The sequence below is a fragment of the Cnephaeus nilssonii genome (genome assembly GCF_951640355.1).
Source record: "Cnephaeus nilssonii genome assembly, chromosome: X".
Classification (NCBI taxonomy): Eukaryota; Metazoa; Chordata; class Mammalia; order Chiroptera; family Vespertilionidae; genus Cnephaeus; species Cnephaeus nilssonii.
Genome location: NC_137071.1, coordinates 122,117,909 through 122,178,788, shown reverse-complemented (window position 1 = coordinate 122,178,788; position 60,880 = coordinate 122,117,909). Strand labels below are relative to the sequence as shown.

The 60,880-nt window shown below is 49.4% G+C and overlaps 1 protein-coding gene across 1 annotated transcript; it reads left to right on the top strand.

Annotated features, from left to right (window-relative positions):
- Positions 1 to 16,531: 16,531 nt before the first annotated feature.
- On the top strand, positions 16,532 to 49,464 carry GAB3 (GRB2 associated binding protein 3; the record flags this gene model as incomplete). The annotated part of the gene is made up of 11 exons (XM_079764638.1): positions 16,532 to 16,537; positions 23,232 to 23,535; positions 27,543 to 27,759; positions 28,581 to 29,059; positions 31,770 to 31,825; positions 32,584 to 32,803; positions 35,741 to 35,822; positions 36,766 to 36,868; positions 43,196 to 43,312; positions 46,121 to 46,233; positions 46,326 to 49,464. 11 exons carry the CDS (start codon positions 16,532 to 16,534, stop codon positions 46,348 to 46,350), a joined length of 1,722 nt encoding a protein of 573 aa, XP_079620764.1. The 3' UTR covers positions 46,351 to 49,464.
- Between the last annotated feature and the right edge of the window lie 11,416 nt (positions 49,465 to 60,880).

Below are 60,880 nucleotides of genomic sequence, written 5' to 3'. Positions count from 1 at the left end.
GCCTTGAACTGTGAACAATCAAAGGTTCTTCCCTCTGGAGATGCATGTGCTTTGAACCAAGCAAGTAACGAAACTTGAGTTGAAACGAAACTTGAGTTGAAACGGAGCCTTCTTTTCCTCTCAGGTTGTCTGGGGATAAGGCTGCAGGCCGGCCCCCTCTGGGGGTCTTAGCTTCTTCCCTGCTGAGACAGGAACTTCAATAAACACCGGTGGCCTGTGGTCTGGGTGGGAGTAGCTCGTGCTGATTGACAGTTTATGTGCTGGCCAGAGACTGGGAGGTGGTTTTGGCAACTTCCTCCTCCCGCCAGAAGAGGATTTCGAGCTGATGAACCACTTTGTGAAAAATCCCCCTGAGGCCGGAGCTGATTGCTTGATGTCCCAGCAACCCTGAGGCGCTGCCACAATAGAAGCTGGGACCCCTTTGAAGATGGGGGGGGGTCACTCCTTCTGCTCACGTTCCTCTCATTTCTTCCCTCCCATCCTGCTCCATCTCAGGCGCAAGGGGGGTAACACAGGTGTTTCAAGCATAGACATGTTTGCTTTTAGGAATTCATATATGCCACTGTTTTTCTTTCTAGTTTTGACATGTTTATGAATAAATAAATAAATAAATAAATAAATAAATAAATTTTAATTGATTGCAGAGAGGAAGGGAGAGGGAGATAGAAAACATCAATGATGAGAGGGAATCATTGATTGGCTGCCTCTTGCACGCCCCCTACTGGGGACCAAGCCTGCAACCTGGGCAGAATGGAACCCGGGACACTTGACCAGAATGGAACCCGGGACACTTCACAGGCTGATGCTCTATCCACTGAGCCAAACCAGCTAGGGCGACATGTTTTTATTTTTAAAAAAATCTTCATTGTTGAAAGTATTACCTCTGTCCCCCTTTTCCCTCCTTTGATCCCCTCCCACTGCCCCCCCCCCCCCGCCCCGCCCCAGCCCTTCAGCACCCCATTATTGTCTGTGTCCATGGGTTATTCACATATGCATACTTGGTGGAGTGACCTGTTTTTAGAAAGCCTTTCCAGATGCCAGTGTGAGGTAAATGTCCGCCTCTGTTTTTTCAGTGCGGTGATAATTTCCTTATTTACATGTGAATCTTTAATCCAGGCAGAATTTATTTGGATTGTCTGTGGAATGAGAGACATTTATTCATTCATTGAACAAGATTTACTCAGCTCCCTCTAGGCACCATGCACTGCTGGGACATTTGAGAAAGATTTTCCTCAGCATTAAACCTCAGATTCCTTATAGCTACTAACACAAGAGACCAGGTTTTCCGAATGCTTTCCAAATTCATATTTTAGAAAAAAGAACGGGAAGACCTCTTGCTAGACTGTGAGGTCATTTTTATAAAATGGTGCTGTATTTTCTCCTTTCCTAGACCTTTTAAAAAATATATATATTTCTTATTGATTTCAGAAAGGAAGGGAGAGGGAGAGAGAGATAGAAACATCAATGATGAGAGAGAATCATTGATAGGCTGCCTCCTGCAGGCCCCACAGTGGGGAGGGAGCCCGAAACCTGGGCACGTGCCCTGACCTTGAATCGAACCGTGATCTCCTGGTTGGTTCATAGGTCGATGCTCAACCACTGAACGAAGTCGGCTGGGCCTTTCTGAGACCTTTAATCCTAGACTTTGTAACCCAAATACACACTCTCCCACAACCCCAGTCGATTGGGCGTTCTAAGCTCTTTGACCTACATAGCTATTGTCAGGGGATAGCAGCTTCTAAGCTCACTGCAGCACGTGGTTAAGACCCAGGATCCTGAAGTAAATGATCTGAGTTCAAAGCCCATCTCTGCCACATATTAGCTCGTGTGCTTAGGCAAGTTGTTTAATCTCTCTGCTCTCCAGTTTTCTCATCTATATCAAATGGCATAAACAGCGTATAGCGCACAAGGTCTGTGTGCAGGTTAAATGGTTTCACTTAATCCATCCAAAGCGCTTAGAACAGTTTGTGGGACTGTTGTTAACTATTATGATTGCTGCTGTCCATTTGGAGGGATCTGTATTACCTCGGGTCTGTTACTCTGGTGCTGCTATCTTCTCATTGTTTTTTTTTTTTTTAATATATATTTTTATTATTGACTAGAGGCCCAGTGCACGAAATTCGTGCACAGGTAGGGTCCCTAGTGGCTCCCGGCTGCTGGCCGGGGCCTCCCTTCCCCCGGCTGCCTGCTGCCACTGCCGCCCTCTGGTCAAACTCCCAGTCAAACTCCTGGTCAAACTTCCGGTCCAGGAGACAATTTGCATATTAGGTTTTTATTACACTGAGTGGCCATATTATTATGATCTCTGAATGCATAATAATCTGGCCACTGTGTGTGTGTGTGTGTGTGTGTGTGTGTGTGTGTGTGTGTGTATTAGAGGCCCGGTGCATGAATTTGTGCATGGATGGGGTCCAGCCAGCCTGGCCAGGGGGAGGGGACATGGGCGGTTGGCCAGCCTGCCTGCTGGTAGAACTCCCGGTCGAGGGGACAATTTGCATATTAGCCTTTTATTATATAGGCTATACACTGAGTGGCCAGATTATTATGCGTTCAGAGATCATAATTATCTGGCCACTCAGTGTATATAGGATAGTATTACAGATGTCTCCCATTTCTCCCCTTTACTCCCTTCTCCCAGTTCCCACCCACCTCCCCCAGGTCTTCACCACCCTATTGCCCATGTCCATGGGCTCTGCATATCAGTATATAAGTTCTTTGGTTTATCTCTTCTCATTCCCTCAACCCCTCAACCCCTCATCGAGGTATGTCAGTCTGTTCCATGCCTCCCTGCTTTAGGTCTTATTTTGTGGGTCAATTCATTTTGTTCATTACATTCCACAAATAGTGAGATCATGTGATATTTGTGTTTCTCAGATTGCCTGATTTCACTTAGCATAGTATTCTTCGGGTCCAAAAGGGTAAGAGATCCTTCTTTTTTACTACTGCATAGTATTCTAGGGTGTAAACGTACCACAGCTTTTTATTCACTCATCTGCTGATGGGCACTTGGGCTGTTTCCAGATCTTAGCTATGGTGAATTGTGCTGCTATGAACATAGGGGTGCATACATTCTTTCTGATTGTGTTTTGGGGTTTTTCGGATATATTCCCCAAAGTGGGATCACTGGGTCACATGGCAGTTTCATATTTAACTTTTTTGAGGAAACTCCAAATTGTTCTCCACAGTGGCTGCACCAGTCTGCATTCCCACCAGCAGTGAAGGGGGGAGGGTTCCTTTCCCTCCACATGCTCACCAGCACTTGTCCTTGGTTGATTTGTTGATGACAGCCATTCTGACAGGTGTGAGGTGGTACCTCATTGTTGTTTTAATTTGCATCTCTCGGATGATCAGTGACTTTGAGCATTTTTTCGGATGTCTCTCTGGCCATCTGGATGTCCTCTTTGGAGAAGTGTCTATTTAGGCCCTTTGCCCATTTTTTAATTGGATTGTTTGTCTCCCTTTTGTTGTTCTGTCAATGGACTCCTTTGGAGACAGACCCAGGAGTCCTCACACTTGAGTACTAAGCTTGAACAGTGGGGAATATCCCTAGAGGGGCATCCGTGGTGTGTCAGTAATATTTTTTTTAATAGTCAAATATACATAATATAACAGCGATCAATTTAACCACTTTGTCAATGTACAATTCGGTGGCATTAACTACATCGGTGTGGCTGTGGAACCATCAGCACAGTTGGTACCCAACATTTTGGTGTGAAGATCATTTTAAAAAGCTTTGCAAGGACCCTCCTTCGAAGGGGCGCCCCTCAACCATTCCGGTCCGGTCAGCGCAGCTCAGTGGTCGCTTCCTCCACATTGTACCTTCCCCAAACCTTCCTCCCGACTTGATTACCTCCTTTGTGCTTCAGCTCCCCCTCAGACTCTTCATCCATCACAGGACTCGAGTAACTAGAGTTTAAAATAACTGTTTATTCCTGTGTTGCTTTTAGCCCATTGTTCCAACCCCCCATTTTGCATCCTGAGCCTGCTACCTAATGTATCGGCGACCCTCCCAGGTTTACAACACCTGCAGAGTTGATTAGTGGGTCCTTAATGACCTCCCCGCTCCTGCCACACAAGGAAATAACGCGAAGCCAATCAGGACCGCGCCGTGGCACTTGGATTGACAATGCATGAGGAAGGTCAAGTCCATGTCATGTAACGTGGCACACTTATCTCTGCTGAACATTCCTCCTCAGGATTCCTCCTTTCAAGGCCCAGCACATCGCAGAGATACAAGATTTGTCTGCCTTGTGTTGACAAGCCATGGAAGCAGATCCTGTGGGCCAGGCCATCGGCAGGACAATCACAGGAAGTTATTCCACGCCTGGGACAAGACCCAACTCTATCTGGCAGCGAGCAGAAGGTTACAGGCCATCAGGCTGAAGGGTCACCAGCAATCCCAGGGCTGGTGGCACCGAGCCAGGATAGAGAGGAGCCATGTAACCTGCTTCTGGAAATTCCCGACCTGTTGCCCCTTGGGTTCCACTGCCTTTGTGGTCCCCCCACCCCCCACCCCAGCCCCCCGGCAAGGAAGCAGAAGGTGGAGAGAAAGGACCCTCTTGAGTAAAACACCACAGAAAATAGAACATGAACCACAATTCTGGTTCTTCAATGATATTCACATTCTGCAACACAGAAACACACCCCCACACTTCCCGAGCGCTTTCAAGGTGAAACGGCCGGGAAGAGAAAGGGAGCGAGGCTCAGAGAAGCAGAATTGGGGGGGGAAGTTAACCGAAAATCTCAAAGCCGTTAGCAAATGCTCTCTTTCATCTCGTGTTCCGGGACCACATCCAAGATTCCTGGGGGCCGCGCAAATGGCAGTCAGTGGTGGGGTTGTTGCCTTTTCTAAACACCAACCGGCACTTACTAAGTAGATGTCAATAGCAACACGAAAACAAGGAAAACACAGCGGGGGAAACCTGCTCGGAGAGGCACAGGGCTGAGGGAGGATGCAAAAGGAAATGGAAAGTCAGTCCATCGGACCCAGAGCAAGTCTCGGTCCTCTTTCCGTTTTTCCTTCTGTGTCTGCTGGACTCCAGCGAAGAATGTTTGAACATGAAGGGCCAGCCATGTTCCACTTCGGAATGCAGACCTCAATCAGGGAACCGGCTTCGTCAGACCTGATAGAACGATCTTTGCTGAAAGTGCTCCAACATGTATGCGACTTCGAGGGTTATATGCTCTGTTAGCTGTTTCCTTTCAAATGCCTCCCAGCAAACTGCAGGAGTGGCAGGAGCAATCAGCTTGAAAACCTGCCTGATAATAGAATAAAAAAATATTTTTTATTGATTTCAAAGAGGAAGGGAGAAGGAGAGGGGGAAAGAGATAGAAACATCAATGATGAGAGAGAATCACCTCCTACACGCCCCACACTAGGGATTGAGCCCACCACCCGGGCATGTGCCCTGACCGGGAATCGAACCGTGACCTCCTGGTTCAGAGGTCAACGCTCAACCCCCAGAGCCACACCGGCCAGGCTCTTTTCTCTCCTTTAATTTCAACTAATTCTAGTTCAGTTTGTTAAATGAAACAGTGTCCTTGAACACCGAAAGGGAGACATTGAGACTTGGATCAGTGAACAAAGCGCTTCATCTCTTTGAGGACCAGCTTTTTCTGGAAAATTAGCTGCCTTGACCACTTCACAAGACTATTAACTTATGTTGATAGTACCTGATAGTACCTGCCCAGTAGCCAATCAGAGCCTCTGATTCAGCCTGAGCCCTCCCTCTCCCTCATGGCTCACATGCAGTTGGTGAGCCAATATTATCAATTCTACCCCCACCATGTCTTCCACCATCTGGCGGCTGCCAGCTCCCTAGCTTCGTCCTCTGTCACCCCAACTGTCCTGAGAGTTACGAATTTGGACATGTGGCACATTCTGTCACAGCACTTGGTCCATAAGACCACTGTGAGCATCCTAAGAGCAGGGCCCGGGTCAGATTTATCTCTGTGTCCCTTGCACACATCCCATTCAATAAATATGTTTTCACTAGATGATTTAGTCAGTTTCCATTTAATGTAATCATTGATGCTTTTGGATTGAAAACAAGCACCTTATTTTGTGCTTTTCATTTGCCCCACCTCTTCTAGGCTTCCTTTTCTGTACTTTTCTTTTTAATTGATTCCTAGAGAGAGAGGAAGGGAGAGGTAGAGAGAGAGAGAGAACCATCAATGTGAGAGTAGAACATTGATTGGCTGTCTCCTGCATGCCCCTCCCCGCTCGGGGATCCATCCCACAATGCAGGCATGTGCCCTGACCGGGAATCAAATCGGCAACCCTTCAGTGCATGGAACGACACCCAACCAACTGAGCCTCACTGACCAGGATTTCTGTACTTTCTTAACTTCTTTTGTACTATCCTACATAATAAAAGGCTAATATGCAAACAGACTGAACAGCAGAATAACCAAACAACCAGTCGCTATGACGTGCACTGACCACCTGGGGCAGGGCAGGAATCGGCCACAGTGAGATGGTGGAGTAGGTGAGCGGGGGTGCCAGACCAAGGTGAGGTACCAGTTGCTGTCATCAGGGCAAGCCTCTGGTGGTTACTGAAAATTCTTTGCTCACGCATGCTGTGGTCCCTCCCGGCGCTTGGCGCCGGCCCCACTCGCACCCACTGCTGGCACTGGCCCCAATCACTCCGCACCTTCAGCGGATACGCTCACCATCAGTGCATGGGGGCGGCGGCGTTGGGAGTGGGGCCGCCAGCAGACGGGACTGACTGGGGGCCACAGCAGGAAGGGCTGGGTGGGGGGCGCAGAGGATAGGCTGAGACCCGCCCCTGTGCCTACTGCAGCCTCACGGCCCACAGTTCCTTTCAAGGTGCACGAATTTGTGCACTGGGCCCCTAGTCTTTCTATAAACTTATTTAGAAACTTAATTCGATCCCCCGGAGGTTGTAAGTAAATGTACATGAGGCCTCTGGCTTTTCCCCCAGTACCCCCACGTGTCAGTATCTTGCACAGTTTAAGCCCAGTCTTACAACAAGCAAATGACACTGGTATGACCCAAGATATGCGGCAGATTCCACCTGTTGTACATGCACTCATGTGCACGTGTGTGTGTTGTGTGTGTGTCAGTGCAACTTGATCACATGTATGGATTCATGTGACCACCACTGCAATCAATGTACAGATCTCTTCTAACACAAGGATTCCTCCTGTTAACTTTTTATAGCCACACCAGTCAGTCTATCATTCAGTTCCCAACAATGCTTTGAGTATGTATTGTACGCTAAAACTTAAAAAAAAAAAATCGTTATTGATTTCAGAGAGGAGGGGGGAGAGAGCAAGAGATAGAACCATCATTGATCGGCTGCCTCCTGCACGATCAGGGATTGAGCCTGCAACCCGGGCATATGCCCTGACCAGGAATCGAACCATGACCTCCTGGGTCATAGGTTGACGCAAGCCACCGCGGCCGGGCATACGCCAAGACTTTTGAAGATGCTGGAGGTACTTCAAGACCCAAGACAGGTGACGTTCCTGCCATCACAGAGCACACAGGCTAGGACAGCAAAGGCTAAAGTCCCAAGGAGAGTTGGAGACCAGTTTGGTGTTCATTGGCCATGTCTTGGCTTCGAGGGTTCCTTTTCTGCCTGTAACTAACTTCACATGCTCCCCAAACCAGTTCCACTCCAACTCTGCACTTCTCTTCATGTGTACTAGTGAGAGATTCTCTGTCAGGCCATTCACGTATCCCTTGAAAGCTTTTCACAATCGATCCAGGCCTTGCTCTCCATAGGTTCTCAGCAACCTTTAAAGAAAGATTTGTATTCTTTCCAAAGAGGAAGGGAGAGGGAGAGAGAGAGAGAAACATCCATGACGAAAGAGAAGCATTGATCGGCTGCCTCCTGCACGCCCCCCACACTGGGGATGGAGCCCACAACCCGGGCATGTGCCCTAGGTCAGGAATCGAACCGTGACCTCCTGGTTCATAGGTTGACGCTCGACCTCTGGGCCATGCCAGCCAGGCTCAGCAACATTCCCCCCCCCCCCTCCTCGTTGTCCTGCCAATCAGGCCACTGAAAAAGCCGCTCAGGAGAGCCACACCTGTAAGCAATCAGGACAATCAGAATCGGAGCACCAAATCCTGGCGCTCTGGCCACTCTTGGCCGGGACAGAACGGAGCGCGTCCATACGTCGGGAGGGGAGGAGGTCACCCACACCGTTCCCTTTGGCAGGTGAAGTCGAAAAACGGCCATTGCCGACATGACAGCAGCCCTTGAAGGCTCAGAGCCTCGAGCTCCCAAGTGCAGCGAGATGGAGGTTTTGTTCGTTCGCTCCGCCTGCGTTGGAAAGCCTGGCTCCGAAGGCAGGTTGCTGACCCATCCTGTGCACATGCGAAGGAAATGATTTCATAGCTTTGGGATTTCACCACTGCAGAGGGGGCAGGGGGCCAATTCCGCTGAAACAAAGGGACAGTAATCACTCTTGCCAGAAAAGCCGTTTAAATCAGAGGTGTCTCTTTACAGCCTCGGAGAATTTCAGGATGTTTCTTCGTTCATTTCAGTGTCTTTAGACAATGGACACAATCCAGACGGGCCACTTCAGTTTTATTGGAGTGAATTGTGGAACCCAAGAAGTGAAAAAAAAAAAAAGAAAAAAAACCCACACAAAAACCCAAACCTTGCTATAACGCAGCCAGGATTCTTTTACTGAGCTAGTAGAAGGGAGTGCAGGAATAAAGTGCTCAAACTTCAGCCTTGATAACCTCTCTTATTAACTGATAAAAGTTCGCCCTAGCGCCCTAACCGGTTTGGCTCAGTGGATAGAGCATCAGCCTGCGGACTCAAGGGTCCCAGGTTTGATTCAGGTCAAGGGCATGTACCTTGGTTGCGGGCGCATCCCCAGTGGGGGGTGTGCAGGAGGCAGCTGATGGATGTTTCTCTCTCATCGATGTTTCTAACTCTCTCTCCCTCTCCCTTCCTCTCTGTGAAAAAAATCAATAAAATATATATTTTTAAAAAAGTTCGCCTTTGGTATGGTCAGCTGATCACGCTTCCACCCCAGTTTAATCCTGAACAGCATGCTGCGGTGTCTGGATAGAGCATTTGCTGTGTTTGAGTTACAAGTCTGGTTGCTACCTTGCCTGATTTTGCTGTGTACCCACACCTGCATTGTGTCTGTGGTTCACCATCACAGCCCCAGCTCCTCGGGCATAAACATATGATAAGTAAACCCTGATGACCAGGTTTGTTATGAATCCACAAAACCAGTTGTTTCTCAAGGGGAGGGTTTTTAACTGAGGTCTGGGACACCGTGGAATTCATTCAACAAATCTTTACTGAGCAACTACTTTGTGCCAAGCACTACTAGGCCCAGAGAGTCAAGACAGACAAGGCCTCTGCTCGTCAGGAGCTCACATTCTGCTAGTGGACAGGGAGGTGGGCGGGGGAGGGGGGGGGGAGAGAGATACAGACACTACACCTCAAATAAACGAAAGAAAAACACCCTAGGTATTGAAAGAGGCATGTAATTAATATAGGGTAACGTGGTACAGAATAACTGGCTGGCCACTTGAATTTGGAGGATCAGAGAAGGCCTCTCTGAGAAGGTGACAATGAAGTTGAGATCTCAGTGACAGGAAGCTGAGAGCGGAAAGACAGTCAAGCCAAGATCTGGTCAAAGAGTACACCAAGCCCGACTGGCATGGCTCAGTGGTTTGAGCATCGGCCTATGAACCAGGAGGTCACGGTTGCCCGGGTTGCGGGCTCCAACCCCAGTGGTGGCTGTGCAGGAGGCAGCCAATCAAGGATTCTCTCTCATCATTGATATTTCTACCTCTCCTCCCTTCCTCCCTGAAATCAATAAAAAATACATATTTTTTAAAAAGAGTACACCAAGAAGAAGGAGCAAGTAAGTTAAAGACCCCAAGATGGAGCTTTTACATGTTCAGAAGACCAGTTGGAGAAATGGGCAAGGCCAGTTCATATGGGACTTGTTAATAGTTTGAAATTTATGTTACCATTATTATTATTATTTTTTACAAATTTATCTTTGTTGATTTTTGGAGAGAGAGGAAGGGAGAGGGATAGAGAGAAACATCGATGAGAGAGAAACATCATTCATCGGCTGTCTCCTGCACCGCCCCTACTGGGGATTGAGCCTGCAGCCTGGGCATGTGCCTTGACTGGGAATCAAACCGGTGACCTCTTGGTTCCTGGGTGGATGCTCAACTGCTGAGCCACACCAGCTGGGCTGGATTTTATATGACTGAAGCGTTAGGAAGCCTTTGGAAGGGGCTAATCAATGGAGCAACATGATCTATGCTGTTGAAAGGTATCTGATTTCTCTATTGAGAATGAATTTATGGGGGAGTTGGGGGTGAATGGGCAATGAGAAGCAGGTTCAATTACCCAAGTGAGAGACCATGGTGACTTGGACTAGGGGTGTTTTGTGAGTGGGGGTGGTGCATGAGAGAAGTGCACTCATTGATTTGGAATGTTCTGAAAGTAGAGGCAACAGAACTTGCTAACGGTTTGGATGTGGAGAGTGGGAGCAATGATCGCTCCAAGGTTTGAACATGGATGGACGGTGGCACCATTGACTGAGATATTGTCGGAAGGCTTGAAGAGGGAGGAGTAGGTTGAGGGGGCATGGAATCAAGGGTTTAGTTTGGGGCATGTTAAGTTTGAGAGGCCACTTAAGATGTAAGTGGAGATGTCAGATGGTTGGCTCTATGTGTCTGAAGTTTCTGGGAAAGATCTGGGTTGGAAACATCATTTTGTAAATCATAATCAAATTGATTGGCAGTTAAGGATTGGGTGAGGCCATTAAACGAGTTCAATAAGGGAAGGCAGTCCAGAACTCTGTGTGTGTGTGCGCGCGCGTGCGTGTGTGTGTGTGTGTGTACACACGTGCACGCGCGTGTGCTTGTGTGCATGTACATGTTTCTGATGAGAGATGGTCTGTGTATTTCATTATGTTCACTAAGGGGTTCCAGCCCACCAAAGGTTAGGAATTCACTGCTGAAATGGTGCACCTTGAGATCATGGTTCAGAGTTACATGTATTGTACTACTACCTTTTTTCCCATCCTTGGCCTGAAAATGGGGCCGCCTTTATGCATGACAGATTGCACAGATGCATGTTCAAATGCACATTCCTGGGCCCCAAAGTCAGGCCTGATAAATTAGGCTAGCTACAAGTGAGGTTCAGGGGTGTGCGTTTTTAGCAGCTCGCTGGATAATTCTGTCCACTTCTCCCCTAGCTCTTTCTTTCTGTGCTTTTCAGGTTCACTTAACCCCTCTTCAGGGTCTAATATGTTGCTATGCCCATCCAGTGATTTTATTTTTTCATTTCAGATATTATATTTTTTTACTTTCCCAAGTTCCATTTTGTTCTTGTCTAGATCTTACAATTCTCTCCTAATTATGTACATGTTTTCCTTTAAATCTCGAACATACAATAGCTGTTTTAAAATTCTTGTCTGCTGCCCTAGCCGGTTTGGCTTAATGGATAGAGTATCAGCCCGGGTTCGATTCCGGTCAAGGGTTCATGCCTGGGATTGTGGGCTCGATCCCCAGTAGGGGGCATGCAGGAGGCAGCTGATCAATGATTCTCTCTCATCATTGATGTTTCTATCTCTCTCTCCTTCTCCCTTCTTCTCTGAAATCAATAAAAACATATATACAAATAAATAAAATTCGTGTCTGCTTATCCCTTCATCTCTGTCATTTTTAGGTCTCTGTCTATTGACTATTCTTTCTCCTGATTATGAGCCACATTTTCCTGCCTCTTTACAATATTAGTAATATTTTGGGGTGTTTTACATTGTAAATATTATACTGTTGTCTGTCTGGACTTTGTTGTCTTCCATTAAAAAGATTTAAACTAGCCCTGACCGGTTTGGCTCAGTGGATAGAGAGAGCGTCGGCCTGCGGACTGAAAGGTCCCAGGTTTGATTCCGGTCAAGGGCATATACCATGGTTGCGGGCACATCCCCAGTAGGAGGTGTGCAGGAGGCAGCTGATCGATGTTTCTCTCTCATCTATGTTTCTAACTATCCCTCTCTCTTCCTCTCTGTAAAAAATCAATAAAATATATTTTTTTAAAAAGATTTAAACTATGTTAGGATCAGCTCAATCATTCCAAGACTGCTTTTTAAAGCTTTCTTAGGGTAGGTCTAAAGTAGCCTATACTCTAGGGCTAGTTCAGAGTCTCTGCTGAATGCCCCAGGTTTCTCCTCCCTAGCTGGTCACAACTCAAATGTCTCTCAGCCCTGTGTGACCTCCAGCAGCTATTTAGTTTGAGTCTTCAGTAGTTGCTTGTTTTTTTTAAATTATTTTTTAAAAATTATTGACAGTGTTACAGATGTCTCCCATTTTGCCACCCTCCACCCAATCCCCGTCCCACCCCAGACCTTCCCCATGCTGTTGTCTGTGTCCATGGGTTATACGTACATGTTCTTTGGTTAATCTCTGCCTGTTCCCTCCCACCCCACCCCAGTAGTTGTTTTTGGATTCCTCTCATGGGGTTTCACCCTACAAGGGCATGTTACGATTCAGCCAAAGTCTCTCATGGGGGAATTCCTATGTAGATTTCGGGAGCTCTTTCTTTAAATAGCACCCTCCTCTCTAGTATTTTGCTGGACAAATTTCAGCTGTTTCAACTATCCAGAATTCTGATCTCTGTCTTCTCCACTCTGCAAGACTGCCATGCTCTGTTTGAAATGTGACTACAGGCTGAAAGCCAGGATGGTCATAGGGCTTCCCCTCTTTAAAAAAAAAAAAAAAATATATATATATATATATATATATATATATATATATATATATATATATATTTTATTAATTTCAAAGAGGAAGGGAGAGGGAGAGAGAGAAACATCAATGACGCGAGAGAATCATTGATTGGCTGCCTCCTGCATGCTCCCCACTGGGGATCGAGCCCGCAACCTGGGCATGTGCCCTTGACTAGAATCGAACCTGGGACCATTTAGTCCGCAGGTTGATGCTCTACCAATGAGCACTCTATCCACTGAGCCAAACAGGCTAGGGTGGGCTTCTCCTCTTTTGTTTCTCTTCTTATTCCTACCACAGCCCTGCACTGACTGTCGCCCAGTGTCTGAAAGTAGTTGTTTTATAAATTTGGTCTAGTTTTTATTTTTTGTTTGTTTTGTTTTAAATATATTTTTATTGATTTCAGAGAGAGAGAGAGAGAGAGAGAGAGAGAGAGAGAGAGAGAAATAGAAACATCAATGATGAGCAAGAATCATTGATCATCTGCCTCCAGCACACCCCCTACTGGGGATCAAGCCAGCAACCCAGGCATGTGCCCTTGACCGGAATCAAACCTGGGACCCTTCAGTCTGCAGGCCGATGCTATAGGGCTAGTGGGTCACTCTTGATCAAGAAAATGGTGAAGCCCTAGCCGGTTTGGCTCAGTGGATAGAGCATCGGGCTGCGGACTGAAGGGTCCCAGGTTCAATTCCGGTCAAGGGCACATGCCTGGGTTGCAGGCTTGATCCCCAGTGGGGGGCATGCAGGAGGCAGCCAATCGATGATTCTCTCTCATCATTGATGTTTCTATCTCTCTCTCCTTCTCCCTTCTTCTTTGAAATCAATAAAAATATGTTTTTAAAAAAAGAAAATGGTGAAATCTGCAAGTTGGATTGGTTTAAGAGTAGAAGAACACATAACTTTTACTGTCAGGAGGATGAAATTCAATTATTCCTTTAACAATTCCATAAAAAACAAACTTAAATACACCTTCCTTGGAGGAGTTTTTATTTTAGAAAGGAGCAGGAATACCTCGCCACAAGGTTGTAGGTTTTTGTTGTTGGAGATGAGACTGGTGGGTGATAATGACTCAGCTTGGTGGCTGTGGCAGGGAAAAGCCGATGGGAAACTGATCTTCCGATGGCCAGAGCTGGAAAAGCCCTCGGAGTCCGTCAGTGCACAGCGAGGAAGCGGAGAGAAGCAGCTTTGTGCCCTGGGGGCCAACAATCCAATTGTCATTTTATAACTTACTTTCAGATCGATAACATTTTGCTATCCATTCTCATTAGTTCATTGCAATTACCCCAAAAGGGAGGCTGGATAAGGTTTATTATCTTCATTTACAAATGACAGGATTGAGGTTTACAGCAGTCAAGTTAATTGCTCGAGGTCACCCAGAAAGTCTGAAGTAGAATCTGCCCGGTTGGCGTGGCTCAGTGGTTGAGCATCGAGGTCACGGTTTGATTCCCGGTCAAGGGCACATGCCTGGGTTGTAGGCTCGATCCCCAGTCAGGGGCGTGCAGGAGGGAGCGGATCAATGATTCTCTGTCATCATGGATGTTTCTCTCTCTCTCCCTCTTCCTTCCTCTCTGAAATCAATAAACACATTTAAAAAATAAAGTAGAGCCGAAACCGGTTTGGCTCAGTGGAGAGCGTCGGCCTGCAGACTCAAAGGTCCCAGGTTCGATTTTGGTCAAGGGCATGTAACTTGGTTGCGGGCACATCCCCAGTGGGGGGTGTGCAGGAGGCAGCTGATTGATGTTTCTCTCTCATTGATGTTTCTAACTCTCCCTCTCCCTTCCTCTCTGTAAAAAATCAATAAAATGTATTAAAAAAAACAAAACCATGCCCTAACCGGTTTGGCTCAGTGGATAGAGCGTCGGCCTGCAGACTGAAGGGTCCCAGGTTCGATTCCGGTCAAGGGCATGTACCTTGGTTGCGGGCACATCCCCAGTGGGAGGTGTGCAGGAGGCAGCTGATCGATGTTTCTCTCTCATCGATGTTTCTAACTATCCCTCTCTTTCTCTCTTCTTCTCTGTAAAAAATCAATAAAATATATATTTAAAAAAACAACACACACACACACAAAAAACAAAACCACAAACATTTAAAAGAAAATCAAGTAGAATCCAAATTCAAATGCAGGTCTCCTGACTTTCCATCCAGCCTCCCCCGTCTCCCTCCCCCTCCCCCCTTTTTGTATTGTTTCTCTGAGTCATAACTGTGGGTGCTTGTTTGCACGGGGATTCTGCTTTCTAGACCCTCTTGGCCCAGGAGATGCTCATCTTCGCAGTCTCTCCTGAACTGTTGACCTCACCCTTTTCCATCTTGGGCGGCCGGAGGCCCGAGGGGAGAAGGTGGAGTCCGTGCAGCTGCGGCAGCCTGCAGCCCTGCACTTGTAGAATGTAAACATCTCCCGGGCAGAAGACAGCAGCTCTCAGGTCCTCGCGCCCTCTGTGAGCTCACCAATCCCCTGCCGACCCAGCGCCCTTCTTTTGTGCACAGTGCCTGGCACATCGGAGACACTCAGTAACTGTGGTGGGTTTTGGTTGGTTTTTTTAAATCCTCACCTGAGGCTATTTTCCCATTGATTTTTAGAGAGAGTGGAAGGGAGGTAGAGAGACAGAGAGAGAGAATCAATGGGAGAGAGACACATTGATTGGTTGCCTCCCACACACATCCAGCCTGCAACCGAGGTGTGCACCCTTGACCAGAATCGAACCCGGTCCGCAAGCCGACGCTCTATCCACTGAGCCAAACCGGCTAGGATTCAGAAAATGTTTATTGAATGAACCCATGAATATGTCCTCTCCGGAGGAATTGTTTTAAAATCCTTTTTATCGCCCTGACAGGTTTGGCTCAGTGGATAGAGCGTCGGCCTGTGGACTCAAGGGTCCCAGGTTCGATTCCGGTCAAGGGCATGTACCTTGGTTGCGGGCACATCCCCAGTAGGGGGTGTGCAGGAGGCAGCTGATCAATGTTTCTCTCTCATCGATGTTTCTAACTCTCTATCCCTCTCCCTTCTTCTCTGTAAAAAATCAATAAAATATATTTAAGAAAATAAAATAAAATCCTTTTTATCATAAAAGAAAATATAGATAGAGCAAACCACACTTTAAAAATGTATGGCTCAGAAAAATGACTATTAGGTGAGCCCCCTTGAATGTAGCAACCATTTGAAATATAACTTTGCCACCCACTACCAAAGCCCCTTCATGTGCCATATCTCCATCACAACCTTCTCCTTCTCCTCATAACTGTTATTCCCAACACACACAAAAATCTCTTTGCATTTTTATGTTTTTATTACTCAAATGGGCATCCTCTACACACTATAATTTACTCTAGGACATTGAAAAAAAATTTAAATACATTTTTATTGATTTTAGAGAGGAAGGGAGAGGGAGAGAGAGAGAAACATCAGTGATGAGAGAGAATCTTTGATCAGCTGCCTCCTGCACGCCCCCTACTGGGGATCAAGCCCGCAACTTGGGCATGTGCCCTTGACTGGAATAGAACGGTGACCTCCTGGTTCATAGGTCAGTGCTGGCCAGGCCACATAGAAACATTTTTGTTACATCCTTTAAGTGTCCAGTAATCCATAGATTTCCCACCTCTTGTCCTTTCTTTTTTCTTATTTATCTGCTGAAGAACCTGGGCCTGTGGCCTGCAGAATTTCCCTCAATATGGCTTTTACCTCATGCCAGGCTGTTAAAGGTGCAGCGTGTCTGCTTGTTTCTCTTCCTGGGTTGGCCACTGTTGATGCTTAGTACTTATACCTATTAATTCACTGGCCATAACAAAATGGCGGTACTCTAGTTCTACTATTTGTTCCCGTTTATTAGAAGACATTTATAAGAAGGTATTTCCCTTCATCTGCTTCGTGGGATGGCTTATCTGGGAAAGGCAGGCTAATGCTCACTTCTTGCCCCTTACTTACCAGTGTGCAAGATAATGAAGTGGTCTCCTCACAACCTCTGAGGATGAGAAGTTCTTTTTTTCTTTTGTAATATCACGAGAACACATGGATTTAAACATGTTGATGGGTTTGAAGCCACTCTCATTATTATACTTATTTTTATTTTTTAAATATATCTTATTGATTTTTTACAGAGAGGAAGAGAGAGGGACAGAGAGTCAGAAACATCAATGAGAGAGAGACATCAATCAGCTGCCTCCTGCACACCCCCCCACTGGGGATGTGCCTGCAACCAAGGCACATGCCCTTGACCGGAATCGAACCCGGGACCCCTCAGTCCGCAGGCCGACGCTCTATCCACTGAGCCAAACCAGTCCCAGCTCATCATTATACTTATTAAAGCTCAAATTGTCCCATCTTTGGCCAGTTAGCTCCCGTGTCCTTTTGATGTGACTCTTCTTTTTTTAAAAAAATACTAGAGGCCCGATGCACAAAATTTGTGCATGGGGAGGGTGGGGGGAGTGGAGGGCCTCAGCCTGGCAGTTGAAAAACCCTCTCGCAATCCGGGACCCTTTGCTCCTAACCGCCCGCCTGCTCGCTCCTTACTGCCTAGCTCACCACTCCTTACTGCCCACCTGCTTGCTCCTTACCACTTGGCTCGCCGCTCCTTAGTGCACCGCCACTGCGCTTGCCAGCCATGAGCCCAGCTTCTGGCTGAGCGGCGCTCCCGCTGTGGGAGCGCACTGACCACCAGGGGGCAGCTCCTGTGTTGAGCATCTGCCCCCTGGTGGTCAGTGTGCGTCATAGCGACCAGTCGTTCCAGTTCTGTCGAAATGGTCGCCTAGGCTAATGGTTGGCAAACTGCGGCTCGCGAGCCACACGCGGCTCTTTGGCCCCTTGAGTGTGGCTCTTCCCCAAAATACCACGGCCTGGGCAAGTCTATTTTGAAGAAGTGGCGTTAGAAGAAGTTTAAGTTAAAAAAAAATTGGCTCTCCAAAGAAATTTCAATCGTTGTACTGTTGATATTTGGCTCTGTTGACTAAGGAGTTTGCCGACCACTGGCCTAGGCTTTTATATATATAGATATTTTTATTGATTTCAGAGAGGAAGGGAGAAGGGAGAGAGAGAGAGAGAGAGAAACATTAGTGACGAGAATCATTGATTGACAGCCTCCTGCACACCCCACATTGGGGATCCAGCCTGCAACCTGGTCATGGGCCCTGACCAGGAATCAAACCAATGACCTTTTGGTTCATAGTTTGAAGCTCAACCGCTGAGCCACACCTGCCAGGCTTGCTGTGACTCTTCTTCTTCGATGACTTCCTGTGGCACGGTTTCATAGGAAAGAGCTTCATTTTGGTACGGATGCCTGCTTTCAAGGGCCCTTGTCACATGTGTCCCACTTCCAGAAGCTGATCAGCCCGATGGGACAGGACTGTAGGTAGCCTCTGCTTCCACCCACTTAACAGAGTTCCAAGAAGACATCATTTCTGCTTTTGCATAATTACAACTCTTAGGGAGAGATTTAAAAACCCCGAGGGAGAGCATGCTGATTAGCTTGCCTGATTTAGCACGAACCTTATGCCGCATCCTACTCAGGTTACTGAGTGCGACAGTTGTTGTTTTTTTCCTTTCTGTTCTGCTTGCTCATGGCTCTGCCGAACTACCTGCATTTACACATGCTGTGCCTTTCAGTCTTAACTCAGCCATCGTTTCTTCTGGAAGCTTTCCTAGACCCACCTATCTGATAGCGACGCCTCTCTGGTGTGTTGCCATAGCATTTTGGCTTTCCCTTATCGTAGCGCTTATCTCGCTGACTGCAATTGTCTGTTTATCCATCTGCCCACTTCCCCTGCTGCCCACAAGGCTGTGACAGGGCCTGTGGCTTGCTCACCTCCGTTTCCTCAGTCTCTGCACAGTGTCCAGCATGCTAGTGGCCTAGTTTGCAGGTACTTGTTGAACGAGTGAGTGAAAACCAGACTTAGCCATGTCATTCTCCTCTTTGCACGCCCGCCGCTCCTGGTGGCCACCCCAACCGGCCCGCTCATCAGTACCCTATGAATCCACCCATTTCATATTTCTTCTTTTTAAAATACATTTTATTGATTTTTACAGAGAGGGATAGAGAGTTAGAAACATCGATGAGAGAGAAACATCAATCAGCTGCCTCCTGCACACCCCCTACTGGGGATGTGGCCACAACCAAGGTACATGCCCTTGACAGGAATCGAACCTGGGACCCTTCAGTCCGCTGGCAGACGCTCTCTCCACTGAGCCAAACCGGTTAGGGCTTTAAATATATTTTTTAATTGGTTTCAGAGAGGAAGGGAGAGGGAGAGAGAGAGAGAAGCATCAATGATGAGAGAGAATCATGGATCAGCTGCCTCCTGCACGCCCCACCTTAGGGATCCAGCCCACAACCCAGGCGTGTGCCCAGACTAGGAATCGAACCGTGACCTCCTGGTTCGTAGGTCAACACTCAACCACTGAGCCACACGGGCCGGGCCCATTTCATAGTTCTAACCCCCTCCTCTTCACGTATCCCTCCCAAAGTGGCCTTTGGGAAGTTTGGGGTAGCCCAGGCTCCCCATGAAAACTTTGCTTGGCAGGCACACGTGACATTCTTTCATCGCCAAGGCGCCTTCCTTGGGCCCACGTTGTCACAGGGAAGCCCATCTTCACAGGGGAAACCAGGACAAGGCCTTATGCTCCTATTTGCCTCAGGCACTGGCCACATTTCTCGTCTCCCTCACTCCAAACCTCACGGAAACTCTGATCTCCTTTCCTCATGGGTTAGTATCTCCACTCCATTCAATCCCATGTTTTTATTACACAGGGGTTTATTGCATCATTCATTTTGCTCCCCCCTCCTGGATGACTCCCATGAGCATACAAACATGCTCTTATTCCTCCCATTTTCAAAACAAGAACTGCTCTCGCTCAGTGGTCGGCAAACTGCGGCTCGCGAGCCGCACGCGGCTCTTTGGCCCCTTGAGTGTGGCTCTTCCACCAAATACCACGTGCGGGCGCGCACGTACGGTGCGATTGAACCTTCGTGGCCCGTGCGCAGAAGTCGGTTTTCGGCTCTCAAAAAAGAAATTTCCATCGTTGTACTGTTGATGTTTGGCTCTGTTGACTAATGAGTTCGCTGACCACTGCTCTAGCTGGTTTGTCTCAGTGGCTAGAGCATCAGCCCCGAAAGACTGAAGGGTCCTGGGTTCGATTCTGGCCAAGGGCATATACCTTTGTTGCAGGCTCGATCCCTAGGGACACAACCAATCGATGTGTGTCTAACATCGATGTGTCTCTCCCTCTGTCTCTCCTCCCTTCCACGCTCTCTCTCTCTCTCTCTCAAAAAAAAAAAATCAATGGAAAAAGATACTTGGTTGAAGATGAACAAAAATAAAATATTTAAAAAAAAATTGAAACAAATGAAAGAACTTCATCACACTGCTTTGTCTTCTGAGTGGCCAAGCATCTCCTCAGAGCTTTATACTGTCCATCATGGCAGAACCAAGCCAGGGCTCAGCGGCCAGGCACTGCTCTCCTGTGGCCCAACCTGACATGGAACAACCCAACTGCCCTCCTTCTGACGGCTGCCCCCTGCCACAGGCTCAAAAGGGCTTTTTATTCTGAGGCCTAATTGCAGGTCCTCTGTGCCCCCCCCCCCCCCCCCCCGGGCCTTCCCCTCTGGGGTGCTTTATCAGATCCTCGGCTGCCTCAGATCTTGTTTCCTGGGCAGGGAGGGAGGGGAGAACACTCCAAACGGTGGCTTTCCCTTTCCCCCGGTTCTCTTGGTCAGAGCTGGTGGGTCTTCGAAATGTGTCAGGCATAAGCTAGAGATAGAAAAGACTTCCTGTCCCAGTGGTCACCATGCCTCCTGGCAGAACCCCGCACTTCCTGCTGTCACACATGCCACTGCACAGAAGCGCAAACCACAGAGCATAAATCTCTCCACTTGCATTTGCCAACTGCAACATTGGCCCCCCCCTACCCCCCCCCGCCGCTGTCGGCCCGTCAGCCTGTTCCCTTGGCCTGTGCCCCATTCTCTCCAGCAGAGAGCAAGCCACGTGCCGGCCACAGGCTGGCCAGGTGGCGGCCACTGAGCAAAGGGCACCGAACGGAAAAGATAAGGGACTCAAGGAGCATCCTCACTTCTTTCTCCCTGCCTCCAGGACACAGCATGAGGTTTACAGATACTGAGGACTCCTCAGAATGGTGTGGCTATGGCCCTAGCCGGTTTGGCTCCGTGGATAGAGCGTCAGCCTGTAGACCCAAGGGTCCCGGGTTCGATTCCTGGTCGGGGCAGGTGCAGGAGGCAACCAGTCGATGTGTTTCTCTCTGTCTTTCCCTCTCTCTTCCACCCTCTCTCAAAATCAGTGGAAAAAATATCCTCAGGTGAGGTTTAAAAACAACAACAACAAAATTAGTGTGGCTGTGGTCACTTGCAAATACCTCTTTCCCCAGGCCTCATACCCCAAAAGGTAGCTAACTATTTATCCGTTGGAATTTGCGCATCTTCTTGCGACTGTCTGCAGCAAACATTCTAGGTCAAGGGTGAGTGGGGAGCCACAGAGGCTTAAGTTCCTCCTCAGTAGCTCCAGTGGCATGCAAAAACAGTCTGCCCTTCTCTCAGCATTGGTTTCATTCTCTCCCCCCAACCCCAGTATTTTTATTAATTTTTTTTTTAGAAAGAGAGGAAAGGAGAGGGAGAGAGAGAAACATCGACGTGAGAGCAAAGCATCAATTGGCTACCTCCTGCACACCCCGTCATGGGGATCCAGCCCACAACCCGAGCCTGTGCCCTGACCAGTAATGGAACCAGCAACCTTTTGATGCACGGGGTGACGTCCAACCAACTGAACCACACTGGCCAGGGTCTTTTCTTTCTTGAGCACGTACTAAGCTCTGCCGGATCATCTTATCTCAAGATGGGCTCTTTCTAAGATTTTTACTGCACGAAGGAAAGTTCCTTTCAATTGTTAACAGTGGTTCTCAACAGGGCGCTGAGAGTTGCAAGCCAGACAATTCCTGGCCCTCCTGACTCCTGGCCGTTCTGACAAGCAAAACTCATTTGTTTGCAGATGTCCTGTAGGGCATTTCATTCTGTGGTTGAGAAACACTGTGATTGGGGGGGGGGAGGGGAGAGGGAATGTGTGTGCCTTCCACATTTAAAAAATAATTCCTTGGACCCAGAGTTCTCCCCTTTACAGTCACACATCAGAAAGAATTGGTTGTAGACCTCTATACTTTTTAATTTCACATTCATTACTGATTCTTTGACCCTCACTTGAGTTCAAACCCATTCCTTATAGCACCGTTAGCTGTATGACCGTGGGCACATTAGTTCATCTCTCAGATTTTTCAGACATAACATGGACATAAAATAGGAATATCTCCTATAGTATAGTTTGGGAGATTAAAGGGGTTGTGGTAAAAGACTTAGGACATGGTGTTCTCACATAAGAAATCTAACTAGCCACGTGTTACTTAATTCTCTTAGAACTCTATTTGTATTTTAGTCATTTTGGGGGTATTATAGAAAGACAATCATCAACATGAGATAATGGTAATCCTCTCTCCTCTCCAATGTGTATGATTTTTCTGATTCAGCAATTCTCTAGAAGTTATATAACCATGTCAGATAATACTGACAATGGTGAGCCCTCATGATTTGCATGTGATTTTAATGTATGATATTGGCTTTGGGGTTGAGATAGATAATGATACGAAAGCTTCCTTTTTGTTCTTCATTAATAAGGTGTTTTGTGTGTTTTGGGGCATGAGCATAAATACATTTATATTACTTGCCTTTGCTGCATTGATTGTATAATTCTGGTCCTTCAACCTGTGGGTGGGAATCCTATTACTACACTCCCCCAAAATGACCCATCCCATCATCATTGAATAAAGCAGACTTGACACCCAGCCGGTTTGGCTCAATGGATAGAGCATGGGTTCGATTCCAGTCAAGGGCTGGTACCTCCGTTGCAAGCTTGATCCCCCAATCCCCTCAGGGTCCATGCGGGAGGCAACCAATTGATGTGTCTCTATCACATCGATGTTTCTTTTTTTAAAAAATTTTTTTATTGATTTCAGAGAGGAAAGGAGAGGGAGAAAGAGATGGAAACATATGGTGAAAGAGAATGATTGATCCGCTGCCACCTGCACACCCCCTACTAGGGACCAAGCCCCCAACCCGGGCATGTGCCCTTGACCAGAATCGAACCCGGGACCCTTCAGTCCATAGGCCAACACTCTATCCACTGAGCCAGACCGGCTAGGCCTCACATCGTTGTTTCTCTCTCTCTCTCTGTCTCTGTCTCTCTCTCTCCCCCTCCCTTCCACTCTCTCTAAAAAGCAACGGGAAGATATCTTCGGGTGGGGATTAATAACAACAAAAGAATAAAGCAGACTTGAAGATGGCGCACTAGTCCTTTAATCCAAACAGAGTGGACTTGCCTTTCATTGTTCGAATGGCTGATTGACCTCCTTTTGCTGTCCTTGTCATGAAATAGGCGCTTGGCAGAGTGAGGAGCAGGAGCAACTGGTCCAGTAACTCCTTGTTGACTTGCCTCTCTGCAGGCCTGGCGCAAGCGCTGGTTCGTCCTCCGGCGGGGCCGCATGAGTGGCAACCCCGACGTCCTGGAGTATTACAGGAACAAGCACTCGAGCAAGCCCATTCGGGTGATAGACCTCAGCGAGTGTGCGGTGTGGAAGCATGCGGGCCCTGGCTTCGTGCGGAAGGAATTCCAGAATAACTTCGTGTTCATCGTGAAGACTACTTCTCGTACGTTCTATCTGGTGGCCAAGACCGAGGAAGAAATGCAGGTGTGGGTGCACAGCATCAGCCAAGTCTGCAACCTCGGCCACCTGGAGGATGGTGCAGGTGAGAGCAGAGTCCGCATTCCTGTGGTTGAAGGGGTGGCCGGCGAATGTATATCAGAACTGTTTCCACCCACCAACTACAGTCCCAGAAATTTCTCCCTTTCACCTGATTTTTTAAAATATATTTGTATTGATTTCGGAGAGGAAGGGAGAGGGAGAGAGAGAGAAACATCATTGATGAGAGAGAATCATGGATCGGCTGCCTCCTGCACGCCCCCTACTGGGGATTGAGCCTACAACCTGGACATGTGCCCTGACCGGGAATGGAACCGTGACCTCCTGGTTCATGGGTCTATACTCTACCACTGAGCCACACCTGATTTTAACGGCCGGGCTCACCTGATTTTTAAAAAAAATATATATTTTATTGATTTTTTTACAGAGAGAAAGGGAGAGGGGTAGAGAGTTAGAAACATCGATCAGCTGCCTCCTGCACACCTCCCACAGGGGATGTGCCCACAACCAAGGTACATGCCCTTGACTGGAATCGAACCCGGGACCTTTCAGTCCGCAGGCTGACGCTCTATCCACTGAGCCAAACCAGTTAGGGCCCGGCTCACCTGATTTTAACTTCAGGTCCAAATGTACCACACACTGAGCATTATGGACTTCAATGGCTTCGAAGCCGCTCTGTGCCTTTGCTCTCATAAGCCACAGAGAATGTGTTCAGTGAAAGTAAAATGAGGGTGAGGATGTCCTGTAGAGCGCTGACTTTTCCCGTGCTGTTGCTGCTAATTCTTTAGAAATATTAGTATCACCATCTTTCAAAAACTCGTGGAACTCCAGCTTCTCTGTTACCTATTGTATTGCTTAGGACTAGATGGTAGAAAGATAGAACTTGGCTACTTATAGGCAGGGAAGAATTCCTCAGATCTCCAATTGGCTCAAGGTCCATGTAAGGGAAATTTGTCCCACATTAAGTCTGGGCCATTTCTGTGCAGTGGGAGCAAATGATTCATAAGGCTCTTTCTCCTTCTCTCTTTATTTTCTCATGCTCTCTTAAACACACACACACACACACACACACACACACACACACACACACTGCCCTTTCTATGTAATATATCAAGTGTAATGCCCCTAGGATTACAATTCACTCCCCTTCATGGGTTTTGTGTCGAGCAGCATGCCCTGATACTCAAACCATCTGATTTCTTAAAAAAATTTTTTTTTATTGATTTCAGAGAGAAAGGGAGAGGGGGAGAGAGATAGAAACATCAATGATGAAAGAATCATCGATTGGCTGCCTCCTGCACGCCCCACACGGGATCAGTCCCACAACCCGGACACTGCCCTGACGGGGAATCGAACTGTGACCTTCTAGTTCATAGGTCGATGCTCAACCACTGAGCCACACTAGCCGGGCCCATCTGATTTCTTGTACCCTTAGTCTGGTAGACAACAAACTTACTCCTGAATCCTGTGGTCAACAGTTGCTTCAACATTTCCACTGTCACTGTATGCTTAGCATCAGCCGCTGAAGTACCTACATTAAACGCTAGGTGGCGGTGGAGAGTCAGAGCTGCATCTCTGCAACAAGCCTGTGAAAGTGTTTCTTCAGGACCAAGTCCCCCCCACCCCACCCCCCCTTTTTTTTAAAAAAAACATATTATTATTGATTTCAGAGAGGAAGGGAGAGAGAGAGAGAAGCATCCATGATGAGAATCATTGATCGGCTGCCTCCTGCACGCCCCCTACTGGGGATTGAGCCTGCAACCTGAGCATCATGTGCCCTTGACTGGAATGGAACCCGGGACCCTTCAGTCCACAGGTCGACGCTCTAGCCACTAAGCCAAACCAGCTAGGGCCTTCCCCCCCCCCCCCCCCCCCCCCATGGAACCAGGGAAGCTTATTAAGTGAGGCTATTCAGGCACATTGTTGAGCTTTGACAGCACTCAGATAAAAGGAAATGAAGTGACGGGCGAGCTCTTTGTCCTTGCTACAGCAGATGAAGCTTATTAGCGAGTGGCAGTGAATGCGCCCTGGCTGGCCTCTCACATGGCGAGCAAGCAGACTCCCTCCAGCCTTGTCGCTCACTCTTCGCCACCCTACCTTCAGCCCAAACTAGATATATATTTGCGTGTCATGTTCTGTGTTTCCTCTCTCTCTTTCCTCACCCAGGCGTTATCCTAAAACAGAGGTACATAACATGTTTCCTCATATTCAAAGAGGAACAGGAATGAGGAAGGTCCCAGGCAGGAAATGGAAAGCTCTGGCACGAAGTTGGAGGAAGCCAGAAACCCCCTATGACCTCTTTTATTCCCTGGATCTCCCCTGCGTTTTCAGAAGGATGTAAGGGCAGAGTCCTCTTCACTGGAGAACCACACCCAAAGGGCTCTCTGTGGCTTTTCACACAGAGCGTTTGGTTCTGTCTCCGGCAGCACAGGCAGGCAGCACCTTGTGCTGACTCTGGCCAGGAGCTCTGTTAAATGCTTTTGCACATTAGCTCGTCTGATCCTGGATCCCTTCTGCGTCTCCACTGTACCGAGAAGGAAACTCGGAGCAGGAAGCGCAATTGCCCACGTTCACAACAGCTAGACAGTAGAGCCTGGACTTGAACCCGGGCCGTTCTGAGTCACTCTGCCTCCGGAGTTCTGAACTCCTGCCAACTTGGTTCAAAGGGGAAATAAAAGCAGGCTTTTCGTTGGGAGTTTCTGAATGTTATGCTCCTTGAGAAATGTGGGCTTCGCTAACCATCACAACACCCCATTTTCCCCTTCCTTTTCCTTCTACGTCATTAACACTCTATCATCCACAGTGTTCTTTATTTATGTGTTACTTGTCTGTCTCCTGGGGTGGACAGTAAGGGCAGACTTTGTCTCGGCTGTATTGGCAGAGTTAAAACAGTTCTGGGCCTATATTAGGTGCAAAGTAGGTGTTCTATATAGAGGGGTGGGCAAAACTAGTTTAAAGTTGTTTGCATGGAAAATATATAAGAATAAATAATAATAATATAAGAATAAATTTGCCCGGCCAGCATGGCTCAGTGGTTGAGCGTCAACCCATGAACCAGGAGGTCACGATTCGATTTCCCTTCAAGGCATATACCCAGGTTGCGGGCTCGATCCCCAGTGTGGGGTGTGCAGGAGGCAGCTGATTAGTGATTCTCTCTCATCATTGATGTTTCTATCTCTCCCTCTCCCTTCCTATCTGAAATCAATAAAAATATATTAAAAAAAAAGAATAAACTAAGTTTTGCATGCTCACAACTGTAAATCTACTTTTGCCTATTCCTGTAGACATAGACATCTATCTATACATGTGTACATACACTGCGTGGCCAGATTATTATGATCTCTGAACGCATAATAATCTGGCCACACTGTGTGTGTGTGTGTGTGTGTGTGTGTGTGTATAGTAAAGGCCCGGTGCATGAATTCGTGCATGGGTGGGATCCAGCCAGCCTGGCGGGGGGGGAGGGGGGGGGGGGACATGGGCAGTTGGCTGGCCTGCCTGCTGGTCGAACTCCTGGTTGCGGGGACAATTTGCATATTAGCCTTTTATCATATAGGCTATACACTGAGTGGCCAGATTATTATGCGTTGAGAGATCATAATAATCTGGCCACTCAGTGTATATACACATAAAAATGCATATGTAAGTACATACATAGTACATACATATGTATCTGACATGCATAAATATATGTGTGTGTGTGTATGTGTATGTGTATGTACATTTTTTGAGTGAATAAATAGTGATGCAGGCCTGAGGCTGAAGGCCATAAAGAAGCCGTGTGTAGACTATTTAACTGCAGATTTTTATACCATGAATGCTTGGGGTGGTTTTTTTTTTTCCCTCTTAATTGATTCAACACTTCACTCTTGGAACATTGGCCCTCTTTCCCAGACATTGTTTATAGCTTGGGGAAATGGTCTCCTCCATCAGTACAAACACCAGCTGTGATTTGCATCTTCTATTTGGCTTCTTTAAATGCTGCTTGAGAAATTGCTAGTGAGTGTTATAGCCATTCCTAACCATTAACCTGGGAAATGATTCCTCCAGCAGATTCCGTGGAGAGCCTCACTCACACGCCCTCCTCCCTCCAGCCATCCCCTGCCAGCTTCCTTCACACCGCCCATGCTGTCAGCTCCCCCTTGCCAAGAGATGACCCACACTCTAATACCATAGCCACTGAGGAAACCAGAAGTGAGTCAGAGTTGCTCTTCCTTCCTGATTATCTGATTCTGTCCAACTGTGAGAGTGGAAGACTGCACCACGCCAGGTATGCTCATGCGCCGGACTCTCTGAGCCAGGCCTCTCCCACGCACGCTCCTCTGTTTGCAGAGCCCACGCTGCCTCCTCTTGCAGGGCCTGTCACTGAGATATGCTCAGTGCGCCTGCCCAAGTCAGCCCGTTTAGCTGTAGCATCATCTCCTAGTGGGTGTATGTGCCCTCGCTTCTCTTCCTGCGACTGACAAGGTGGGGCCAGATCACTGTCAACCGCTATGAAGGGTGAAGCATGCGTTACACTCAACAAAATGAGTCATAGATTTCAGCATTGTGGCTTTCACTTCTAACCTTGCATTTTCTTTCTTTTTAAAAAAAATATATTTCATTGATTTTTTACAAAGAGGAAGGGAGAGGGATAGAGAGTTAGAAACATCGATGAGAGAGAAACATCGATCAGCTGCCTCCTGCACACGCCCTACTGGGGATGTGCCCGCAACCAAGGTACATGCCCTTGACCGGAATCGAACCTGGGACCCTTCAGTCCGCAGGCCGACGCTCCATCCACCGAGCCAAACCGGTTAGGGCTAACCTTGCATTTTCATATGAAAAAAACAAACAAAAACCAACTATTTTTTTTTCTGCATCCAGGGGTTGGTGTGGCTGAGGGTTGTAGAGGGAATGTAGCTACAGAAGTCAAATAAAAGCTGATCGTTGAGGATCGGGGAGTGAGGCCCCCTGGGTTTTGTGGTGGGCGGGTGGCTTTCTCCTTCAGACTTCTGCCAAGTGTGTATCAGCAGTGCCGCTGTGGGACCTACCACAGCGGCCAGGCACCTGCTGCATTGCAGTCAAATGTTCATGCTTTTCTTCCCTCAGTTTACCCACCAGATGTGACAGCTGGTCGAACTCAGACCGTTCATTGGAACAGACTTCATTCGACGATGTTTTCATTGATGGCCTGCAGCCGCTGCCCTACATTAACCTGGTCCACCCCTCAGCCCAGAGGAATGGGTCTCAGGAGGCACCTGCCACAAGGCCTCAGGCTGCCCTGACCTGGAGCAGAGATGTCAATGGGCCAGCCAGGGACCACTTTCCCTCCCCACTGCTGGAAACTTCCTTAAATCCCACCCTTCAGGTAGACAAAAACCAACGCTCCTTACCCTACGGGGTGAAAGAACTAGACCTTGTGTCCAACACGCCGCCTCCCCGCCCGCCTAAGCCAATTCACCTCTCTGAACGGCGCCCAGAGGAGCAGCTACTGTGGAGTGGGCACGGCAGCATCAGGAAGCCAGAATGCACTGCGGCACCAAGAAGGATCTCCCTCTCTGGTTTGGATAACGTGAGAACCTGGAAAGGTAAGTGTTGGATGCAAATATTGAGGAACGGAGAGAAGCCTGCCTCCTCTTTTATTTTTTAAAAAATATATTTTATTGATTTTTTTACAGAGAGGAAGGGAGAGGGATAGAGAGTTAGAAACATCGATGAGAGAGAAACATCGATCAGCTGCCTCCTGCACACTCCCCACTGGGGATGTGCCCACAACCAAGGTACATGCCCTTGACCGGAATCGAACCTGGGACCCTTGAGTCTGCAGGCCAACGCTCTATCCACTGAGCCAAACCGGTTTTGGCCTGCCTCCTCTTTTAAAAAAAATATTTTTATTGATTTTAGAGCGGAAGGGAGAGAGATATATATACATCAATGATGAGAGTATCATTGATTGGCTGCCTCCTGCACGCCCCACACTGGGGATACAACCTGCAGCCCGGGCATGTGCCCTGACCGGGAATGGAACTGTGACCTCCTGGTGCGTGGGGCTACGCTCAACCAACTGAGCCACACCGGACAGGCAGAGTTTTCTTTATATTGGTATTATTTGGTGACATCAGTAGGGATCTGGTCGTGGAAAGGGAGTTAGGGGACTGTGTTCACTCATTCTTTATCAACAACATCCATAATAATTTCTAGGATCTAAGTACTCTTTGTATTCCAGGCACTGTACTAGGTCCTTCATGTGCACTAACGCATCTAACCTTTCCAGCAGTCCTATGCAATAGATTCTATTATTGGTCTGATTTTACAGATTACAAAATTGAGACACAGAGAGTGTAAGTACCTTATCCAGTGTCACACAGCTAATCAGTGGTGGGAGTAGAGATTTTAAACTATATAGTATGACTGCAGAGTAGCTTTTACCCCCCCGGTACTTCTGCAGCCTCGAAGACATAGAAGCATACCTACGTACATGTATGTGCATATATAATACACATCCTTAATTCCATCAATCTCCATCACATCTTTCGGAGATGGGAGTTATTCTCTCCCTTTAAGAGGATGTTGACTCTGGTTTATTTCTCAGAGACCGCCTGACCTTTGACATCTCCGATTTCTCAGGGGACACTTGGCTCTGGTCCGCTTGCCACCAGCAGTCAGCATTGTTGGCCGTTCTTCCTTAGGCGGGAAGGCCCTGCCCCTGACTTGCCTCATTACCCTGCGATTGCACCGTTGGAATGAGCCACTGCTCATCTTCCTGCTCTTTGAATATTGGGACTCGCTGGGTTTTCCACTTAACATTTGCAACCTAGAGAATCTCATCTACTCTTATGGTTTTGGTTGACATCTTTAAACTGCTAATTCCCAAACATTATATCTCACCAGAGTCGAAATTCATGCAAGGGGCTCGGCCCTCACAGCTCCAGGTTCATCCAGAAGGTCGTCCGGACAGTCGTCCGGACAGTCGTTCTGCTGTTCGGTCTAATTAGCATATTAGCTCTTTATTGTATAGGATTAGAGTCTAGACCAAGAGTGGGGACCATCCGGCCTGAGGACTGTATAAGGCCTGAGAAATCCTTTGATCTGGCCCTGCCAAGGCATTAGGGGTGAGTTAGTTGAATGTTTGACCAAATACAGCAGGCTCATTTTTAAGTTGATAATTTTGTGTGGCCGTGAATAAAGTTATAAATATCCAAATTTCCCTTGGCAGGAAAAAGGTCCCCCATTCCTGGTCTAGACCCATGTATCCTGCTGCCTTACAGACATCCCCTCTTATTTTTTTTTACATGGTTACAAACATTTTAAATATATTTCTATTAAATAATGGTGATGGGTATAAGTTCAAGTTTTGTTCTTAATGTTCTTAGCTCAATAAAAAGTCAGCAACTCCATGTTGATCACTAACTTTATTTTTTGATCTTTTAATATTTTAAAAATTTTACTTCTTTTTAAACTTTACTTTTTTTATGGACATCTCTTTCAGTTCAACTAGTATTCTACATTTTTATGTCACACCCATCTGACAAGTTTCTAATTTGGTCTTAATTCCACTTTCCTCTCTCTCCATGCCTGGACCTGAGTAGCTGACTATTGCTGCACAAAATCACAGTCACCGATTCATGGTCTCAGATCTCAAACGAGCCCTTAGTGCTGCTGGGTAATGCTGTTACTTCTCTGTTCACCCTACTCTCCTGATCAGCACCAGCGGTGTCTCACACCTTCTCTCCTCTCCTCAAACCTCCACTCTGTCTCCACCATCTCTAAGCTCAGAAACTTGATGTAATAAATACAACAAGCATTTGTTAATGACATGCCACATCTCTTCCTAACTCACCGAGACAACTAAAGCCATCATACTCAAACTTCTTCCAGATCTGGTCTGATTTCCATCCGTTCTGACTGCCCAACTAGACTTGCTATATAGAAACTGTTACGCTTCTCTGCCTCTTGGGAGCTGAGGTCAGGGTCCCACAGTGCATAGGTTCTTGGACCCTAGTTTGTTCATTGATTGATTGTTAAATCTTTTTATTCATTTCAGAGAGGAAGGGAGAGGGAGAGGGAGAGAGAGAGAAACATCAATGATGAGAGAAAATCATTGATCGGCTGCCTCCTGCATGCTCCCCACTGGGGATCAAGCCTGTAACCCGGGCATGTGCCCTGACTGGGAATCGAACCATGACCTCCTGATTTGTAGGTCGATGCTCAACCACTGAGCCACGCTGGCCCGGCCTGGACCCTAGTTTAACGGGATGTTGTCCTGAATATCTCACCACCCCATCTTGTTTCTTACAGCTGATGTAGAAGGCCAATCCTTAAGACACCGAGACAAGCGGCTGAGTTTAAATTTGGTGAGTTTGGCCCTTTGAGTTCCTTTAAGCCCTTGAAGTTGTTTTTTTTAAAAAATATATATTTTATTGATTTTTTACAGAGAGGAAGGGAGAGGGATAGAGAGCCAGAAACAACAATGAGAGAGATACATTGATCAGCTGCCTCCTGCACGCCCCCTACTGGGGAGGTGCCCGCAACCAAGGTACATGTCCTTGACCGGAATCGAACCTGGGACCCTTCAGTCCCCAGGCCAGCACTCTATCCAGTGAGCCAAACCGGCCAGGGCCCTTGAAGTCTTTTGACACTCTGAATCTCTGAGGACCGTTCCAATCTCCCCTTAAGGCTTGAATTTGTTTAGAAACTGCTGGACTTGGCGTTCTGTAAGGACGCTGCCGGTTCTAATGGTTCAGACACCTGCCTGACTCGGGGTAGCTACTAACGGCATCACTTTATTTTTTAATTTTTAAAATTTTTGTTTCGTTTCCTTTTATTTAGAAAGGCGAATCATAGCCATTTGTCAATATGTTCAGCTTTAAGGAAAACAGTTCCAAAAACATCAAAATGTCAATACACTCGAGTCCCTGCTATTAAAACAGTGTGAGCGGGCAGCAGATGTAGACTCTCTGAAGGCATCACTCTGTACTGAAAGCATTTGCATCCATTCATAACCGTCTTGGGTCATTGGCAACCGAAACCCTGCGCGTCGATGAGGCTGCCCACCGGCCAGCAGTTTCCATGACTGTTCTGTGCTTTCCAACTTGTACCTGTTCTTTTGCAGCCGAGCAGGTTCTCCCCAATGTACCCCACGACATCAGCCAGTGCCGAGGACGGCTACGTGCCCATGGGCCCCCACATCGCCGCTGCTTGTCTCCGAGCCCCGTGCAGCCCTGACGACTACATCCCCATGAGCTCAGGAAGCATCGCGAGCCCACTGCCCAAGCTACCTGCGGACCTGGAACCTCCTCCAGTGAACAGAGATCTCAAGCCTCAGAGGAAACGTAAGCCATGGGGCCGGGCCTGCTGTGTAGTTGAGGGGAGCGGCCATGCGGGGTTTCCTTCCTGGCCCTTTCTGGGAAGGAGGCACTAGAGGAACCATCCTAGAGGACTGGCAAGTTTCAGGGTGAGGAGAAATGGAATTGAATGGAATTGAATGGGAAGGCCCGGGGAACCTCGCTGCCCCAGGTTACCATGATGAAAGGAGCCAGCAGGTTTACAGGCCTTGCGAATACAGCCTCCAAAGCCAAGTTCATTCCAGAGGCAAACGGCCCAGAAAGAAATGATGGTGGATGGGAATGGAACCTACCAGGCGTCTCTTATTTATTTTATTTTTTTAAAAATATATTTTATTGATTTTTTTTACAGTGAGGAAGGGAGAAGGAGAGGGAGAGGGATAGAGAGTTAGAAACATCGGTGAAAGAGAATCATCAATTAGCTGCCTCCTGCATACTCCCTACTGGGGATGTGCCCGCAACCAAGGTACATGCCCTTGACCGGAATCGAACCTGGGACCCTTCAGTCCGCAGGCCGATGCTCTGTCCACTGAGCCAAAACGGCTAGGGCAAGGCGTCTCTTATTTAAAACAGCACCTGAATGTCTTCACAGTGCCCTCTTTCTACAAGGCAGCCGAGAATGGCCTTTGACACTAATTTCTTTTTTATTTTTATTTTTAAAATATATTTTATTCATTTTTTTACAGAGAGGAAGAGGGATAGGGAGTTAGAAACATCGATGAGAGAGAAACATCCATCAGCTGCCTCCTGCACACCCCCCACTGGGGATGTGCCCGCAACCAAGGTACATGCCCTTGACCGGAATCGAACCTGGGACCCTTCAGTCCGCAGGCCGATGCTCTATCCACTGAGCCAAACTGGTTAGGGCCACTAATTTCTTTTTAAAAAATATATGTTTTTATTGATTTGAGAGAGAGAGGAAGGGAGAGGGAGAGAGAGGGAAACACCAATGGGCTACCTCCTATACTCCCTCTACTGGGGATTGAGCCCGCAATGCGGGCATGTGCCCTGACCAGGAATCAAACCGGCAGCTTTTCTTCGGTGCGTGGGGCGATTGATGCTCAACCAACTGAGCCTCACCAGCCAGGGCTGGCACTGATTTCTAAATGTCAGACCTGATCATATACAACTTATCATTCAGTGTCCTGTGCATGCCTAGCAGCTGAGTTGTTTCAGGTGAGCAGTCTGCCTCTTGTATGCACAGAGCTCCCTAAACCAGGGGTCCTCAAACTTTTTAAACAGGGGCCAGTTCACTGTCCCTCAGACCGTTGGAGGGCCGGGCTATAGTTTAAAAAAAAACCATGAACAAATTCCTATGCACACTGCACATACCTTATTTTGAAGTAAAAAAACAAAACGGCAAAAACACCCGCATGTGGCCCGCGGGCCGTAGTTTGAGGACGCCTGACCTAAAGCCTCTGCATTGCTCCCAGGCAGCCTCTCTGGTCTGCTGAGCAGCATGGCCAGGCAGGGAGAGAGGGGAAGGGGGAAAGAGGAAAAGCAGGTCCAAGTCACTTTCTAACTTCATTCCCGCTCACTGTCACCTGCCTAGTTAGGGCTATGTGATTCCCAGGATGTATGCGGTACCGTGACTGATCTCAGACCCTCACATCTGGTACCTTCCCCCCCTCTTTGCCCTTGGGGAAAACTACTCCTTCAGGCGGCCGTGCCCAAAGCTGGTAACTAAATCCCTTACTCATGTCTGGTCCCTTCCAGTCTCACCCGTTCAATTTGAGTCAAATCACATTTACAGGGTGTAGAGTGCTATTCTGGGCACGGGGTGGGATGCGAAGATGAGGAAGCAAGGAGGGTTTCTCAGTCTGAGAGGAAAGAAGATATATAAAAAACATCTGGAAGAAGAAGAAGAATTATGGAGTCTGTACTAAATAGGAGAACAGACCCTGTCTTACGAGGTTCAGAGGAAATAACCATTCATTCTGGTCAGGAACTATTTAGCAGGGACCTGTAACTTGGAGGTAGATAGTATCCTTTTGTCCGGTTAATTTTCTCCAGCAATGCTGTCCAACAGAACTTTGTGTGGCTAGTGCAACTGAGAAACTGAATTTTAAATTTTATTTAATTTTCAAAAAAATATATTTCTGCCCTGACCGGTTTGGCTCAGTGGATAGAGCGTCGGCCTGCGGACTGAAGGGTCCCAGGTTCGATTCCAGTCGGGGGCATGTACCTTGGTTGCGGGCACATCCCCAGTGGGGGGTGTGCAGGAGGCAGCTGATCGATGTTTCTCTCTCATCGATGTTTCTAACTCTCTATCCCTCTCCCTTCCTCTCTGTAAAAAATCAATAAAATATATTAAAATATATATATATATTTCTATTGATTTCAGAGAGGAAGGGAAAGGGAGAGATAGAAACATCAACGATGAGAGAGAAGCATGGATCAGCTGCCTCCTGCACACCCCACTGGGGATGGAGCCCGCAACCCGGGCACGTGCCCTGACTGGGAATCAAACCGTGACCTCCTGCCTCATAGCTCGGTGCTCAACCACTGAGCCACACCAGCCAAGCAGCAGGCTAATTTTTAAGTTGATCATTCTGTATGGCCCACGAATGATGTTATGAATATCCAAATGGCCCTTGGCAGAAAAAATGGTTCCCCACCCCTGACTTAGAACCACGCCTGACATAGTATAATGAGTCCTTACTAAGTGTATATTGACTGTCTGGCCTCATTGTCACCTCCAGCTGGTCATGTGACCATTTGCTCAGTAGTGGTCCTCTCTCTACTCCCAGTGAGGCAGGAAAGAGTAGGACAGTGAAATCCACACTCGTCATCGGTGCTTGCTTATTCGTCCATTTGCATTTGATGTGCTAGCGAAGTGCAATGTCATAGTTTTATAGTCTTTAGAGTCTGGCCTTGAACTCCTGAGAACTCACCCTCCCGGATATCGTGTGTGTTATCTTGTAGCACGGCCACCTCCGCTAGACCTGAGAAACCTCTCTACCATCCGGGAACATGCCTGTCTAACCAGGACCCACACTGTGCCTTGGTAAGTCTCTGATTGCTCCAAGGGGCCTCATTCAGCACAGGCACTCCCAGTCTTGGTGTTAGGCCTCTTCCGTGAAACGTAGTTGACGCACCCTTGATGTAGCTTAAGCAAAAGAAGGGACGGGCTTCATGATCACAAGCCAGAAGTGATTGTAGGTCACAAAGGAAGAAATATAACAGCCTCTCAAGATACTGGAATCAGGAACAGAATGCTGTCGGGAACCCAAGGAATCTCTCTCCATCTCTCACGTTTACTTCTCTCTTCACATTTGCCTGTTCCTCTTTCTTTGAAGAACTCTTCTTTGTTGCACAATCCTCATGGCCACAAATAGCTGTACTGTAGATCCGGACCTTATTTGCATGCTACAAGTCCGGTATCAGCAAAGATAGGCTCTTTTCTTTTGAAATATATTTTTATTGATTTCAGAGAGGAAAGGAGAGGGAAAGAGAGAGAAACATCAATGATGAGATTCATTGATTGGTTGCCTCCTGCACGCCCCACACTGGGGATCAAGCCCACAACCTGGGCATGTGCCCTGACCAGGAATCGAACCGTGACCTCTTGGTTCATAGCTTGACGCTCAACCACTGAGACACACTGACCGGGCTCCTGTTTATTTTGAATGGAAACAAGAGAGCCCCAAAGGAGGAGTGGGTTTTTTTCTAAATGATCTGCTGCCTTGGTCTGTTTCTAGAAAGCTCATGAGCTGTGTCACGAGGAGGGCCTGGAAAAAAAGTAGCCTTTGAGAATTGGGAGTCATTTGCCCCAGAGTAGGACAGAAGCTGCCGGGCAGTCTCTACTGCTTTAAGAATTGCTTTGGCCGGAAGGAAGTTGTATCTGGAAGGGGAGGGCTGAAACCCCACAGGGGCCATGTCAGTTCCTGGCTGGCTTTCAGAGCAGCTGTAAGACATTGCTTTGACCTCATCTATATTTTTGTTCTTAGCAATCGGACCAGCTTTCTCTCTCCAGGAAGAAACGGTATTAATTCTGCAAGATTTTTTGCCAATTCTGTTTCCAGAGAAGAGGAAGAAAGCTACATCCAGATGGTAATCCTATATTTTTCATACTCTTCTTATTCTGCACTCCAATCTCTATTCTAAGAGTTCATTAGGAAGGAAACATATACTTCAGAAAGCCCCATGCAATCTTAATACAGCCACTTGGTTGTAATAGGCTGCAGTGTTTTTCTAGACTGCGAACAAATCGTTTGAAGGTGGTATTGTTCCCTGCGATATTTCGTTCCTTGTACCATGTCGACGCCACCGTATTTCAAGAGTACCCAGGGTTTAGGCATGTGTCATGGGAAAATGGAAATGTCAGTCATTCTTTTCACCAGGGTTGTGATATCCTATTGGCTCCCAATAGGTGTGTAGTTCCCTGGATATCCAGATCTAAGCTGTGAAAACTCACACGTCGGATGGTTCCCTCCACCAGACCACAGGTGGCCCTGCCCTGACTGCCCCTGAACCTTCCAAAGGATGAATCACTTAAGAGTCCCATTGAGTGGAGTTGCCCTGGGCTTTGCTTGTGTCTTACTCTTTGGAGACTCCTGTTATAGGGGTCTTTCTGTAGATCTGAGTGGATAGAGACCTGACATGTCTTTTAAAAAATATATACATTTTATTGATTTTTTACAGAGAGGAAGGGAGAGGAATAGAGAGTTAGAAACATCGATGAGAGAGAAAACATTGATCAGCTGCCTCCTGCACACCCCCTACTGGGGATGTGCCCGCAACCAAGGTACATGCCCCTGACCGGAATCAAACCTGGGACCTTCCAGTCCACAGGCCGACGTTCTATCCACTGAGCCAAACCGGTTTCGGCCTGACATGTCTTTTTAAAAAATATATATTTTATTTATTTGAGAGAAAAGGAGAGAGAGAGAGAGAGAGAGAGAGAGAGAGAGAGAGAGAAATGTCAACAATGAGAGAGAATCATTGATCGGCTGCCTTCTTCATACCCCACACTGGGGATCAAGCCCGCAGCCCAGGCATGTTGCCCTGACCAGGAATTGAACCCTGACCTTCTGGTTCATAGGTCGATGCTCAACCACTGGGCCACACCGGCTGGGCTAGAGACCTGACATTTCTGTCCTTTGATGAACCATTTACAGTTCTAGTCCTAACCTCTCCCTCCTGCCCTCTCCTATCCCTTCTATTCTCTTTAGCTTGGATTCTCTTTGAGAATATGGGTCTTGAAGAGGAGAAGGGGCTTTTAGTACTTCTGACAATTATCAGACCCTTTAACTGGAACTGTGCCCATTCCACAATTTAAAAAAGATTAACCAAAGAATTTAATATGCATATATGCGCAGCTCATAGACACAGACAATAAATAGTGTGGGGAAGGCCTGGGGTGGGGTGGGGCCTGGGTGGTGGGGGAAAAGGTGGGGGAAATAGGGGAACACCTGTAATACTGTCGACAATCAATAAATTTTAAAAATAAAGTAAAATGTAGGAACTCTAGAAATAATTCTCTAGAGAGAATCTCTGTTTGAACTATGAAATTTTGAAAAGGGATCTTGGACAATGTTCAAGGCAATGTGACTTTATATACTTTATACACACACACACACACACACACACACACACACACACACACACACACACATTGATCTCTGAGAGGAAGGGAGAGGGAGAGAGAGATAGAATCATCAATGGTAAGAGAGGATCATTGATTGCCTGCCTCCTGCATGCCCCCTACTGGGGATGGAGCCCGCAACCCACTTATGTGCCCTGACCAGAAATCAAACTGGGAATCGAACTGTGACCTCCTGATTCATAGTTCGATGCTCAACCACTGAGCCATGCCAGCCAGGCGCCCTATATACTTTTGAGAAGACAGTTTTGCCCTCCTATACATGAGGATAATAGGCAATTCAGAATCTGGAAACAGTGATCTCCAGTGAAGCAGTAATTAAAGGCTTTATTTTGCCTTTCTGTTTGATAAAAATTGCGCTGTAAGTGCACTTAACCATATGCAGATGGAAAGTGACTCATATACAAATGTGCTGTGATCTTCCCAATGTTTTTCACACTTAGTAATGGCCCTTGGGAAACTTGTAGAAGAAAACACTCTTATAAAGAAAGGATGCTGGACCAGCTGTGCTCTGTCTCCAGAGAACAGAAAAGGGAAGTGAATCTATAACAAAATAGAAGCAAGTGCATAGGCATTCCAGACACTAGCAGTTCATTTCTGATCTCTGAGTTTGTGAGAAAGACCAGTGAGCCCCTGGTAACCTCTATTCTACTTTCTGTCTTTGTAAATTTGCCTATTCTAGGTATCCTAATAAGAGAGGAATATGCTAATTATCCGTTAGGCCTTGAGGTGTAACGACTGACCATGTAACGAATGGCTGCGTAACGACCAGATCATGGATCTGCAGGAGGGTGGGGCATTGAACTACAAGTTGGCGGCAGAGAGCTACAGGATGGGGCAGGGCAGCAAGCAAGCGGGAGGCGGAGAGCTACAGGAGGGGGCAGGGCAGTAAGCTATGAGGGGGGCAGGGGAAGCTACAGGAGGGTGGGGCAGCAGGGCGGGGCAGCAGGCGGAGAGCTACAGGAGGGCGGCAGCAACCTACTGGTGCACAGATTCGTGCACAGGGCTACTAGTCTCTTATAAGTGGAATCATAACAATATTGTCCTTTTGTATCTGCCTTCTTTCATTTAGCATAGTATTTTCAAGACTCATCCCTAGTGCAGCGTGTATCAGAATTTCAGTTTTTAAGGCTAATAATCCATTGTATGCACACACCACTTATTGTCTACCTATTCATCTGTTGGTAGACAATTGAGTTGTTTCTACCTGTTGGCTATTATGAATAATGCTTCTGTGAACATTGGTGTACAAGCATCTGTTTGGATCTTGGCTTTCGATTCTTTCAGATATATACCTAGAGGTGGAATTGCCGAGTTCCACGGTAATGTATGCATAATTTTTGAGGAACCACCAAACTGTTTTCCAGTGGCCAAACCATTTTATATTCCCAACAGCTATGCAAAATGGTTCCAATTTCTCTACATCCTCACCAACACTTGGTATTCCCTTTTTTTGTTTGTTGGTTTTGTATAATGGCCATCCTAATGTGTGTGAAGTATCTCATTGTGGTTTTCATTTGCATTTCCCTAATAACTACTGATGGTAAGCACATTTTCATGTGCTTATATCTTCTTTGGAGAAATGTCTAATTGAGCTCACTGGTCTTCATTTTTTGTTGTTGTTGATCTTCACCCGAGGATATGTTTATTGATTTTGAGAGAGGAGGGAAGAGAGAGGGAGAAAGAGGAGGAGAAGAGGAGAGAGGAACATAGCATCAGCTGGTTGCCTCATATGGGACCGAACCCACAACCTAGGTGTGTGCCCTGACTGGGGATCGAACCCACGACCTTTTGGTGTATGGGAAGACACTCCAACTAACTGAGCCACACTAGCCAAGGCTCCTTTGCCCATTTTTGAACTGGGTTATTTGTTTTTGAGCTGTACAAGGTTTTTAAAAAATATATTATGGATATTAACCTCTTATCAGATATTTTGCAAATATTTTCCCCCATTCTGTGGGCTATCTTTTCACTCTCTTTTAAAAAAATATTTTATTGATTTTTTACAGAGAGGAAGGGAGAGGGATAGAGAGTTAGAAACATCGATGAGAGAGAAACATCGATCAGCTGCCTCCTGCACACTCCCCATCGGGTATGTGCCTGCAACCAAGGTACATGCCCTTGACTGGAATCGAACCTGGGACCCTTCAGTCCGCAGGCTGACGCTCTATCCACTGAGCCAAACCGGTTAGGGCTCACTCTCTTGATAGTGTCCTTATATGCACAAAAGTTTTTAATCTTGAAGTCAAATTTATTTTTTTCTCTTATTGCCTGTGGTTTCTATGTTATAGCCAATAAATCATTGCCAAATCCAGTACCATGACGTTTTCCTTTATGTTTTCTTCTTTTATAGTTCTAGCTCTTATGTTGAGGTCTTTGATCCATTTTGAGTTAATTTGTGTGTGTGTGTGAAACAATACTTCATCATCCATCCAACCAAAGTGACAATTAAAAGATTTTCAAAGGCAAAAATACAGAAAGCTACATAGTTGTAAAAAAGTTTTGTTTTTTTTAATAGAAAAGACTAATTTTTCTTAAGTATTCAGAGAAACCTGATAATGACGAAACATAGAATCCTTTTCTAGGCAGATTACATTAAAGGTAAAGTAAAACCTTTGTTTACAATTAATAAGAAATTGAGTTACTTTTTGTATATTATCGAATGTTAGGGTGCAACTTTCATCCTTTTGCATGTGGATATCCAGTTTTCCCAGCATTATTTGTTTGAAAGACTGTCCTTTCCCCGCTGGAATTGGCACCATCCTTGAAAATGAATTAACCATATGTGTGAAGGTTATTCTAGACTCTTTATTCTATTCCATTCATCTATATGTCTGTCCTTATCCCAGTATGACAGTTTTGATTACTACAGCTTTATAGCAAGTTTTTTTAATTAGGAAATGTCCTTCAATTTTGCTCTTCCTTCTCAACATTGACTGGGCTCCTTGATATTCCATGTGAATTTTAGGATGGCTTTTTCTACCTTTTGCAAAAAATGCCATTGAGATTTTGATAGAGAGTGCTTTGAATCTATGGATTGCTTTGGCTAATGTTGTAATCTTAATCATTAAACCTTCCTGTCCTCCAATCCATGAATAGAGGGTGTCTTTCCATTTATTTATGTGTGCTCAACTTTCTCTCCGCAATGTTTTGTAGTTCTCAGAGTATAAGTCTGTCCCGTTGGCTAAATTTATTCCTAAATATTTTATTCTTTTTGATGCTATTGTAAATTAAGTGCTTTTCTTAATTTCCTTTTCAGATTGCTCATTGTTAGTGTATAGAAATGCATTCAAATTTAGGGTGAATCCTTGCTGAGTTTATTGTTATTTTGAGTGGAATCTTGAGAGTTTTCTATATATAAGACCATGTTATCCGCAAACAGGTTATTTTGCTTCTTTCCCAGTTCGGATGCCTTTCATTTCTTTTTCTGGCCTACTTGCTTTCCAGTACTTTGTTGGATAGAAATTTTTCTGCAGGTGCACGAATGCTTATGGCACCATTTCTTATAACTGGAAGCAACTCAAATGTCACTGGTAGTGAAACAGTTAAGTCATGCAATGGAATCATCTATTCCAATGAAAATGAACGAAATAGGGCTACTGCATCGACATGGGTGAATGCGAAGTATGTAATATGAAGCCAAAATGGAAGCCACCAAAAATACATACCATATGGTTGTATTGATAGAAGTTCAAAACAGGCAAAACTACCAGTAAATAGTATGTGACTTAAGGACAGTACTTAAAACACTCACAAAACCATATTTAAAAAGAAAAGGAGTGGGAAGTACCAAGTTCAAGATAGTGCTTAACCTCTTGCGGGGAGAGAAGGAGGTGTAAGGGGGAATAGGCACTTCATGGCTAATGGTAGTATTCCATTTGTGAAGCTGGTGGTAGGTCCGTGGGTGAGTGTTACATCCATGTTATCATTGTATCGTATAAAGTATCTTTAAGTGCAATTGGGGTGGCTTTACTAGAGCTTTAATAAGTGTGGTTGATCTTTTCAGGATTTAATCTCTAAGGTATCGTGGGCCCGTCAGATCCATAAAACAAATTCTTCTTGGGGGAAGATTCTGGCTGTTTTCTTTTTAAAAATTTATTTGTTATTGATTTCAGAGAGGAAGGGAGAGGGAGAGAGAGATAGAAACATCAATGATGAGAAAGAATCATTGATCGGCTGCCTCCTGCACGCCCCTACTGGGAATCGAGCCTACAACCTGGGCTTTTGCCATGACTGGGAATCGAACCAGGACTTCCTGGTTCATTGCTCAAACCACTTCCATGCTCAAACCACTTAGCCACACTGACTGGGCCTGGCCAACTGTTGTTTTTTTATTTTTTATTGATTTTTTACAGAGAGGAAGGGAGAGGGAGAGTTAGAAACATCAATGAGAGAGAAACAACGATCAGCTGCCTCCTGCACACCTCCTACTGGGGATGTGCCCGCAACCAAGGTTCATGCCCTTGACTGGAATCGAACCTGGGACCCTTCAGTCCGCAGGCCAACACTCTATCCACTGAGCCAAACCGGTTAGGGCTGGCCAACTGTTTTCATGGTGAATAAAGGGACAGCTTCATGTGAAGACTGGATTGGCTATTTTTTTTATTTCAAATGCCTCCTTTCACTCTAACATGCAGGATGAGCTGCGCAGGGCTCATCAGACTAGTCTGTTATGATCTGACGGCAGCTGTTCAAGTGAAGACACGACTCACCCTCCTTCCCTTGGGCAGCCTGGCCAGACATTGTTAACCTGAGTCTGTGATGTTGGTTCCTAGGAGGAACACCGAACAGGCAACTCCCTGAGCGGTGGTTCTGTGATGTGGACAAAGAAATTCAGCCTGGATTACTTAGCCCTGGACTTCAATTCAGCGTCACCAGCTCCTGTACAGCAGGTAGGAAGGACTTTATGTTTGAGAATTCCCAGATTTCATTTCTGTTCAGATTTTTCTGATGATTCAACCATGCATGTTCTCTTTGAAAAGTCTTAAGCATACAGACATGTACAGTGAAGAATATTAAAACCAACCCTGATTCTGCCTCCCAGAAATCCTCCTGTATTCCCTCTAGGTTATATTCTTTGGATGTATAGGCAGACCTGTGTGTGTGTGTGTGTGTGTGTGTGTGTGTGTGTGTGTATTTATTTATTTCAGAGAGGGAGGGAGGGAGAGGGAGAGAGGGGTAGAAACATCAATGATGAAAGAGAATTATTGGTTGGCTGCCTCCTGCACACCCCCTACTGGGGATTGAGCCCACAACCTGGGCATGTGCCCTTGATTTGAATTGAACCTGGGACCCTTCAGTCTGCAGGCCGACGCTCTATCCACTGAGCCAAACCAGCTAGGGCTAGGCAGACCTGGTTTTATTGCACTTCACTTTATTGTGCTCCACAGATGTGTTTTAGACAAGGCCTTTCACCAGCAAAAAGATTACAACCCGCTTTATGGCGACACTCATTTTCTTGCAGTGTTTTGGAATTGAACCTGCAATATCTTCAAGGTCGGCTTGTATACATACACGTTTGTAGTATTTGTACCCTTTAAAACTTGGACCATAAAGCTTATGGAAAAAATTCTCTGGCAGAGATGAGGGTGAGGTAGAGGGCACTTCAGGCATCGGAAAGGCCTGCTTAGAACAGGAGTCATGGTCTAGTGTGGCTAGGCTCGGGATTGGTGACAGGAGGTCTCAGTTGGAATCGGAATCCCTCAGTAAAGGGCCTCAAAGGCCAGGTTGGACAGTTTCAACTCTTTTGGGTAGTGTTCTAGTCTGCAATGTGGGGATCAGAAAGAATAACACCTGTGTTGATGCCTGTGGTGAGGATTAAATGAATAAGTACATGTAAGCAACACTAGCCATTAACTAGTGTTGCCCATGAACTAGTGTTGCCCGTGTAACTAGTGTAAGCCGTGGAATGAATGAATGGTAAGCAGTGGACAACAGCTGAATATTTTCAATCAAGGGGTGGTCATAATTTAAACTGTGCCTAACAGTGTATTGTTTGATGAGAAAAGCAACCTGCCAAACAGGATATATGGTATGATTTGCGCGCGCATGCGTGTGTGTGTGTGTGTGTGTGTGTGTATGTGTGTAGGTATGTAGAAAAAAAAAGTCTGGAAGACTTCTCTTTCCTTTTGCGGGATGAACTCCCATTTCTCCTTTACCTCTAATTTCATTCCAAAAACCTGAACTGATATTCCAGAAAAGCTGGTCAGAAAGGTGAGACCAATAAGTAAAAAAGATGCATTAGTCCGTTTTGGTAGGCTATTCAGTCAAGACAAACATCCCCCAAATCTCAGTGTCTTGCAACAGAAAAGGCTTTTTCGGTTGTTGCTACTGGGACAATCCACTACTGGTATTCTGGGTCATCTTCAATCCAGGGCCCAGGCAGAAGGACCAACTCTAGTCCTACCAGACCTGAGGCCCTGAACCTAACTGTCCCCTATACCTGGGCTCCTGAGCATTAAAGAGAAAAAACCAACATGATAGAGAAAAATGTTAGTTACATGCAAACAAGTGGTTAGAATAAGATGGAACTTGGAGACATTGTAGAAAATAGGTCTACCTTTCATCTAGCGCCAATATTCCACCTCAGAGTCTGAATCAACCAAAGTATCTATCACCTGTTGGACTGTGATAAGCCTAGACCTACTTCGCTTTCCTGTTGAAGTGCTTGGTTCATCAGCCGCTCGTTTCATTGTGAATTTTCAGAATTTTTTCACGTCAAACCACACAAAGTCAATTCAAACACATGGGGGCAGACATTTGCAATGGCTAACCATGAGGTTTGACCACGATTGGTTGGTTATTTTTAGTTTGTGACACATTTTTTTCACGTACTAGGCAAAGTACCGAAAATTAGGTGCAGCGGTATAACGGCAGATTCGGAAATTACCGAAAAATCGGTACAGTGGTCTGGTGGGGCTAGCTGAGGCAAGCTGATCTCCTGGCAGGGGAAAAGGAGAGACTGCAGAATCACAGGATGCCTCTTTTTCCCTGGCAGGGGTGGGGAAACTTTTATCTGCCAGGCGTCAGTTAGATATTTATAACACCATTCTCGGGCCATACAAAATTATCACCTTGAAAATGAGCCTGCTATATTTGTTCAAACATTTAATTAACTCACCCCTAATGCCTTGGCAGGGCCAGACCAAATGATTTCTTGGGCCTTATACGGCCCACGGGCCGGACGTTCCCCACCCCTGCTCTGCAGGATCGGCACGTGTCACTTGCACTCACATTATATTAGTCAAAGCAAGTCAGATGGCTAGAGCCAAGTTGAAGGGAGCAGAGGTGAAGAGCTATTCATACGCAGACACAAAATATAATAACGCTTCTGCAGAGAATGACTCAGAAAGAAGGGGCAGCAAATACTTAACACTGGAATATTCCGTGGAAGGACTGACCTTTTCCCGAATTTAAAAAATTTATATATATTTTATTGATTTTCCCACAGAGAGGAAGGGAGAGGGACAGAGATAGAAACATCGATGAGAGAGAAACAGCGATCAGCTGCCTCCTGCACCCCCCCACCCCCCGGGATGTGCCCGCAACCCAGGCACATGCCCCCGACCAGAATCGAACCCGGGACCCCTGAGTCCGCAGGCCAACACTCTATCCACTGAGCCAAACCAGCCAGGGCCTTTTCCCGAATTTTTTATTAAATGTAACGAAAACCTTTTTGTTCCCCTCCCCGCCCCCTTCAGAAACTTCTCCTTTCAGAAGAGCAGAGAGTAGACTATGTCCAGGTGGACGAGCAGAAGACGCAAGCTCTCCAGAACACAAAGCAGGAGTGGACCGACGAGAGGCAATCGAAAGTGTAAGCGCTGGGGGCTGGGACCTGTGTGACCCTGGGAAGCGTGGGGCTGGCTTTGAGGGTTTTCCCTACAATCACACCGATGTTCCACACAGGTCGCGATGCAGAGAGAATGTGTAACGTCCGTGGGCTTGGCAAGAACCCGTGGGAGACAAGGATCTGTTTGTGTACATTCGACGGGTAGAAGAAGGAAGCAGCGTCCTCCCGGAGGGGGCTGGGATGGAGTCCAGCCCCTCCACACGCCACCACCTGTCGCAGAAGTTTCCTCCTCTGGCCACACCGGCCCATGCCCGGAGCCTCAGGGATGCTAAGAGCTGGCTCTACAGTCACAAGAGGCGGAGATGGAGGATTGCACGGCCGTGGACTGGGATGGAGAAAACTTCATTCATTCAAACAGGGTAGGAACAATCGAAACAAAACCCGAGAGACTATTTTCCCAGAGTTTGGTGACAAATCCCTCCGCTGGAGGATTTGGAGTGCAGATCGAAGCCAGTATTCCTAACTGACAGGAAGACACCCTTTGACTCCAGTACCTGAAATGGACCTCTCTCTCCCATGCTTCCCCTGAAATGATACATTTTCCCAGCAGAGAAGCCCCTGGAGGCCATCGTGTCCTAGCTCCCGAGGACACAGCTGAAGAGATCAAGCCAGCAATGGTGGGAGAATCTGCACTCCTCCCTCCATAGACTCCAGCAGATAGATCATTGTTATCCCCCAAAGAAAGACAATTGAAGTGACGAGGCAACGATTCCTGGGCTCTGCGGTGGCCATATCAGATGACAGCAGTGGCTCTGAGGATGTCATGGTTTAAGCAGCTACCTGTGGCCCGGTATTCCGTTGCTGTTGACCTGTTTCCGGCACGTTTTCACGTGTATCATCGCCTCTCCCCCTAAAAGACCCCGGAAGCTCCCGTTGGTAGAAATTGTTGCTCCCACTTGAAGAAAAGCAAACGAGGACCAGAGGAGGGCGCACTTTGCCCACGATCACTCATGGAGCCGAGACACAGAGTCGGGTTTAAATAGAGTTGGCCAGGCTGCCCATTGCAGGTTCATTCTACCATCTCACACTGACTCCGCGGATTTAAAAACAAACAAACCATATATTGATTTCAGAGAGGAAAGGAGAGGGGAGAGAGAGATACAGAAACATCCATGATGAGAGAGAATCATTGATCGGCTGCCTCCTGCACACTCCACACTGGGGATCAAGCCTGCAACCTGGGCATGTGCCCTTGATTGGAATGGAACCTGGGACCCTTCAGTCTGTAGGCCAACGCTCTAGCCACTGAGCCAAACCAGCGAGGGCGACTCTGCGGATTTTGATGAAATTGATCAGTTTGGTGCACAGGACCTGAGATGAGTCATCATCTCCTCTTTCTTTCATAGGCTTTTGAGCAGGTGCTTTTATACTTGAAAGGTATGTGTGTCCAGCCAGGGTTTCAGATGCGGAACTCTCACATAAGCAGTAATTACCATGAGAAATACCTCCTGACGACCAGTGCAAAATCCATTCTTGGACTGCACGGTCCCCTTGCGATGTGTTTCCCGTAAGCTGGCTAATGCTGGTGGAAGAATTTTTTGCCAGCTTGGGAAGGCACAACTTGTCCCTGACTATCTTATGCTTTTCAGTGATAGAGTTATGATTAGGAAAAAAAACACAAACAAACAAAAACAGTGAGCTGCATCCTCACGTTTCCTGGCTAGTTTTCCCCTCTGCTTTATGGGGTACTGAGGTTCAGGGCACTCGGACGGAAGTCACACTCGCGCATGGAGCTTTACTTAATGCCCCTTCCTCATCCCTCCGAGCACCTGTGGCCAGAAGACAGATCGGAACAACTGGGAACGAAGCAGTCTCTGCCACATTTTCACCGACACTGTGTCCTCTGTATGAGGCTGGATCCAATAGGCAGGCCAGGTCTATGACAGTCAGGGTTACGCAGGGCAGCTGTAGGCTTTGCTGCGTGGTTTCGGGGTTTCAGAATGCCCTGCCGGTAAGTAAATGCCAAAGTCTTGTTTGTTTAGATCATAAAGGAAGTCATTTTGATGTTAAAAGCAGCAGGACCTGGTAACATCATTTTCTTGAGCAAGGTGGGGGGAAGTGCCAAGTTTTTATTTTTTTTATTTTTTTAAAATTGATTTCAGAGAGGAAGGGAGAGGGAGAGAGAGATAGAAACATCACTGATGAGAAAGAATCATTGATCGGCTGCCTCCTGCACACTCCACACTGGGGATCGAGCCTGCAACCTGGGCATGTGCCCTGACTGGGAATGGAACCATGGCCTCCTGGTTCACAGGTCAACACTCAACCACTGAGCCACGCCAGCTGGGCCTGCCGAGTCGAGTCCTTAGTGAGCCCAAACAAGAGGGCTCCTCTCACCCCGTGGCCAGCTCCACATCATCACACAGGGAGGCTGGAGCCTGTGAAGAGCCGCCTCCTTCTCTGTGACTTGCAAAGAGTCACAGAGCTTCAGGCAAGAATCCCGGGCTGCTGATTGCCAGTTCCCATAGAGCAGGGGTGGGGAACATCCGGCCCGCGGACCTTATAAGGCCCGCTAAATCATTTGGTCTGGCCCTGCCAAGGCATTAGGGCTGAGTTCATGAAACATTTAACCAAATGTAGCAGGCTAATTTTTATATTTTTATTGACTTCAGACAGGAAGGGAGAGGGAGAGAGAAATAAACATCAGTGATGAGAGAGAATCATTGATCAGCTGCCCCCTACTGGTGAATTGAGCCCACAACCCAGACATGTGCCCTGACTAGGAATCAAACTGTGACCTCTGAGATTTTTTTTTGACAGAAACCATCCCAGATTCCATCCCGAGTCCAGTGCACACGGCACGCCTGTACACTGGGCAGGGTGCTCCTTCTAGAAGACTTGGGAATCAACGGAACAGGACAGTGCAGCAATTAACCCCACATTTTTCCCCGCAGTTCCTTGTTTGTTTCCTTCCATATTGTTTTGTTAGGAAATTCCTCCGGATCGGGACTTGTGAAGGGTCCCAAGCCTACAAGTCCCTAAGGACTTTGGGAGATAAGTTTTTCTTGAGGAGGGACGAGCCCTGAGGCCCAGCACACAGCCCGCTACAAAGGCATGGAGTGAGACTGTGGGAGTCCGTCGGTGGAGCAAGGATCAACTGAATCGACACCTTTAGGTCTGACTTGAGACTGAAGGCTCCCCACAGGCCTGCTTTCTCTTCTCAAGGCCTCCTCAGTCCCCATTCATGCCATCTTTGTACCCACGATTATACTGATGTTAAAAAAAAATCCATTGTGTTTTTACTATTTCATTTCTGGCATTAATAAAAGTTTTGTAAGGAGGAATCATGACTTAAGTTCCTTACTTGTTTATAGTGATGGCACTCAGTATAAACATAGAACATGTTTTGAAAGCTGAGTATGTGAACATAGACTTCATTGCTGTTTTCAATTGCAACAGACTTAACAACGAACTCACGTGGAATGACCGACATCCGTGCTATTTCACTGCAAGCAGTTGAGCAGGTGGCTGTAATGAGTACTGCTTCTGCTCAGCCAAACCATGTCTTAAAAAAATTTTTTTAATTGATTTCAGAGAGAAAGGAAGAGGGAGAAATAGAAACACCAATGATGAGAGAGAATCATTGATCAGCTGCCTCTTGCACGCCCACACTGGGCATGGAGCCCACAACCAGGGCCTGTGCCCTGACTTGGAATCGAACCGAGACCTCCTGGTGCATAGCTCAATGCTCAACCACTGAGCCGTGTTGGCTGGGTTCAGCCAAACCATAGCTTGACATCTTTTTTCTTTTAATATATTTTATTATTTTTTTACAGAGAGGAAGGGAGAGGAATAGAGAGTTAGAAACATTGATGAGAGAGAAACATCGATCAGCTGCCTCCTGCACACCCCCTACTGGGTATGTGCCTGCAACCAAGGTACATGCCCTTGACTGGAATTGAACCTGGGACCCTTCAGTTCACAGGCCGACACTCTATCCACTGAGCCAAACCAGTTAGGGCTTGACATCTTTTTTCTTCATCAGACACAAGCTTCGATAATTGGCAATAAAGGGTGGGTGTGGGGTGGAGAGAGTCAAGCGGGGGGGTGGGGGGTGGGACATGTGTGATACTTTCAACAATAATAAATTAGGATGAGGAGAGAAAAAGGAACCCTCCTTCATTGCTGGTGGGAATGAAGACTGGTGCAGCCACTGCGAAAAACAGTATGGAGTTTCCTCAAAAAATTAAAAATGGAACTTCCATTTGACCCAGTAATCCCACTCTTGGGAATATATCCCAAGAAAACAATCAGAAATGATATATGCACCCCTATGTTCATTGCAGCACAATTTACAATAGCTAAGATTTGGAAACAGCCTAAATGACCATCAGCAGATGAGTGGATTAGAAAACTGGTACATCTACACAATGGAATACTATGCTGCTGTAAAGAAGGAATTCTTACCATTGGCAACAGCATGGATGGAACTGGAGAGCATTATGCTAAGCGAAATAAGCCCGCCAGAAAGAAAAATACCACATGATCTCACTTATTTGTGGAATATAATGAACAACATAAACTGATGAACAAAAATAGGTACAGAGGCAAAGAAGCATCGATCAGACCATCAAACTACAGTGGGGAGGCTGGGGAGGGTGGGAGGGAGGAGGTAAGAGATCAACCAAAGGACTTGTATGCATGCATATAAGCATAACCAATGAATGCAAGACACTGGGGGGGGGGGGCGGGAGGGTATGTGCGGGGTGGGGGGGAGGGGAGGCCAGGGGAAGGTCAATGGGGAAAAAAAGGAGACACATGTACTACTATTGGTAAAGCTTTAAACAATAAACTAAATTTAAAAAGATAAATTTAAAAAACAGCCCTAGCTGGTTTGGCTCAGTGGATAGAGCATCAGCCTGGTGACTGAAGGGTCCCAGGTTTGATTCTGGTCAAGGGCACATGCCCGGGTTGCGAGTTTGATCCCCAGTAGGGGGTGTGCAGAAGGCAGCCGATCAATGATTCTCATCATAGATGTTTCTATCCCTCTCCATTCCTCTCTGAAATAAATAAATAAAAAATATTTTTTTAAAAAAGAAACAAGAAAAACAATTGCAAATTAAAAAAATATATAACTGGCAATAAAGTCAAGGGCCTTCCCTGATACCACGTGTAACATGGCCTTCCTCATTAGTGATGTTAAAAGGCCCTTGGCCGCCGAAACCGGTTTGGCTCAGTGGATAGAGCATTGGCCTGCGGACTGAAGGGTCCCAGGTTCGATTCCGGTCAAGGGCATGTACCTTGGTTGCGGGCACATCCCCAGTAGGGGGTGTGCAGGAGGCAGCTGATCGATGTTTCTCTCTCATCGATGTTTCTCCATCTCTCTCCCTCTCCCTTCCTCTCTGTAAAAAATCAATAAAATATATATTTTTTAAAAAAAGGCCCTTGGCCTTCCTCTCCCCAGCACCTACCTTTTCCCCGAGAAGCTCTGGGTGCTGCTGGCTCAGTGGCATCTCTAGGGCACGAAGCAAGGCAGGGACAACCAGAGAAGTGGGGGCTCAGATTTGGGGAACACGGGCCAAAGGCAAGAGAGTGGACAGGCCCAGGAAATCCTGGCTGACAGAAAGGAAGAGAAGCCTCATAAAATTCCTCACCTTGGTGTAGTATGAGACCGACCACCTGGATGCTTTTACCTGACACACCTCAAACCAAGCTCTCTTTTTTTGTTTTTTGTTTTTTTTTAAAATATATTTTTATTGATTTCAGAGAGGAAGGAAGAAGGAGAGAGAGACAGAAACATCCACGATGAGAGAGAATCATTGATCGGCTGCCTCCTGCACACCTCCTACTGGGGCTCAAGCCCACAACCTGGGCATGTGCCCTTGGCCGGAACCGAACCTGGGACCTTTCAGTTCGCAGGCTGATGCTCTAACCACTGAGCCAAACCGGCTAGGGCTCAAACCAACCTCTTGAGTCAAAGAAGAGTAGGTTGGCTCGCAAGGCTGACCTGAAAAGCAGGCTGTGAAACCTAATCTAAAAGGTCTTTGAACCTCAGGCCCCTTATACCATGGTCCTTGTACTCTATCAGACACCTCCTTACGTTTACAGCTTCCTGCTTCTTTATTTTGTTTGATCTTCAATTGCATTATATATATTCTATACTAATAATAGCCTAGGGCCATCACGATGGTTCGCAGGACCGAACAGTGGGCCCCTGGCCGCAGGAGTGATCTGTGGGGCCCAGGCCGCTGGGGCGTGGCAGCAAGAACGACCACTCCACCTCTCGGTCCCTAGCCGGCAGTTCCCAACCCCCAATGGCAAATGGGGGACCAGGGGTGGGTGGCAAGGGACTTGGGCCATGCCAGGCCAAGGCCTCCACCCCGCCAGCACCCCCCACTCACACAGAGGGTGCCTCTCAGTTGGGGTGGGCCGGCAAGCGGGTGGGAACGGAGGAATGGAGGACCTCTCGGACCACTCGGTCCCTCCCTCTGGCTTTCAGGCTCCAATCCCCGATGGCGAATGAGGAACTGGGGGGACCCGGGGTGGGTGGTGGGCCCCGCCCCCCATCACCCCACACACAGAGGTCGACCAGCATCAAGGAAAGGCCGGTGAGTGTGTGTGTGTGGAGGGGGGGGGAGGGGGGGAATGGCCGACCTCTTGGTCCCTCCCCCGGCCCACAGGCTCTGATCGCTGGAAACGGCAAGTCTTTTTCCTTATTGATTCTTTATCGCTGGGCTCTAGAGAAATAACGGCCAGGTCCCCTGTTGGATCCCTCGGAGCCCGGTCTCTCCTCCTCTGCTCAGCCCTGCTGATCATCAGGTGTCCCAGAGCAAGAGGGAGAGGAAAGCTGGACTTAGCAACGCCACCCACCCAGCAGAGGGACGTGGTGACTTTGGAGTCACACAGACGCTGCCAGTTAGACCTGTGTAACCTCTCTGAGCCTCAGTTTCTTCATCTATAAAATGGGTATGATAATAGCAGCAGCCTCGATGGAATGTTACTGGGTGTGCATTAGATTATGCTCGTAAGGCTCTCAGCCTGGTGCTTGACAGGTTCTAAGCGCTCACTGTTGTCACTGTGATTATCTGCCCCCTGTCCTCACTGGGCTTAGGAACCCCAGTGTTTAACTGGCCATGCAGGCAGGTGTGGAAATTGCCTGCTCCGTATCCTGGGGCCCCTGGGAGAACGCGGATTCCTGATTCCGGGTTCCTGAGCAAGATGGCTCTGCAATGTGAAACCCCTGAGGGTCAGGAGTCCAGCTGGGTCCCAGCAGGTGCTCCCTATGTCTCCGGGGCAATACCCACTGCCTCCCTCTCTTCCCGGCACTGTCCTGTCCTGCCTCTGTCCTGTCCTGCCTCGGCTGTCACTCACACTGGGATTCCCTGCGTCATCTGTGTGCACACCTGTTCCCCAGCAGCCCCCACTCCGTGTGCCTCCCGGCTCTGCCCTGCACTTGCGCAAATCACTCCGCGCCTTTGTCTTCTCATCTGAAAGCTGGGAATAATAGTGCCGGCCTCCTGGGGTTGTTGATCAAACCAGGTCACCAGGTGAAGCACCTAGAAGAGAGCTGGGGCCTGTTTTAAGTGGCCATTCAGTGTCAGCTGTTCTGTTATTACTGTGGCGAGTCTCCTAGAAGTAGGGGTTCTGTGAGGTGCCACTGTCCTGTGAAAATCCTGAATGAGAATCTTCAGCCTCTTTCAGAAACTATGAGCTCATTAGCATAATAAGCCACCTGTGAAGGACCTTTTGACTCTTATAAGCATTAACAACCAAGAGTATAAAGCCTGCCCTGACCGGTTTGGCTCAGTGGATAGAGCATTGGCCTGCGGACTGAAGGGTCCCAGGTTCGATTCCGGTCAAGGGCATGTACCTTGGTTGCGGGCACATCCCCAGTAGGGGGTGTGCAGGAAGCAGCTGATCGATGATTCTCTCTCATCCATCGATGTTTCTTTTTTTAATTTTTTTTTATTTTATTGATTTTTCACAGAGAGGAAGAGAGAGGGATAGAGAGTTAGAAACATCGATGATAGAGAAACATCGATCAGCTGCCTCTTGCACAACCCCTACTGGGGATGTGCCCGCAACCAAGGTACATGCCCTTGACCGGAATCGAACCTGGGACCTTTCAGTCCGCAGGCCGACGCTCTATCCACTGAGCCAAACCGGTTTCGGCCATCGATGTTTCTAATTCTCTATCCCTCTCCCTTCCTCTCTGTAAAAAATCAATAAAATATATTTTTTATAAAAAGAGTAAAAAGCCTGAGGCCCGGGCCTGGATATCTGTTCTGTATACCAATAGGTTGCTGGTCAGGTTCCCTGTCAGGGCACATGCCCCAATTGTGGGCTCAATGTTTCTCTCTTTCTTCCTCACTCTCTCTCAAATAAATGAAAACATATTTTAAAAAATAAAGTTAGAGGTGAAGCCATTATGGTCCCATGGCTGCAAACTAGAAGAAAATATAACTCACCAAGAATAAGAGACTCTTAAAAAAAAGAAATTATAGCAATAAAAATAACATAGAATTCCAATGAGGAAGAAAACAGGCATCTAAAGGAATCCATGTGGCTACAGGAGAAATCGCTAATGAGCCTAGATTTTAAAAGTCAAAGTGGGAAAAATGTATTTGCAGCAAATATTCGATAAATACTTAGTATCTTTAACATATAAGAGCTCACACAAATCCTATATAATAAAAGCCTAATATGCAAATCAACCGAACTGCAGAAGGACCAGTGGAACGACTGGTCACTATGATGCGCACTGACCACCAAGGGCAGATGCTCAATGCAGGAGCTGCCCCCTGGTGGTCAGTGCGCTCTCACAGGGGGAGCACTGCTCAGCCAGGAGCCAGGCTCACAGCTGGCTGGCACAGCGGCGGTGGCAGGAGCCTCTCCCGTCTCTGTGGCAGCGCTAAGGAGCAGTGAGCCAAGAGGTAAGGAGCAGCGAGCAGGTGGGTGGTAAGGAGCCAGGGGTCCTGGACTGCGAGAGGGATCCCGGACTGCGAGAGGGCACAGGCCGGGCTGAGGGACCCTCCCCCACCCCTAACCCCCAGTGCACAAATTTCATGCACGGGACCTCTAGTACATTAATAAAAGCGTAATATGCTAATTAGACCGGATGTCTTTCCGGATGAAGCCGGGGCTGTGAGGGAAGCCTGGTTCCTGGGTGCCGGAGGGAAGCCGGTGCCAGCAGCCAGGGGAAGGAAGGCCTCCTCTTGCACGAATTTTGTGCATCGGGCCTCTAGTGTATACACACACACACACTCACACACACACACACATATAAATATATATGTATACATATTTTGATTTCAGAGAAGAAGGGAGAGGGAGAGAGATAGAAACATCAATAATGAGAATCATTGATCGGCTGCCTCCTGCATGCCTCCTGGGGACAGAACCCTGACCAGGAATCAAACCGTGATCTGCTTCATAGATTGACGCTCAACCACTGAGCCATGCCAGCCGGGCTTCAATTGCATTTATTGTTATTTTATTTTTTTAATCTTGCCATTTGTTTTAGAAATCTAGTTTATGTTTTCTGCACCAGAGTGTGGCATTGGTGTAGGCTGGACCAATGGGAGAGAAAGCAAAGCTGAGGTGAAGACCCTCACATGCACAGGCACTTCCTTCATGACAGAGGGAACACTGAAGAGCCTCAGGGAAATGATGGCCTTTGCAATGAAGGGGGCTGGGTCATTGGGTGGAAGTCCATGCAGACAATAATGAACCTTGACCACACGGTGCAGCCATGCACAAATAGTAATTCCAGGTGGACCGCAGTGCGGAAGGACAGTCACTTTGATGCGCCCTCTCAGCTTTATCAGACTCATTTTGCGTTTATCCGCCACTGTTGTTTTGATCTATGTCTCATAGTTGAAACCTCTAGTTTTAGTGTTTGGCTTCATGTAAAAGAACAACCTAATCTATACTAATAAAAGGGTAATATGCTAATCTGGAAATCCACCTGGAAATAGCCACAGCGGCTGCAAGGCCCGGGGCTCAGGCAGCCGTGGGCCCCAGTGGCTGAGAGGCCCGGGGCTCAGGCAGCCGTGGGCCCCAGTGGCTGAGAGGCCCGGGGCTCAGGCAAGTGGGCCGCAGTGGCTGAGAGGCCCGGGGCTCAGGCAGCCGTGGGCCCCAGTGGCTGAGAGGCCCGGGGCTCAGGCAGCCGTGGGCCCCAGTGGCTGAGAGGCCCGGGGCTCAGGCAGCCGTGGGCCCCAGTGGCTGAGAGGCCCGGGGCTCAGGCAAGTGGGCCGCAGTGGCTGAGAGGCCCGGGGCTCAGGCAGCCGTGGGCCCCAGTGGCTGAGAGGCCCGGGGCTCAGGCAGCCGTGGGCCCCAGTGGCTGAGAGGCCCGGGGCTCAGGCAGCCGTGGGCCCCAGTGGCTGAGAGGCCCGGGGCTCAGGCAGCCGTGGGCCCCAGTGGCTGAGAGGCCCAGGCCCGGGGCTCAGGCAGCCGTGGGCCCCAGTGGCTGAGAGGCCCAGGCCCGGGGCTCAGGCAGCCGTGGGCCCCAGTGGCTGAGAGGCCCAGGAGTGGGGCTCAGGCAGCCGCGGGCCCCAGTGGCTGAGAGGCCTGGTGCCCAGGCAGCCGTGGGCCCCAGTGGCTGAGAGGCCCGGGGCTCAGGCAGCCGTGGGCCCCAGTGGCTGAGAGGCCCGGGGCTCAGGCAGCCGTGGGCCCCAGTGGCTGAGAGGCCCGGGGCTCAGGCAGCCGTGGGCCCCAGTGGCTGAGAGGCACGGGGCTCAGGCAGCCGTGGGCCCCAGTGGCTGAGAGGCACGGGGCTCAGGCAGCCGTGGGCCCCAGTGGCTGAGAGGCACGGGGCTCAGGCAGCCGTGGGCCCCAGTGGCTGGGAGGCCTGGGGCTCAGGCAGCCGTGGGCCCCAGTGGCTGAGAGGCCCAGGCCCGAGGCTCAGGCAGCCGTGGGCCCCAGTGGCTGAGAGGCTTAGGCCCGGGGCTCAGGCAGCCGTGGGCCCCAGTGGCTGAGAGGCTTAGGCCCGGGGCTCAGGCAGCCTTCGGCCCCAGTGGCTGAGAGGCCCCGGGTTCACACAGTCGTGGGCCTCAGTGGCTGCGAGGCCCGGGGCTCAGGCAGCCGTGGGCCCCAGTGGCTGAGAGGCTTAGGCCCGGGGCTCAGGCAGTCGTGGGCCCCAGTGGCTACGAGGCCCGGGGCTCAGGCAGCCGTGGGCCCCAGTGGCTGAGAGGCCCAGGGCTCAGGCAGCCGTGGGCCCCAGTGGCTGAGAGGCCCGGGGCTCAGGCAGCCGTGGGCCCCAGTGGCTGAGAGGCCCGGGCCCGGGGCTCAGGCAGCCTTCGGCCCCAGTGGCTGAGAGGCCCCGGGTTCAGACAGTCGTGGGCCCCAGTGGCTGCGAGGCCCGGGGCTCAGGCAGCCATGGGCCCCCGTGGCTGAGAGGCTTAGGCCCGGGGCTCAGGCAGTCGTGGGCCCCAGTGGCTGCGAGGCCCGGGGCATAGGCAGCCGTGGGCCCCAGTGGCTGAGAGGCCCGGCGCTCAGGCAGCCGTGGGCCCCAGTGGCTGAGAGGCCCGGGGCTCAGGCAGCCGTGGGCCCCAGTGGCTGAGAGGCGCAGGCCCGGGGCTCAGGCAGCCGTGGGCCCCAGTGGCTGAGAGGCCCGGGGCTCAGGCAGCCGTGGGCCCCAGTGGCGGAGAGGCCCCGGGTTCACACAGTCGTGGGCCTCAGTGGCTGCGAGGCCCGGGGCTCAGGCAGCCATGGGCCCCAGTGGCTGAGAGGCTTAGGCCCGGGGCTCAGGCAGTCGTGGGCCCCAGTGGCTACGAGGCCCGGGGCTCAGGCAGCCGTGGGCCCCAGTGGCTGAGAGGCCCAGGGCTCAGGCAGCCGTGGGCCCCAGTGGCTGAGAGGCCCGGGGCTCAGGCAGCCGTGGGCCCCAGTGGCTGAGAGGCCCGGGCCCGGGGCTCAGGCAGCCTTCGGCCCCAGTGGCTGAGAGGCCCCGGGTTCAGACAGTCGTGGGCCCCAGTGGCTGCGAGGCCCGGGGCTCAGACAGCCATGGGCCCCAGTGGCTGAGAGGCTTAGGCCCGGGGCTCAGGCAGTCGTGGGCCCCAGTGGCTGCGAGGCCCGGGGCATAGGCAGCCGTGGGCCCCAGTGGCTGAGAGGCCCGGCGCTCAGGCAGCCGTGGGCCCCAGTGGCTGAGAGGCCCGGGGCTCAGGCAGCCGTGGGCCCCAGTGGCTGAGAGGCCCGGGGCTCAGGCAGCCGTGGGCCCCAGTGGCTGAGAGGCCCGGGCCCGGGGCTCAGGCAGCCTTCGGCCCCAGTGGCTGAGAGGCCCCGGGTTCAGACAGTCGTGGGCCCCAGTGGCTGCGAGGCCCGGGGCTCAGGCAGCCATGGGCCCCAGTGGCTGAGAGGCTTAGGCCCGGGGCTCAGGCAGTCGTGGGCCCCAGTGGCTGCGAGGCCCGGGGCATAGGCAGCCGTGGGCCCCAGTGGCTGAGAGGCCCGGCGCTCAGGCAGCCGTGGGCCCCAGTGGCTGAGAGGCCCGGGGCTCAGGCAGCCGTGGGCCCCAGTGGCTGAGAGGCGCAGGCCCGGGGCTCAGGCAGCCGTGGGCCCCAGTGGCTGAGAGGCGCAGGCCCGGGGCTCAGGCAGCCGTGGGCCTCAGTGGCTGAGAGGCCCGGGGCTCAGGCAGCCGTGGGCCCCAGTGGCTGAGAGGCCCGGGTCCGGGGCTCAGGCGGCCGTGGGCCCCAGTGGCTGAGAGGCCCGGGGCTCAGGCAGCCGTGGGCCCCAGTGGCTGAGAGGCCCGGGGCTCAGGCAGCCGTGGGCCCCAGTGGCTGAGAGGCCCTTGCCCGGGGCTCAGGCAGCCTTCGGCCCCAGTGGCTGAGAGGCCCGGGGTTCAGGCAGCGGTGGGCCCCAGTGGCTGAGAGGCCCGGGGCTCAGGCAGCCGTGGGCCCCAGTGGCTGAGAGGCCCGGGGCTCAGGCAGCCGTGGGTCCTGGCAGCTGCAAGGCCCGGGGCTCAGGCAGCCGTGGGCCCCAGTGGTTAAGAGGCCCGGGCCCGGGGCTCAGGCAGCCGTGGGCCCCAGTGGCTGAGAGGCCCGCACCCGGGGCTCAGGCAGCCGTGGGCCCCAGTGGCAGAGAGGCCCGGGGTTCAGGCAGTCGTGGGCCCCAGTGGCTGAGAGTCCCGGGGCTCAGGCAGCCGTGGGCCCCAGTGGCTGGGAGGCCTGGGGCTCAGGCAGCCGTGGGCCCCAGTGGCTGAGAGGCCCAGGCACGAGGCTCAGGCAGCCGTGGGCCCCAGTGGCTGAGGGCCCGGGGCTCAGGCAGTCGTGGGCCCCAGTGGCTGAGAGGCCCGGGACTCAGGCAGCCGTGGGCCCCAGTGGCGGAGAGGCCCCGGGTTCACACAGTCGTGGGCCTCAGTGGCTGCGAGGCCCGGGGCTCAGGCAGCCATGGGCCCCAGTGGCTGAGAGGCTTAGGCCCGGGGCTCAGGCAGTCGTGGGCCCCAGTGGCTGCGAGGCCCGGGGCTCAGGCAGCCGTGGGCCCCAGTGGCTGAGAGGCCCGGGGCTCAGGCAGCCGTGGGCCCCAGTGGCTGAGAGGCCCGGGGCTCAGGCAGCCGTGGGCCCCAGTGGCTGAGAGGCCCGGGGCTCAGGCAGCCGTGGGCCCCAGTGGCTGAGAGGCCCGGGGCTCAGGCAGCCGTGGGCCCCAGTGGCTGAGAGGCCCGGGGCTCAGGCAGCCGTGGGCCCCAGTGGCTGAGAGGCCCGGGGCTCAGGCAGCCGTGGGCCCCAGTGGCTGAGAGGCCCAGGCCCGGGGCTCAGGCAGCCGTGGGCCCCAGTGGCTGAGAGGCCCAGGCCTGGGGCTCAGGCTGCCGCGGGCCCCAGTGGCTGAGAGGCCCGGTGCCCAGGCAGCCGTGGGCCCCAGTGCCTGAGAGGCCTGGGGCTCAGGCAGCCGTGGGCCCCAGTGGCTGAGAGGCCCGGGGCTCAGGCAGCCGTGGGCCCCAGTGGCTGAGAGGCCCGGGGCTCAGGCAGCCGTGGGCCCCAGTGGCTGAGAGGCCCGGGGCTCAGGCAGCCGTGGGCCCCAGTGGCTGAGAGGCCCAGGCCCGGGGCTCAGGCAGCCGTGGGCCCCAGTGGCTGAGAGGCCCAGGCCTGGGGCTCAGGCAGCCGCGGGCCCCAGTGGCTGAGAGGCCCGGTGCCCAGGCAGCCGTGGGCCCCAGTGGCTGAGAGGCCCGGGGCTCAGGCAGCCGTGGGCCCCAGTGGCTGAGAGGCCCGGGGCTCAGGCAGCCGTGGGCCCCAGTGGCTGAGAGGCCCGGGGCTCAGGCAGCCGTGGGCCCCAGTGGCTGAGAGGCACGGGGCTCAGGCAGCCGTGGGCCCCAGTGGCTGAGAGGCCCGGGCCCGGGGCTCAGGCAGCCTTCGGCCCCAGTGGCTGAGAGGCCCCGGGATCACACAGTCGTGGGCCTCAGTGGCTGCGAGGCCCGGGGCTCAGGCAGCCATGGGCCCCAGTGGCTGAGAGGCTTAGGCCCGGGGCTCAGGCAGTCGTGGGCCCCAGTGGCTGCGAGGCCCGGGGCATAGGCAGCCGTGGGCCCCAGTGGCTGAGAGGCCCGGGGCTCAGGCAGCCGTGGGCCCCAGTGGCTGAGAGGCCCTTGCCCGGGGCTCAGGCAGCCTTCGGCCCCAGTGGCTGAGAGGCCCGGGGTTCAGGCAGCGGTGGGCCCCAGTGGCTGAGAGGCCCGGGGCTCAGGCAGCCGTGG